The sequence below is a fragment of the Vigna angularis genome, chromosome 8, assembly GCF_016808095.1.
Source record: "Vigna angularis cultivar LongXiaoDou No.4 chromosome 8, ASM1680809v1, whole genome shotgun sequence".
Taxonomy (NCBI): Eukaryota; Viridiplantae; Streptophyta; class Magnoliopsida; order Fabales; family Fabaceae; genus Vigna; species Vigna angularis.
This window is the reverse complement of record NC_068977.1, coordinates 12,027,545-12,099,633: the sequence shown is the minus strand read 5'-3', so window position 1 is coordinate 12,099,633 and position 72,089 is coordinate 12,027,545. Positions and strand designations below refer to the sequence as shown.

General features: G+C 36.1%; 1 protein-coding gene and 2 long non-coding RNA genes across 4 annotated transcripts; 2 read left to right on the top strand and 1 right to left on the bottom strand.

Moving 5' to 3' along the window:
• Positions 1 to 5,095: 5,095 nt before the first annotated feature.
• On the top strand, positions 5,096 to 7,930 carry LOC128193639 (uncharacterized). The gene is made up of 2 exons (XR_008245036.1): positions 5,096 to 5,236; positions 7,763 to 7,930. It is a non-coding gene; the product is annotated as an uncharacterized LOC128193639 (long non-coding RNA).
• A 4,856-nt stretch (positions 7,931 to 12,786) lies between these two features.
• On the top strand, positions 12,787 to 15,829 carry LOC128193638 (uncharacterized). Its single transcript, XR_008245035.1, has 2 exons — positions 12,787 to 13,135; positions 15,662 to 15,829. It is a non-coding gene; the product is annotated as an uncharacterized LOC128193638 (long non-coding RNA).
• Positions 15,830 to 20,696: 4,867 nt separating this feature from the next.
• On the bottom strand, positions 20,697 to 69,657 carry LOC108345812 (valine--tRNA ligase, chloroplastic/mitochondrial 2). 2 transcript variants are annotated; one of them, XM_017584587.2, is made up of 27 exons: positions 69,402 to 69,657; positions 69,165 to 69,255; positions 68,662 to 68,788; positions 68,176 to 68,259; positions 66,958 to 67,052; positions 62,375 to 62,466; positions 62,050 to 62,103; positions 52,682 to 52,734; positions 52,524 to 52,585; positions 51,306 to 51,381; positions 50,607 to 50,690; positions 50,158 to 50,306; positions 49,958 to 50,075; positions 49,740 to 49,856; positions 44,953 to 45,173; positions 43,734 to 43,823; positions 40,601 to 40,712; positions 36,623 to 36,733; positions 36,390 to 36,527; positions 33,704 to 33,754; positions 33,515 to 33,627; positions 33,260 to 33,413; positions 23,203 to 23,307; positions 22,976 to 23,077; positions 21,949 to 22,021; positions 21,652 to 21,818; positions 20,697 to 21,206 (listed from the first exon to the last, which is right to left on the bottom strand). In XM_017584587.2, exons 1-27 carry the CDS (start codon positions 69,568 to 69,570, stop codon positions 21,099 to 21,101), a joined length of 2,916 nt encoding a protein of 971 aa, XP_017440076.1. In that variant the 5' UTR covers positions 69,571 to 69,657; the 3' UTR covers positions 20,697 to 21,098. The 2 variants fall into 2 exon arrangements, with proteins under 2 accessions (XP_017440076.1, XP_017440078.1); XM_017584589.2 differs by lacking the exons at positions 68,662 to 68,788; positions 69,165 to 69,255; positions 69,402 to 69,657 and having other exon boundaries at positions 20,698 to 21,206; positions 62,383 to 62,466.
• Positions 69,658 to 72,089: the final 2,432 nt, after the last annotated feature.

Here is a 72,089-nt window from a genome sequence, read left to right as displayed (position 1 = left end):
CTATTTTCATATTTTAACCTTTAATCTTCCATGACTTTCCACCTTCAAACCTTTGACATTGCCTAGGTGTATAACCCAAATGATTACTAAAACCTTGTCACATAGGCGAGATAATCTTTTTCAAGCCATATGACTCAAGAAAGGTGAGAGGCTATAATGGTGTTTGATGTGCTTTCAAAAGAAGTTGGACCAACTCAAGAAAGAAAAAGAATGACTAGAAGAAATCTAAAAGGGGTCCTCATAGTCTAAGTGACCTAAGTTGAATAGTATAACACAAATTAACCACATTACAATATTCAATTCAAATGTGAAAATAAGTATATGGATTTTATATTTTGAAATGTGTTATTTTTTAAAATGTATCTTAGATTATATAATTCAAAATATATTTTTAGATTTAAAATTACATTTTCAATTGTAAGATTTTAAAAAATTTACTTTTGTAAAATGAGTGTAGTATCAAACAAATTGTATAGCTAATTTAGTTAGACTAACATACAAGAGGTATTAGGTTCAACTTTCATTAATGACATTTTTGTTTGACAATTTCAAAAATTAATTTTGGAAGATTAATGAATTTGGGTTTGTTTATTTGAGTTTAGAGAAAAATAATAAACGTGAAATCAAACTTAAAATGATTATTAGGGTTTTTTAGTAAAAACTTTGGGAAAATTTATATATTTTGGAATAGTGTTGTTTTGGAGTCTGTAGGGTAAAATAAAAATAGAGAAACATAATATAAAAATGTATTTATTTATGGGTGAAAGAAAGTTTGAATTTTGTTTTACGACACGTTTAATGTTTTTTATTTGGATCCAAATTGTTATGCATTGTCGACGTATGAAGTATATAAATATTGTCTTACTTTTTCGGGATTTTTGTAATTTTCTTTGATGTGTAGTTAGCAAAAGTGCAGTTTTGTTTTTATAAATATAATAACGTTTTTTTAATACTATAAGAAATGACAATAAAGGTTTTAAGGGGTTGGTGATGTTTGTTTTTGTGTCTTGGCATTAAGATAAATTTGTGGTGTTTTATTTATGTGCAACAGCAGCTAAGTTATACTAAAGATACATAATATGTTTATAGGGCAAGTACGATTTTTATTTATAATATATATTATGTGTATAAAATGCAAAGGTATTATAATATATATTAGCTATTGGTTGTGGAAGTTATTAAGTACATATATTTTATATATTGCTTATGATATAAGTTAAAACTGTACGTAGTAGCATTATAAAAAGTATGAAAAATTATTAATATATTTGGATAAAAAAAATTTAACGGTGATATTATAATATATTATATATATGAAAGTTGAAGATACTTTATATGATAAAGTTGATATAATTTAATTAAAAGTCGCATGTGTTACTTTATTTTATTTTATTTGTTTGTAATACGTGATTGTTTGTAATTTAACAAAAGATAACGTAATTTGTGAGTCTTTAGGTGAACAGGGGAAAAGGGAATTATGTGTAATTATATTGGAAGTGAATATCATCAATGTTTTAAGAGAGTAATGAGAAATGATATATATGTATTTTGTTGGAAAACTCTTATGATGGTGGAAAGTGTATCATGTGTATTTCGTTAAGAAAGTTATCGAGAAAGTGATATTTTTGGAAAGCTCTATAAGAGAATGATGTGAAGTGGACTTTATCTATAAAATTTCAGGGAAGCAAGAAAGGTGATTGCTCTAGTGGTGAATAATTGTAAGTAAGTTGTGTATGAGAATTACAAACCATTTTTTGATTTTGGGATCACTAATGGTCTTATCAATACATAAATGTATAACTCTCTAGAAATTTTCATTGCACTTTTTTTTTTTGTTGAAACAATAGACTTTGTGAATGGTTGTGTGAAACAATGATGAAATTGAATGGTATTGTGAGACACATAGTTATGAAAGTTTTGGGCGAGTTGTTATATAATTATGACTTAATACCTATCTTGGTCCCTATATTCATAATTTTTGTTCAAAGTGGTCATCGAGTTTTTTTGGCATTCAAAGTTGTCCTTTTTTTTTGTAAAATTTGTTCAATTTAATCTTTTCACTGATGACATCTAAATCGCTAATGACATAGAGTCCACGTAAGAAAAATGGAATGAGTTGTTACAAAGTAGAGCTCATAGTGGCTAGCTCACACTGGCTAGCTCACATCATCATCATCTTGCCACGTCATTGCCATATTCCTCAAATTAGAAACCCTAATTTTCCTTCCACCACCGTGTCGTTGTGCACCACACTCAGACCACCATCTTTTCCATGTCATCGGATCATCGTGAGCTTCGCCGTTAGCAATCACGCAAGCCACCATGAATCAATCAGGAAACCCAATATGCAAAAGAAACCCTCCACTGCAACGAATCAGACCTAAACCACAAGCCCAAATCGCTATGCACCGCCACACCTGCATCTCCCCCCTGGTGCAACCACTGTGAAAACCACCATCAACATCTCACTATCTTGATCTTTTGCATTGCCAACTGAGAACTCCACCTTCATGAGAACCTACAAAGTGAAACCCAAAAAAACACAAAACCATCGAACTTGTAGAAACCCAGAATTCTCAAATCTCCTTCGAACATTAACCCTAGTTCGTGAAACAGTCACAAACATTTTCAAACTAGAACCCTAACTCATGCAGTTCGCGTTCAACCCCCAAATTGAAACAAAGATCCTCCATCACAATAGGTCGTGAAACCTTCAATATCTTCTTCGCACACCATCATCAACACAAATCGCAAAAATCCAATTCGCGATGAACCACCAATTCGTAAAATCGTGCCTCCTCCATGGAAACCTGCAAAATCCTAAAGCATCTGCAAGGAGCGAAACGCGTGAATCACTTTCCATTAAATCACAAAAGCCAACAAAATTTAAGGTTTCTGATTTGGGGAAGATGGTGATGACGTGGCGAGATGATGATGTGAGCCAACCGTTGTGAACTCTACTGCATGACAACTCATTCGTAGACTTTACGTCATTAGCGATTTGGACGCTGTTAGTGAAAATGACAAAATTGAACAAATTTTACCAAAACAAATCACTTTGAATGAGGGGACGGCACGGGAAGCCTGGAACATACTGGTGCGATGTCATTCTGGAGGTGAAAAAAATCAAGAAAGTGAAATTGCAGACGCTGAGAAGGTAGTACGAACTCATGCAAATGGATGACAATGAAAAGGTAAGCGAGTATTTCAATAAAATTGTATCGATTACTAACCAAATCAAAGGTTGTGGTGAAGCCATCAGTGATCTCATGGTAATTGAGAAAATTATGAGATCACTGCCTCAAAGATTTGACTACATAGTGGTAGCAATTGAGGAGTCCAGAGATCTTGAAAAACTGAAGATTGAAGAGCTTCAAAGTTCATTAGAAGCACATTAGTTGAGAATGTTGGAAAGAAATCCTATTCGGAACGATGATTAAGCGCTGAAGATACACCATTCTAGAAATGACGGCAAGAAGAAATTCAAGAACTAGTAGGGGAAATCTGCAAAATGGAAGCGGAAGAATAATCATAATGACGATGAACAAGATGAGAAATCTGATGCAGTGGAGGAAAAAGGCAAACTTGAGAAGAAGAAAGACAAGAAGAACATTGAATGTTTTAATTGTCACAAACTGGGACATTACGCGCACGAATGTTATTCCAGCAAAGGAAAGCAGAAGAAGAAGTTTCAGAATAGAGAAGCACATTTAGCCCAGGAAGACTCAAACTCAGAGCCGCTAACGTTAATGGTAACGACCACCTCTGAATCTGCACGATCTCAGGTTAAGTCTTGGTACCTTTATTCTGGTTGTTGAAATCATATGACCTGTAATAAAGATTGGATAATAAACCTTGATGAAACAAGGAAAAGCAAAGTGAAATTTGCAGATGATAGTGCTCTGAAGGTTGAAGGAGTGGGAGATGTGATCATCACCAATGTGTTGCTGGTACCAGAAATGAAGTGTAATCTACTTAGTATTGGGCAATTGGTAGAGAAAGGGTACACGGTGATCATGGGTAATCATGACCCAGTGGAATTGGTTGACAAAAACAAGAAGTTGATCTTGACTAGCAAGATCTCTAAAAATCGAACGTTCCAAGTCAGCCTAGATGCAGTACCGAATCTTCGATGTCTGACTACTGTGAAGGAGGAAGAAAGCTGGAAATGGCACCTACGGTTTGGTCACCTGAACTTCAAGGATCTTCAGAAACTTCGGGATAATGATTTGGTGATAAGTATAACGAACGTCTTTATTCCTGACAATGCTTGTGAATCATGTTTGACAGGAAAACAGACTCGAAGACCATTTTAGTCACAGGTGCATATGAGATCAAAAGGATGTTTAGAAGTGGTGCACTCGGACATGTGTGGATCGTTCGGTGTGCCCTCATTAGCTTGAAACAGGTACTTTCTCACGTTTGTTGATGAATACAGTAGGATGCTATGGGTATACATCATCAAAATGAAGAGTGAAGCTTTAGAAGTGTTCAAGAAATTTCAAACCTGTGTAGAAAGAGAAAGTGGAAAGCAGGTAAGGGTCTTCAGAACTGATGGAGGAGGAGAATACACTTCACATGCATTCGAGGAGTACTGCTAAAATCATGGAATTACACACGAGGTGACTGTAAGACCCAAAATAATTACGATCGATATTATTTTGTTTATATATAATTTAGTTGTAAGAATCTCTTGTTATGTGACAATATTCATAAAATCGTGTGTTATTATAGGATTATATTAGTTTAATTATTCGGCTATATTACATAGTAATGTTCAAAGTTCACAATGACATCCGAATAATTTATACCACTTGATTGAATATCTAAAAATTTGATTTTCTTTATTGAATAGTCAAATAAGACATAACACAGAGACATCCAAACTTATAAACTTTCATTATTGATGCAAAACAATTTCTCCTTTCCCCACACACAGTAGGTAGTCTACTTTCCATCGTAGGAATTGAAATGTCTTTTGGCTTCATTATCAAATTTTCTTCGAGGCTATAAAGAAGCTACTTCAATAGGTTCCCTCTTTTGAAACCATCCGACATCGTAGGCTGCTGAGGACAAGCATAAAAACCTATCCTCCTCTTCACTGAAATCATAACAAAAGTACTAAGTAAATCAGAGAGAATCGTGAGGGTGAGTAGGGTTTCTTGGTTGAAGAAGAAAGGAGAATAGTTGGGGACTTAGAACACTCTGAAATTTCAAGATCTTTGCTGGAAAAGAGGTAGGGGCAGCTAAACCATCTCTTAGATATTACAATTTCATATTTCATGATCATGAATCTAAGCATATTGGAATTTATTAACAATAGCTAGCTGTCTACTTTTGTGAATCTTAGTTTCCTATTGTTTTCTATTTTTCGAGTTACCTCAGTAAACTGTCCAATTCTACTTCATTTACCGTTAGATGTAGCTAAATATTTGATATATGGGACATAAGACATATTAAATTGCTTTGACCGTTCGGATTATTATTTTATCATCTGTAGTTAGAGAATTAAATTTCCGCATGTTGGATCAATTTGATGACTGCTTTATTTCTGCTACTAAGTCTCCACGGTAAAACTTACATTCCCACCTAGTGAACCGTTAGATCGACCTTAAATTTTGATATATGGACCATAAGATATATTATTTTGCCTTGACCGTTCGGATTGTTATTTTGAGGCCTGTATTTAAAGGAATAAGTCTCGCATGATGGAATAAGTTAATAATCACCTTATTTTCTGTTACTAAGTTCCCTCAGGAAAACATAAATTCTTGTCAATTTAACCGTCGGATGGATCTGAAATTTTGATATGAGGTTCCTAAGACATAGATTTTGAATTTGACCGTTTAGATTATCAATTAAAGTTATAAAATAATAGATATAGATTTCGCATTTTGAAGTAGCCAATTTTCCAGCATGGTTTTATGCCTGGACCAACTAAGGAGAAATTAAGAGTTTCATCCCATCAACCGTGAGATTGATTTGAAATTTTTACTATAGGTTTTAGACATGTACAGGTAGGGAAGCCAAACCATTTTCTTTACTTCAACATGCATGATAGTGTAATTTCTTCACATGTAATTATAGTTTACCTCATGAACTTGGTTGAAATACACATCTTGACTTTGAAAGTGTGAACTAGATTATATTGAATGAATGATATAGCTTGATAGAAGTGTTGTTGACTTCAAAATGTGAAAGAAGAAAGAGATCTTGATTCTCAATATGTTGTATGCTGCAAATTCCTTTTTCTCTCTGTAATTGAGGTGTTGTGGGATACTCACGGCAAGCTTAAAAAAAAAAAATAAGTGAAGGAAATTGTTTTCCTTTGAATTATTGATCCTCTCCTTTTCAATGAGTCATATCTTAATTTTAAATTATTTCCTTATAAAACTTGATTGTGTTTTTCTTTAAAATTTGACCTTTCTAACTTTGGATGACCAAACATTACGTAAATGTTCAGAAGAAGATAGGCATGGGAATGAATTTTTAATTCCCTTTTTAATCAAACATGTCCAACCTTATCTCTCAATGTAGAAAATTTTGTAAGTTGTCAAAAGATGTGGGTCCTTAAGTGTAGAGTATAATACTCATTCAATTAGTAAAAATAGAATTGAGTTGCTAACTCATTCTGTAACGTAAACCATATGTTCAATCTTAATTAGAAACTTGAACTAAAGAGAGATTGAAAGTAAACTCACCTGAGAAGATTAGAGAAACATCAATTTTGAAAATTTCACTACAGTTAGTACAATGGTCCAAAAATTATGAATTTGGTGTCCAATGAAAGTTCTTTCAATCTAGATTCCAAACTGAAAAGAATCATCTCATTTGGAGTTATGTAAATAGAGTTATTACCAAAATAGTCAGCCAAGGTCATTGCTGAAATTACAGAAAAACGTAATTAAAATGTTGATGTTAAATATTTTACTGCAGCTAACCTTAAAATCCAAAAATTTCGATTTTTGTGTCCTATGAAAGATATTTGAATATAGAATCCAACAAAACAAGAATCAACTCATTTAGAGTTCTGTAGAAAGAGTTATGAGTAAAACACTGAGCAAAGGTCAGAATTTACAACAAACAGTCTTGAACAAGATTTTTGGTATTTATTTTGAATTGTCATTTTGGATAGTTTCTTAAGGTATTTAAAATAGTCTTGGATGATTATTTAGTTTCATATGGGGAAGATTTATGCTTATTCTCGGTAATTAAAAGAAAGGAAATTTCCTTTTTGCCTGAGTAAGGCAATAGGAGGATTCGAGTCCTGTTATTTTCCTCTTACGAGGGAATATGGATGTCTTACCTTAAGTTTCTCTCTCGTGCTGAGTATTGTGCTTGGTGAATAGATGTTAATCACCAAGGTTTTTATTCGTAAGACCTTGAAGAACAAGGAAAATATGTCCGAAGTTGCGGGTGAAGGACAACTCTTATCCGCGGTTCATATGAGGAACCGGTGTTGATATATGAAGGATAGAGCCGAGATAGGTTCAATAGCTGCGTGTGAAGGGCCAGTGTCCATTAACTTTGTGTGAAGGATAATAAGTCTATTATTCATGTGTAAGGAATGGAAAAAGAAGTGAGACTTGTGTACATTTATTTGTATACGATATAATATCAGGAGTTAACATTTAATGTTACTATTGATATTTAAGCTATGAAAATAAGTTTATTTATAATGTATATCTATTTGTAATTGGTTAGCTCACCCTATTTATGTGTCTACGATGATCGTATAACTCGTAACGTTATACGAGAGTAGATGATGTTTCAGGTAAAGTTGAAGAAGTTTAGTGCGAGGATGCGATGGGAAAACCTCTATGGGATTTTAGAACATGTATTTTAAATTGTGAAATGTGTGGTTTGTAATTTTCAAGAGTTTTAATATTTAGTTTGTACTTCAATAAATACTCTTGAAACTTTGACGATATTATTGTGTAATAATATTAAGTGTTGTGATTTCAAATGCGAATCAATGCTTTGTTTTAAAAAAAAAAAAAAAATTACTGTAATACTCTAAAAAGGGGTGTTACATTTGTTGGTATCAGAGCAAAGATCTTCAAGAATGTTTTGGGGATTTTGGGGAGTGAACTCATTAGCTTATATATTATAGTTCTGGAAAACTTGTGCTAAATTGTATTTAATTTGTTATGAATAGAGAAAGAGAAAGCATGTCTCACACTGATAACCAAACACCCCCTGCTGATGAGTTCTCCCGAGCTGTTGATCGAATGGTAGATGCATTGGATCGACAACATACTACTCAAGAACCAAGACACCATTCGGGGTTGAATGATTTTCTGAAGCACAACCCACCGAAATTTGATGGAAAGGCTGCACCAGATCGCGCAGAATCCTGGATTCGAGGACTTGAGAAGATTTTTCGAGTAATGAGGTGCTCAGAGGAAGAGAAGCTAGCTTATGCATCCTTCTTACTAGAAGATGAATCTGAATATTGGTGGGATGGTATGCAACAAATGATGGAGACCAATGGAGAAGTCATCACTTGGAGCAGTTTTAAAACAAGTTTTCTAGAAAAGTATTTTCCAAACAGTGCTAAGATCGAGAGGGAAACAGAGTTCTTGAATCTCCGTCAAGGAGGAATGACTGTGCAAGCTTATATCAGCAGATTCGAGTATCTGTCTCGTTTTTACTCTCAAGCTATGTCTGAAGAGTGGAGATGCCAACGATTTGAACAAGGATTAAGGCACGAACTAATGAAGATGATCGTGCCCCTAGAAATCAAGAAATTCCCAGCCTTGGTAGAGAAAGCAAAGAAGTTAGAAAAGATAGAGGTCAATCCAAATCGAATTATGAAGGTTCAAAAGGATAAGTTTCCTGCTAGAGAACAATTGAGGAAGCCGTATCTGAAACCTCAGCAACCTATTTATGGATCTGTGAAATGTTATGAGTGCGGGGGTCCGCATTACAGGAGAGAATGCCCAAAACTCTCTGGTAAAAAGAATGATGCGAAGAAATGTTTTAACTGCAATAAGCCAGGGCATTTTGCTTACAACTGCCCTGAAAATATTGTAAAGATTGAACCACAACAACCCAGTCCTTCTGAGGAAAAGCCCAAAGCAGCAGGAAGGGTTTTTGCTATCACTGGAGAAGACGCAGCGAAGCTAGGTAACCTTATATTAGACACATGTCTTTTGTTTGGAAAATGTGTGCGTGTTTTGTTTGATTCCGGAGCTACGCACTCCTTTATATCGTCTTCATGTTTGGAAGAATTATGTTTACCTGTGAGTGATCTTGGGTATGTTCTGGTGGTTTCTACACCAGCATCGGGCCAGATCTTGACCAGTTCAGTCTGTGTCGGATGTCCGATTATAGTAGCAGAACACAAGTTCAAAGTGAACTTGATATCGTTGCCTTTACGAGATTTTGATATCATATTAGGAATGGATTGGTTGTCCACCAATCACATCCTAATGGATTGTGGACAACACAAGTTGATTTTTCCTGAAATAGACGGTTTGGAACTTGTTTCAACTAAGGAAGTTCTAAAGGATCTTAAGGGCGGTGCTGCATGTTTCGTGGTTGTAGCTCACGAGAAGACAGAAGGTTCTGAACAAAAAACGATGGGTATTTCAGTGGTAGAAGAATACGCGGATGTTTTTCCAGATGAGATACCTGGGCTACCACCAAGGAGAGAAGTTGAGTTCTCCATTGACCTGATTCCCGGTGCAGGACCAGTATCTATAGCTCCTTACAGAATGGCTCCTGCAGAGTTGGCAGAACTAAAGAAACAAATAGAGGAACTGTTAGAGAAACAATTTATTAGACCTAGTGCATCACCATGGGGAGCTCCAGTGTTACTCGTGAAAAAGAAAGACGGAAGTTCGAGGTTGTGTGTTGACTACCGACAGTTAAACAAACTGACAATCAAGAACAAGTATCCATTGCCGAGGATTGACGACCTATTGGATCAACTACGAGGGGCAAGTATATTCTCTAAAATTGACTTGAGGTCTGGTTATCATCAAGTTTTGGTCAAGTCTGAGGATGTGCAGAAGACCGCTTTTAGATCGCGCTATGGGCACTATGAGTATGTAGTGATGCCATTTGGAGTTACAAATGCTCCTGCAATTTTTATGGATTATATGAATCGGATTTTTCGACCCTACCTAGATAAGTTTGTCGTTGTATTTATTGATGACATTCTCATATATTCCAAAAGTCGAGAAGATCATGCAGAGCATTTGCGGCTAGTATTGAAAATTTTGAGAGAGCACCAATTGTATGGGAAGTTGTCAAAGTGTGAGTTCTGGTTGGACGAAGTTCAATTTTTGGGTCATGTTATTTCAGCACAAGGAATTTCTGTGGACCCAACGAAGGTTGAAGCAGTGCTTAAATGGGAACGTCCAAAGACTGTGACTGAAGTTAGAAGTTTTGTGGGCCTAGCAGGTTATTATCGGAGGTTTGTAGAAGGTTTCTCCAAGATTGTGGGTCCTTTAACTCAGTTAACTCGTAAAGACCAACCTTTCTCATGGACAGACAAGTGTGAAGCAAGTTTTGAGGAAATGAAGAGAAGGTTGACTAGTGCTCCAGTTCTAGCCATTCCAGATACTACTAAGAGCTTGGAAGTGTTCTGTGATGCTTCATATCAAGGACTTGGATGTGTGTTAATGCAAGAAAGAAGACCAATAGCTTATGCATCAAGGCAGTTAAAAGTGCATGAGAAAAATTATCCCACACACGATATCGAGTTAGCAGCAGTAGTGTTCGCGTTGAAGTCTTGGAGACACTACCTTTATGGAGCACGTTTTCAAGTATTCAGCGACCATAAGAGTTTGAAGTACCTCTTTGATCAAAAGGAGTTGAATATGCGTCAGAGGAGATGGATGGAATACTTGAAAGATTATGATTTTGAGTTGCAATACCATCCAGGAAAAGCAAATGTAGTAGCAGATGCCTTGAGTCGGAAGCGTATTCAGATATCAGCTTTGATGGTAAAGGAGTTGGAGTTAATTGAAAAGTTCAGAGATATGAATCTCGGTTGGCAATTAAATCAAGATCACATTTGGTTTGGTCACTTATCGATCATGAACGACTTCTTGGAAGAAATCAAGGCAGAACAGAAAGAAGATACTAGTTTGCAACATATATTGGAATCGTTGGGCTCAGAACAAGCTAAGGAATTCTCCATGGGGACAGATAACATTCTTCGCTTCAAAAATAGAGTATGTGTTCCAGCAAAGATGGAAATAAAGAAAAGAATTCTTGAAGAAGGACATAAGAGTCGTCTTAGCATACATCCAGGTATGACTAAGATGTATAAGGATTTGAAAGAATCTTTTTGGTGGAGCGGAATGAAGAAAGATGTGGCAGAATATGTATCATCATGTTTAGTTTGTCAGAAGGCCAAGATTGAGCACCAAAAACCAGGGGGAATGCTACAACAGTTATATATTCCTCGATGGAAATGGGATAGCATCTCAATGGATTTCGTGACTCATCTACCAAGATCAACAAAGGGCCATGACTCCATTTGGGTAATTGTAGATAGGTTGACGAAGTGCGCCCACTTTTTACCAATCAACCAAAGGTCGTCCTTGGATAAGCTAGCAGAACTTTATGTTAGAGAAATAATAAGATTACATGGTGTGCCATCCAATATCATTTCTGATCGTGATCCAAGATTTACGTCAAGATTTTGGAAGAAATTACAAGAGGCTTTGGGTACGAAGCTTAGGATGAGTTCAGCATATCATCCACAAACAGATGGACAATCTGAAAGAACTATTCAATCTCTGGAAGATCTATTGAGGACGTGTGTGTTGGATCATCTAGGAAATTGGAACGACATTCTACCATTGGTGGAATTCACCTACAACAACAGTTTTCATTCCAGCATAGGGATGGCGCCATATGAAGCCTTGTATGGGAGAAGATGTAGGACACCTCTATGTTGGTATCAAGATGGAGAAGCAGTTACACTAGGTCCTGAGTTGTTACAACAAACGACAGACAAAGTTAAGTTGATACAAGAAAGGATGCGTGCAACTCAAAGCAGACAGAAGTCTTATGCAGATAAGAGAAGAAGACCACTTGAATTTGAAGTAGGAGACCATGTGTTCCTTCGTGTATCTCAGATGACAGGCGTAGGAAGAGCTATCAGGTCAAAGAAATTGTCCCCGAAGTTTCTTGGACCATTTGAGATCATTAAAAGGATTGGAGCAGTAGCATATGAAATCGCACTACCTCCACAATTAGCGAATCTACACAATGTGTTTCATGTATCACAGTTGAGGAAGTATGTGTCAAGACCAGATCATGTGCTGGAGATGGATGACGTTCAAGTTAAAGGAGATTTATCTTTAGATGTCAAACCTGTGCGAATTTTGGATCATCAAACTAAACAACTCAGAGGAAAGAGCGTCAGCACAGTGAAAGTATTGTGGAATGAGAGCACACGAGAGATGACTTGGGAATTAGAAGATCATGTTAGGAAAACCTATCCGTATCTATTCTCCGGATGACCATAATTTTCGAGGACGAAAATTTTTGTGGTTGGGGAGATTGTAAGACCCAAAATAATTACGATCGATATTATTTTGTTTATATATAATTTAGTTGTAAGAATCTCTTGTTATGTGACAATATTCATAAAATCGTGTGTTATTATAGGATTATATTAGTTTAATTATTCGGCTATATTACATAGTAATGTTCAAAGTTCACAATGACATCCGAATAATTTATACCACTTGATTGAATATCTAAAAATTTGATTTTCTTTATTGAATAGTCAAATAAGACATAACACAGAGACATCCAAACTTATAAACTTTCATTATTGATGCAAAACAATTTCTCCTTTCCCCACACACAGTAGGTAGTCTACTTTCCATCGTAGGAATTGAAATGTCTTTTGGCTTCATTATCAAATTTTCTTCGAGGCTATAAAGAAGCTACTTCAATAGGTTCCCTCTTTTGAAACCATCCGACATCGTAGGCTGTTGAGGACAAGCATAAAAACCTATCCTCCTCTTCACTGAAATCATAACAAAAGTACTAAGTAAATCAGAGAGAATCGTGAGGGTGAGTAGGGTTTCTTGGTTGAAGAAGAAAGGAGAATAGTTGGGGACTTAGAACACTCTGAAATTTCAAGATCTTTGCTGGAAAAGAGGTAGGGGCAGCTAAACCATCTCTTAGATATTACAATTTCATATTTCATGATCATGAATCTAAGCATATTGGAATTTATTAACAATAGCTAGCTGTCTACTTTTGTGAATCTTAGTTTCCTATTGTTTTCTATTTTTCGAGTTACCTCAGTAAACTGTCCAATTCTACTTCATTTACCGTTAGATGTAGCTAAATATTTGATATATGGGACATAAGACATATTAAATTGCTTTGACCGTTCGGATTATTATTTTATCATCTGTAGTTAGAGAATTAAATTTCCGCATGTTGGATCAATTTGATGACTGCTTTATTTCTGCTACTAAGTCTCCACGGTAAAACTTACATTCCCACCTAGTGAACCGTTAGATCGACCTTAAATTTTGATATATGGACCATAAGATATATTATTTTGCCTTGACCGTTCGGATTGTTATTTTGAGGCCTGTATTTAAAGGAATAAGTCTCGCATGATGGAATAAGTTAATAATCACCTTATTTTCTGTTACTAAGTTCCCTCAGGAAAACATAAATTCTTGTCAATTTAACCGTCGGATGGATCTGAAATTTTGATATGAGGTTCCTAAGACATAGATTTTGAATTTGACCGTTTAGATTATCAATTAAAGTTATAAAATAATAGATATAGATTTCGCATTTTGAAGTAGCCAATTTTCCAGCATGGTTTTATGCCTGGACCAACTAAGGAGAAATTAAGAGTTTCATCCCATCAACCGTGAGATTGATTTGAAATTTTTACTATAGGTTTTAGACATGTACAGGTAGGGAAGCCAAACCATTTTCTTTACTTCAACATGCATGATAGTGTAATTTCTTCACATGTAATTATAGTTTACCTCATGAACTTGGTTGAAATACACATCTTGACTTTGAAAGTGTGAACTAGATTATATTGAATGAATGATATAGCTTGATAGAAGTGTTGTTGACTTCAAAATGTGAAAGAAGAAAGAGATCTTGATTCTCAATATGTTGTATGCTGCAAATTCCTTTTTCTCTCTGTAATTGAGGTGTTGTGGGATACTCACGGCAAGCTTAAAAAAAAAAAATAAGTGAAGGAAATTGTTTTCCTTTGAATTATTGATCCTCTCCTTTTCAATGAGTCATATCTTAATTTTAAATTATTTCCTTATAAAACTTGATTGTGTTTTTCTTTAAAATTTGACCTTTCTAACTTTGGATGACCAAACATTACGTAAATGTTCAGAAGAAGATAGGCATGGGAATGAATTTTTAATTCCCTTTTTAATCAAACATGTCCAACCTTATCTCTCAATGTAGAAAATTTTGTAAGTTGTCAAAAGATGTGGGTCCTTAAGTGTAGAGTATAATACTCATTCAATTAGTAAAAATAGAATTGAGTTGCTAACTCATTCTGTAACGTAAACCATATGTTCAATCTTAATTAGAAACTTGAACTAAAGAGAGATTGAAAGTAAACTCACCTGAGAAGATTAGAGAAACATCAATTTTGAAAATTTCACTACAGTTAGTACAATGGTCCAAAAATTATGAATTTGGTGTCCAATGAAAGTTCTTTCAATCTAGATTCCAAACTGAAAAGAATCATCTCATTTGGAGTTATGTAAATAGAGTTATTACCAAAATAGTCAGCCAAGGTCATTGCTGAAATTACAGAAAAACGTAATTAAAATGTTGATGTTAAATATTTTACTGCAGCTAACCTTAAAATCCAAAAATTTCGATTTTTGTGTCCTATGAAAGATATTTGAATATAGAATCCAACAAAACAAGAATCAACTCATTTAGAGTTCTGTAGAAAGAGTTATGAGTAAAACACTGAGCAAAGGTCAGAATTTACAACAAACAGTCTTGAACAAGATTTTTGGTATTTATTTTGAATTGTCATTTTGGATAGTTTCTTAAGGTATTTAAAATAGTCTTGGATGATTATTTAGTTTCATATGGGGAAGATTTATGCTTATTCTCGGTAATTAAAAGAAAGGAAATTTCCTTTTTGCCTGAGTAAGGCAATAGGAGGATTCGAGTCCTGTTATTTTCCTCTTACGAGGGAATATGGATGTCTTACCTTAAGTTTCTCTCTCGTGCTGAGTATTGTGCTTGGTGAATAGATGTTAATCACCAAGGTTTTTATTCGTAAGACCTTGAAGAACAAGGAAAATATGTCCGAAGTTGCGGGTGAAGGACAACTCTTATCCGCGGTTCATATGAGGAACCGGTGTTGATATATGAAGGATAGAGCCGAGATAGGTTCAATAGCTGCGTGTGAAGGGCCAGTGTCCATTAACTTTGTGTGAAGGATAATAAGTCTATTATTCATGTGTAAGGAATGGAAAAAGAAGTGAGACTTGTGTACATTTATTTGTATACGATATAATATCAGGAGTTAACATTTAATGTTACTATTGATATTTAAGCTATGAAAATAAGTTTATTTATAATGTATATCTATTTGTAATTGGTTAGCTCACCCTATTTATGTGTCTACGATGATCGTATAACTCGTAACGTTATACGAGAGTAGATGATGTTTCAGGTAAAGTTGAAGAAGTTTAGTGCGAGGATGCGATGGGAAAACCTCTATGGGATTTTAGAACATGTATTTTAAATTGTGAAATGTGTGGTTTGTAATTTTCAAGAGTTTTAATATTTAGTTTGTACTTCAATAAATACTCTTGAAACTTTGACGATATTATTGTGTAATAATATTAAGTGTTGTGATTTCAAATGCGAATCAATGCTTTGTTTTAAAAAAAAAAAAAAAAAAAAAAATTACTGTAATACTCTAAAAAGGGGTGTTACAGTGACAGCGCCGTACACCCTTCAACATAATGGACTAGCGGAAAGAAGGAACTGAACGGTAATGAACATGGCCAGGTGTCTCATAAAGGAGAAAAGATTGTCGCAAAGCTTCTGGGCAGAGGCCGTCTCGACAGTTGTTCACATCCTCAATAGATGTCCTACCAGAAGGCTTGAAGGCAAGGTACCGCTGGAAGCATGGTCAGGTAATAAACTATCGGTGCATTATTTTAAAGTGTTCGGTTCTCTTGCATTTAGTCATGTTGCAGATAAAAAACGATCGAAACTACAAGATAAAGGCGAAGCTATGGTTTTTGTTGGATATCACCCAACTGGTGCATACAAGCTTTACAACCTGATCACAGGAAAAATGGTGTTGAGCAGAGATGTGATCGTGCTTGAGGATGAAACATGGGACTGAGATCACAAACGAACCAGCTTGAAAAAATCGATAGGAGAATTACTTACCGAGCGGCAGAGGTGTGGTGAACCGAACGGTCAAGATTCGCTGTACCGATCGGTTTCTGATGATGAAATCACAGATACCAGTAGGAGCAATGCCAATTTAGCTATAGCTCAAAGGGCACATAGACAAATTATTATACCTCCAAGGTTTACAGATTTGAGATATACTCTGATGTAGGTATTAATGATGAGGGAGATATTGTCACATTGCATTGATGGCTGAGGCTGAACTAGCGAATGAGGATGAAGCTCTACAGCAACCGGTTTGGAAGAATGCCATGATAGAAGAGCTAAGATCCATAGAAAAGAATGAAACGTGGAGAGTAGTTGATCTTCTAGCTGGAAAGCACTACATTGGAGTAAAGTGGATTTTCAAGAAGAAATTGAATCCGAACGGCACAATCTCAAAACACAAGGCGAGATTGATGGCCAAAGGGTTTCTTCAAAGACGAGGAGTAGACTTTGATGAGGTCTTCGCACCGGTCGCAAGGTTGGAGACCATTCTGTTAGTGGTAGCAGTGGCCTGCACAAGGGAATGGCCATTGTTTCAACTTGATGTCAAATATGCCTTCCTACACGGACCTCTGGAGGAGGAGGTTTACGTTCAGCATCCCCTAGGTTTCACTAAACAAGGCAAGGAGCATAAAGTGTATAGACTCCAAAAGGCCCTGTACAGTTTAAGACAAGCACCGAGAGCTTGGAACAAGAGAATTGATGCCTTCTTCAATCAAGCATAGCTTCGAAAGATGCACAGTAGAACATGGATTATACGTGAAAGGCAGTACAGGTAAAAATATAATGATAATCTATCTATATGTTGATGATCTATTGATAACAAGATCAAAACTGGAACAAATAGATGAGTTTAAGAGGTTGATGGAAACCAAGTTCGAGATGACCGACCTTGGAAAGCTAAAGTACTTTCTAGGAATGGAATTTACTCAGACTATTGCCGGTCTTGTCATGCATCAGCAGAAGTATATGAGAGAGCTTCTCGAATGGTTTAAGATGACTTCCTGCAACTCGATTAAAAGTCCTCTTGAGGTCAACACCAAGCTAAGGAAAGATGAGGCCGAAGAGGAGGTGAACGAGACAACATATAAGCAGATGGTTGGATCACTGCGTTTTCTATGCAATAGCCGACCAGATTTGACGCTCAGCGTTGGGCTAATCAGCAGGTCATGAGTCAACCAAAGAAGAGCCACATGATTGCAGCCAAACGGATTTTCAGGTACATCAAAGGAACAGTTGACCGTGGAATTCTGTTTCGAGCCGGGAGACATAAAGATGAATTTAAGCTCATTGGCTACGCTGACTCAAACTATGGAGGAGATCCAATGGAAAGGAAGAGCACGTCCAGTTACATTTTCTTTCTCAATGAAGCACCCATCTCATGGTGCTCCAAAAAGCATCCAGTCGTTGCCTTATCAAGCTGTGAAGTTGAGTAAATAGCAGGGTGTTATGTTGCATGCCAAGGAATATGGGTTATGGAACTGTTAAAAGAACTGAAGTTACTTAAGGAGAGGTCAGTACAACTGAGAATGGATAACACATCTGCCATAAACTTAGCAAAAAACACTGTAAGTCATGGCAAGAGCAAACACATCGAAGTTAAGTATCATTTCCTGAGGGACATGGTGAACAAAGGGAAGATTGAGTTAGTCTACTGCAAGACCGAATGGCAGTGGACAGATCTTTTCACAAAACCGTTAAAAGTTAACACATTTGAGCACTTGAGAAAGGAGATCGGGGTTATATCTCTTAAGACTTGAATTAAGGGAGAGTGTTAGGAGATTATAACTCAAGCCTCAAGTTAGTTAGTTAGTTGGTTTTAAATCTGTAATTGTCATATACATGTATAAATACTCTGCACCTCTTGTATTTTTTTAACGAACACATTCAATACAATTTACTTTCATTTTTCTCTCATTGCTTTTCACCCTCAAGTGCTTCCTGTTGCGCTCGGTCTTTACTCGCTCTCGTTTACACCGTTCGGTTGCAGCCGCTCAGTCTAGTTTGCTGCACACTTAGGACCGTTCAGTCAACGTAACGTCTCGCTCAAAAACACTCTTCTCTTTTCTAACAAATTTTGATTTAATTATAAATTCTTTTAAAGTTTACTTTTGGGTGTTTGTATAAGTAAATGAAACTTTCTATTTCTGTTAATATTATTAATAAATGGTGATAATAAATTTTCAAAATAAAAGATTTTGAAATTTACGAATTTTAGTAAAGTATCTTAATAGCATTCAACTTGGATGTTAAATTAATATAATTTATAATATATTATTTTTTGAAAAGCAATTAAAATTATACAATTTAAAATATATACTTACAAATCAGATAATACATTCCAATTTCAAAAATAATATAATTCTTTCACATTTCATCATGACTATGCTTTCATATATAACACGATTATTAAGGTTGTGTTCGTTTGCATACCTGTCATTTTTTATGCGTATTTGCAGAGATGGATTTACGAGATAAATAATATTAGTTTTCAAAAATTTGAAAGCGAAGTAGAGCGATGATTTGCTGGATAGATCAAATTTTCAATATTTGCATCTTTGTTCGGATTTGAAACGATTTCATATGAAATTTCAAATTTGTTCGCATAGAATTATGATTGAATATGAAGGCTGCAAGAGATGAAGATATTAAACATGAAAATTACAGAAGAAAAATGATTGAAGATGAAGGTGGAACTGATTCCACTTGCAGATGGAATCGATTCCAACGACATTTATCCAATTCCAAGCCTTTGTATTTGATTCTAAGCCAAACGTATATAGTTTCAGCACTTAGTATTATTCGGTTCCAACATTTCATATTCGATTCTTGCATTTTATATTTGGTTCCAAACTACTTTTTTTTTTCTTGTTGGATATATATATATATATATATATATATATATATATATATATATATATATATATATATATATATATATATATATATATATATATATTACGTAGTTTCAAATATGTCTAATCAGGTAGAGTATTTCTTGTGGTCATGATAGAGTTCATTCATGCTTCTTCTTAAATAATAATAATAATAATAATAATCCTAAAAAATATATTATTTTAATTATTTCATTTAAAAAATAATTTAAATTTTTTTCTTCTTTATAATAATTTTTAAAATTAAATATATTAATAATAGTAATAATAATAATACAACTTTTTTTCATGTTAAAAAATAATTTTTATTTTTATCTTCTTATAATAATTTTTACAATTATATATAATATTAACAATTACAATTTTATATTACTTTTATTATTAAGGATATTTTGATAATCTTTAATTTTTACCAATTAAACAATTTTTTTTATTTATGGTCAAATTCTAAACTAATTTTCAGAAACTTAATTTCAAATATACTCTCACTCACCTCCAAATCTCTTAAAAGAAAACAACAATCAATTTACTTTCAAATTCCTTTAAATTCATTTACTCAGTCTCCTCCAAATCATCTTTTAAAGTGAATACACACTAAATATACCTCAAAATGTGACACCCGGGCACTGAGACGAGGGCGGGGAGTGACGCCGGTGCAAGAGGCATGGTGCAGGGGGCACAGACAAGGAGCGGCTCCTGGTAGGCTTTGAGTGGAAGGGGTACATGGACGAATCGAACATACACCGGAATGAGAGGGGTCTGGAGACTGTGTAGGTATGGGACTATACAGTTGAAGGATAGCTTAAAAGGATTGATTTGGCTACTCATATCACCAAAATGCATTTGCTTTTCGGTAGCCTGACTCATAAGAATTCCATGGTTAAGCGTGCTTAGCTTGGAGTAATTCTGGGATGGGTGACCTTAAGCACACTGGAAAGCCTGGTGATCTGTGGGGACAGTCAATGGTCCCTGTGAGTTGTCGGGACGTTACACAAAACACATAACTTTATTTAACTTTAAGATAAATTTAAAATAAACTTAAAATTATGTGTTAATTATAATTAATCAGAAAGCATATAACAAAGAACGTTATATTTTATAACTAATTATAATTAATACATTTTTTCAAGTTTATCTTAAATATACCTTAAAGCTGGCATAAACATTCATGCATTTTTGTACATATTTTTTTATGAAGATGGAAGAGGTATGGAAAAGGTAAAAGAAATATCATTTTTTATTCTTCTGTCTCGCTCATTAATATACAAGTTTCCTGTATTTTTGTGCTCTGAATTGACGATCAACTTGGTCAGTTACTCCAATATCAACCCTAAAATTTATACGAACCAAAACCAAATCTGAAAGACAGCTCAACAGAGCAGCATATATTCAATTTTTTATAGTGATTGTATAATAAATAAATATTGATGGTATCTGCAAATGTTTTAGCACTAAAAGGCATTACTATTTTGGCAAAACTGTTGAAGAATTCTAAGAAGTTGTTTATTAATAAGAATACAGTATCGGTATGAGCCATGTACTTTGCAATCATGCTTTCTTCCCAGTATCAAACTTATAATAAAATAAATGAGGTCAATGGATATCCTACACTTACAACAACTCATCTGATGGTGACAAAACATCTATTCCCTTGTGATGATGCCATGTAGAGAGAGAGAGACTGCAAATCAGGGTGTACTGCAATCTTGTTGATTCTCCATAACACGGCATGAAATTGGATACAACAGGCATTAATCGGTAGCTGAAACGTTCTATTGTGACAATAGAAAGTTATTTCAGTAATTCAAGTCGTTTCTTTGTTAAATTGATCTTCTCTTCTGCTTCTGTGGCTTTTTCTTGCACCCCGCGGACCACAGCTTCCGGTGCTTTCTCTACAAACTGTAGCAAGTCACGGCAATAAGAAATTTGGCAAACACTCTTGTTATACTTTTGTGTATCCATGTTAGAATAATTTTATAAAAACACTAGAGGAGCCTAGAAAGCCGTTAAACAAAATTATCACCAGGTAATACTCAGTAACTTTAGTAGTTTATTTTAATTAATACTGAAAAAATCATCCTGTATTGTATTACTCAATGTGTTTTCTGATATCGAAACACTTGATCTTAGATTTTATATTAACTTCAAAAATAGTGTTAAAAACTCTGGAACACTCAAAAAATACTGTTAAAAAATTTGGAAGACTACTTTGCTACCTTTGCTCAGTTTGTTTAGAATCATTTCGTATCTACCTATATTATCTGATTTTGATAGTTTAGCAGCATAAATAACAAGGGTTAGTGTACATTAAAATAATGAGAGTAAGTAATATATCGTTTCATACTTGAGGAGAATTGAGTTTAGATTTTAATGCATCATATTCCTTCTGCATCTTGGAAAGACGCTTTGAAAGTCGTTCAATTTCTGCAGAAATATCAACCATATCGGCCAGAGGGAGATAAGCCTCCAGTCCCTCTCCAGCCACGAGGTGAACTGACTGATCTGCATTTCCTGAAGTATATTACGTGACATTGTTTCAGCCGCCAGCATTTATTTAGGACCAATAAATAATTGACTTGAGAAAAATGATACAAATTCAATCTTCAACCACGGAGGGCAAAAAGTTCAGTAGAAATCATGCCTGGAGAAGAATCTGTGAATTCCAGATTTTGTAGATCCAGCCGAGAGAGAAGAGCTAGAACCTCTCGTTCTTCCTGATGAAAAATAAGATACACCACAACATTACTTTGTTTTTCTCAAGAACAAGAGCAGAGGGGAAAATCTATGAAATTCATCAAGATTACAGTTCCCGTGTTGCTCACAAATAAATTGATTCCTCCAAACATGGGGCAGGTCAGTTTTAAGAAGGTAGACGGAAAGAAGAAAAGATCAAGAGGAATAAGGTTAGGGACCAAGAATGGGAAGAGTTAGAAAAAAAAAAGAATTTTATTGGACATATAAAGAAGAAAAGAAAAATAGAACACTCTCTCCTCTAAGGGTTTCCTCTTCACTAAGGATTTCAACTTTCACAAAGAACTAATGCTCAATCTGTCAAACGAACACCCCCTCACCAATCCTTATTTCCTATTATTAGAGAATAATAACGTGTAATAGGAAAACATTACTTCTTCTTTAATCCTAGATTATTAGCTTGTTTGTTGTGCCAGCTGTCCTTTTTGTTAGTTTGTTATATGTACGGGCACACTTGTATCCAAGATGCATCTTCTATAAAATGCTCCATTTCCTCACTGTTTTCAGAGGGTTGAAATAATGAAAACCTTTTTTACATTTTAATATTTTTTTCTAAGACTTATTTATGTTTAACACCACAAGTAACTCATTAATATTCTAACCATACCTGATTTCTCCTTCTCCATATATCATAACAAAAGCATACTTACGATTTATATATTAAAATAAAGAAAAGAATCACATGATGATAAATAAAATTGCAATTCATATTCATTTTCTTAAATATTGGAGGTAGAGAAATGAGGAGTAACCACACTTACAGCAATATAGTCTATAACTTCTTTGTTTGCAACTACAGATGCTGATATACGTTTTGCCGGCTCAACAGAATAATCACATGATGATAAATAAAATTGCAATTCATATTCATTTTCTTAAATATTGGAGGTAGAGAAATGAGGAGTAACCACACTTACAGCAATATAGTCTATAACTTCTTTGTTTGCAACTACAGATGCTGATATACGTTTTGCCGGCTCAACAGAATATTCTGCCCGAGCATTCCTGATGGCTCTAACCTAGAAAACGAAAAAAAATAAAAATAAAAAGATATAAACTAACCAAAAGTGTGATTATGCAAATGAATCATGTTCCAAAGAAATATTGAAAAGGTTGAGAGAAGAAAATAAAGATATAAACTAACCAAAGCCTGCAAATTTTCAAACTTTTTTATAGAGCCATTGTTCCTTGGAAGTTGAGTCTCGGGCCAAGGTGATACAATAAGAGCATGTTTTCGGTAAGGGAGTGCCTATTGGCAAAAGAAAAAAATATATATGATAGCAGTTCCATCTTATAGCCACTTGAAGAAATATTGAGATAGAATACTGCTGAATTTAAAGGCAGGTATACAAAGAGAAAGAAAATAGGGAGATTGGCTGGAATTGATCCAGCAGAAATGGCTTTCCTTCTTATGCAGAGTCTCCGTGTAGGCAAAGAATTAGTGAGCACTGCTTCCTAAAAACAATATCCATTTAACATACGATACACAAACCCCATGGATATTATCACAACTATGTTTTTCTTATATTTGCTGACTGTGTAATACCACATGTTATCTTTATTTATTAATCAAAAGTTGAGGTAATTAGGGACCTAAATTCTAGCAAAACGAACGTTTACAAAGGTTGGAGCTCAAAGATGATGTCCACAAGGCCTTCAGCAAGGGCAAGGCCGAGTTTAGCTGCTCTAGCATTTCATCTTCATCCTCTTCATCTTCCCTCAAAGATTCTGTTGTACATTACAGGGCTAGGAAAGTGTAACAGTAAAACCATGCATAGCAGTTTTTTATTTTGACATACATATTATATATATGGTGCAAATTCTAAAGGTGATCATGCCCACCAACTCATCTGTAAAATTCTGAAAGAAGGTGATGTCTTACTGTCTTGTGTAATCCACACCATGTATTTTGAAAATAATTTAATATCCTTTATGGTGCTGAAAAATGTTGGAAATCCTACATCGACTAGAGGTAAGGTCAATTCATAGTATATAAGTGAATACAAACCTCACCTTACAAGCCGCTTTTATGAAGTTGATTTAAGCTTAAAGTCTACTTCTTAACATGGTATCAGAGCCAGGTTAGAACTTATTCTAGCGATATTTGTGTTACTAGACATATTGTTCCACCCGTAATTGGATCGCTATCGGATCACCCATTAATATCTAGTCTCACGTTCGAGATGTATATATCTCGGTGTGACAGGGTGTGTTGGAAGTCCTACATCGGCTAGAGATAAGGCCAATTTATACTTACAAGTCGGTTTTATAGGGTTAAGTTAGGCTTAAAATTCACTTCTCAACATTACTAATTATTAGTGTTGTAAATGGCATATTACTAGGATAAAATTATTCTCAACATCTCCATTGTAATTAAGAAAATATCTTCAAAATTTCCTATTCATTTCAACATATTTTATTGTTACATACATTTCGTATTTGCGGTGTGCAAGAGCAAGATGTTTGATGAATACTGAAACTCTAGGAAGAGAAATATTTACGAGCATTGTCAAAAGCATGGTTTCCTTAGGATATAGGCAAAGCCAAGGAGATCATACTTTATTCATAGAGAACTTTGTTATAGGTAAACTTACACTATTGTTGGTCCATGTAGATGACATGATTATTGTAGATGATGAAACCTAGAAATTGATTTTTAAATGAAAAATTGGCAGCCCAATTTAAAATGAAAAATAAGGGAAAACTTACATATTTCCTTGGAATAGAGGTACTTATTCAGAAAAGGAGATTTTCATTTTCCAAAGAAAATATGTACTTGAATTTTTAAAGAAATTGGTAAGCTGGGATGAAAAGTTTCAGGAGTTCCTATTAAATAAAATCATAGAATTGGAAGGGAAGAGAACTCTCTTTTAAGAGAAACAATATCAAAGATTGCTAGGAAAACTTATTTATCAAATACGAGACCAGACATTGTTTATGCAGTTAGCATGGTATGCAAGAAAAAGACAGCGAAGGAATGGACAAAATTCTTCAATACTTGAAGTGAAGCCCATGAAAGGGGCTATTTTTCAAGAAAGAAGACCCTTTCACCTTGAAGATATATACTAATGCAGGCTATGTAGGATTTGTTGTTGACAAAACCAACTTTTGGGTACTGTATGTTTATTGGAGGATGTCTAGTGACTTGGAGAACCAAAACAATAGGATAGAGTATCTCGTTCTAGTCAGAAGTTTAATTTTAAGCCCTTGCTCAAGATGTGTGTATGACTCTAGATGAATATTTGATGACAAGGTTGACATCCTCAGGCAAAGTCTACCATTAGTATTGTCCATAATCCAGTCCAACATGATAGAATCCAATATATTGAAATTGACAGGAACTTTATTAAAAGATATCCCTGACAGGGTGTGTAGTGGTTATAACCCATGTCCTTAGAGGACTTCAAATAGCAGACATTTTCACTAAAGGGCAAAGTCCAAGATCTTCTTGTAGGCAAGTTGTTAGAATTTGTCTTATTAGCTGTATTATCTCTATCAAGATTTGTGTTTTATTGTTTCCTTATTTAGCATGTTATAATTACAGTATATGATGGGGATATCCCTGAATCATAGGGATCTGGTTGTCTAGGAGTTAATATTATACTTCCTAAAATAGCTTTCTAGCCTTGTATATATGGATTGTATTCTCAGCATAATAAGATGAATTATTCTACCCTAAATTATAACATGTTATTAGCGCTCTCAAATTCTGGGTGCCGCCTACGCACACCAAAACCCTAGACGACAACTTTCATTGCTGCCACCATCCCTTTCAAGACAGCCTTCATTACTGTCACACACCAAACGCTAGCCACCAGCCTTCATTACTGTAAATCGTTTTTCTGGGTTGCCATTCTTCACTGCCTTAAGGTCGTTGTACTGCATGGACATGGAAGACCAAATTCCTGAAGTAGTGAATACTAAGTCATAGTACACTCAGGAACAACTGCAGAACCTCAACATTGTCTATCGATTGAATGGGAAGAATTATTTGAAATAGGCCTAGCTTGTTCGCAGAACTTTGAAAGGTAAAGGGAAAGTTAACCACTTGACTGAAGATGCTCCTAAAGAATAAGATCCCAGATTTACAAAATTAGATAAAGATGACTCTATGATAATGGCATGGCTATGGAACTCCATGATCCCAGAGATCACTGATACTTGCATGTTTCTTAATTCTGCAAAGGAGATTTGGAATGTGTTGGGTTTCCAATTAGGAAACCTAGGGAAGAATCTCACTAACACTCAACCGAACACTGAATTAACCTCCACACTTAGTATTCCCAGTAAGAAAGTCATATACAGAGTAGTTATGGGAGCCTAACCTCCCCCACAGGAATAACGTTTCCTGTTCAAAGAATGCAAGCAATCAAAAGTCCCCTCAACATATAACTACTTCCTATATATACAAGTCTATCCCGCGTCTTTCCTAACTGTTAAGACAGTTAGAGTAACTAACTCTACTAACTCTTCCTTCTCCTCTCATAGACTCTCAGCCTCCTATCATTACCCCCTCCCTCTTCAACAATCTTGGCCCCAAGATTGAGCTCCGGATATTGGTCTTGGATGACCAATATGTCTTCCCATGTAGCGCCCTCTCTGCCACCTTCCTGCCATTCGACCAGGACCTGATGTACTACATCTCCTCCTTGCTGTAGTTGCCTTTCTTCTATAATCCGGATTGGCCAAAAGGTTGGCCCCTCTGCCTGGAGTTCTACAGGTAATTCCTTCTCTGCCCATCTGTCACCCACTGCTTGTTTTAGTTGAGACACATGAAATACTGGATGTATCCGAGCTGAATCTGGTAGTTTGAGTTTATAGGCCACTTTTCCCACCCTCTGCAACACTTGATACGGTCCAAAATATCTGGCCGAAAGCTTGGGATGTATTCTAGTCGTCATGGAGGTCTGACGATGAGGTCTAATTTTTAAATAGACCATATCACCTTCCCTGAAGCTAATCTCCTTCCTCTTCTTGTTGGCCTGGTGCGCCATTCGATCTTGGGCCCTGCTCAAATGGAATTTTAATTGTGTAAGTGCCTCGTCACGTGTCATCAAGTCTTGTGCCACCGCTTCCACAGCTGTTTCTCCCGGAATAAATCTGCTAAATGATGGAGGGGGCCTACCATACACCGTTTCAAACGGGGTGCAGCGTGCTGATGCCTGGTAACTGGTGTTATACCAGTATTCTGCCCAAGACAACATTTCATACCACCCCTTTGGCTGTTCCGAACAGAAACAACGCAAATATCCCTCAACAATCCTATTCACCACCTCCGTCTGCCCATCCGTTTCGGGGTGGTATGCAGTGCTCATTTTGAGCTGCGTTCCTTGCAACTTAAACAACTCCTTCCAAAATATGCTTAAGAAGATGGGGTCTCTATCAGTCACAATCGACACAGGAATCCCATGCAATCTTACGACTTCCCTTGCAAATATTTCCGCTACTGTCTTGGCCGAGTAAGGGTGTCTCAAAGCAATGAAATGGCCATATTTGCTCAATCTGTCTACGACCACAAGAACCGCATCATGGCCGTGTGATTTTGGCAGTTTTACTATGAAATCCATGCTCACCTCTTCCCATACCACCTGTGGAATTGGTAAGGGTTGTAGCAGCCCTTGAGGAGAAGCAGCCAAGTATTTATGCTGCTGACACACCTCACACCTAGCAACGTACTCAGTAACCATCTTCTTCATTCCCACCCAATATAGAGACTGGGCGATTCTTCTATACGTGCGGTAAATTCCAGAGTGGCCCCCTGTTTTAGTTACATGGAATTCAGCTAGCAGCTTAGAGACCCATGCTGAACTCGCTGATATTACCATTCGACCCTTGTAGTGCAACCTATCATTCTCCATTGTATAAGCCAGATGACTCTCGGGGTTCTTCTTAATCTCATTAATCAGCCTCTGTAATACTTCATCCTCCTCCACTTCCTTCAAAACTTCATTAAAATCTGGCCAGAATGGCCTGGATAGCAAGTGCAACTCCCCTTCCTCCGTATTACCCTCTTCTCTCCTCGATAGAGCATCCGCCGCTCGGTTGGTACTTCCCTTCTTGTAGATTATTTCGAAATCATACCCCATCAATTTAGCCAACCAATTTTGTTGGTTTTGGGTGACTATACGCTGCTCTAGGAAGTATTTCAGACTCCGCTGATCCGTATGAACAATAAACCTTCTCCCAACAAAGTAGGGACGCCAATGCTGAATGGCCATGACTAAAGCCATCAATTCTTTTTCATAAATGGATTTGCTCAGTGATCCTGCAGATAAGGCTTTGTTGTAGAAAGCAATGGGTCTGCCCTCCTGGGTTAGCACCGCTCCTACGCCCCCACCTGAGGCGTCACATTCTATATGGAAATCTTGCTGGAAATCGGGCAATGCCAACACGGGAGCAGTGGTCAAAGCTGCTTTTAACTTGGCCATGGCTGTGCTTGCTGCTTCTGACCAAGCAAACTGACCCTTCTTCAATAAATCGGTCAGTGGTTTCGCTATCCTTCCATATCCCGACACAAAACGCCGATAGTATCCTGTCAGACCTAGGAACCCACGCAACTCCTTCAAACTCCTCGGCTCGCCCCACTCATACACTGCTTTCACCTTATCCACATCCATTTCGACCCCCATTGCAGAAATTTGGTGGCCCAAATAGCGAATTCGCTGCTTCCCGAATTCACACTTCTTACTGTTTGCTACCCACCGTTGTTGTTCCAATATTCTCAACACCAACCCCAGCTGTTCTAAATGGTCTCTCCATGTGGGGCTGTACACCAGTATATCATCAAAAAAAACTAACACGAATTTCCTGAGATAGTTCTGGAACAGCTTGTTCATCGCTCCTTGAAAGGTGGCCGGCGCATTCATTAGTCCGAAGGGCATCACCAAGAATTCAAAATGCCCCTGGTGAGTGCGGAAGGCAGTCTTGGGTACATCGTCTTCATTCATTCTAATCTGATGGTACCCCTCTTTAAGATCAATTTTGGAGAAGTACTTCGCCCCCTTCAGCTCGTCCAACAGCTCTTCTATGACTGGAATGGGAAATTTATCAGGGACGGTGGCCCTGTTTAAGGCTCGGTAGTCTACACAGAAACGCCAACTACCGTCCTTCTTCTTCACCAATATTACGGGGCTGGAGAATGGGCTAGAACTGGGTCGGATGAGCCCCGCTTTTGTCATGTCTGTCACTTGCTTTTCGATCTCACTTTTCATGAAGTGTGGATACCTATAGGGGCGGACATTTATAGGATCCACTCCCTCCTTAAGTGTAATGTTGTGCTCTTTGTCACGTGATGGGGGTAACCCTTTTGTTTCTTGGAAAACGCCATAGTGCGCTTGTAACAGCGCTTCCAACTCTGCTTTCTGCTCTCCCGTCAAATCACCGCTCCACCCGTCATCTCTCTCCTGCTCCACCCCATTCAGACTCCACACTAATGCCCATGACTCAGCATCCACTATCTTGGACAACGTTCTGGGCTCTACCAGCTGTCGCGCCAATGTTGGGTCACCCCGTATCTTAATCTTCCTGCCGTCCACGTTGTAGATCATCGTCATCTCCCCCCAATTAACTCTCACTTCTCCCAAATTTCCCAGCCATGCAACACCCAAAATGACGTCCACTTCTCCTAGTTCAAAGACAAAGAACTCCTCCTCGACTGTGGCGTCTCCCAATTCCACTCTTATTTTCTCGCAGCGACCACGCGTCATCCTCCTGTGTCCATCCCCTAAACTAACCGAATATGGCCGTGTGTCAATCATAGGCAGTTCTAACTCCTCCACCAACTTCCGGCTGATGTAATTGTGGCTTGCGCCACTATCTACGAGTACCACCACTTCTCTCTCTCCAATTCGTCCTCTCAACTTCAGGGTCTTGGGTGTTGTTAATCCTTCAACGGAGCAGGCGGATAACTCCATGGGTTTCTCTTCTAGGCTTCCCACTTCTTCGCATTCATCTTCCTCCTCATCCTCGGCTAATAGCAACACGCGTAGGCTCTTCTCAGTACACCTATGGCCTGGTGCAAACGGTCCTCCGCAACGGAAGCACCGACCTTCCTCCTTTCTTTTGAGAAATTCTGGGTATGGTAGATTTCTCACCATCCTCCCTCTGTTTTCGTTCCCAGCGTTTGCACCCACTCTCGCATTTGCATGCGTCGTCACCCCATCTCTTCTCCCTGATCCCGTACTCTCCGTTCTCGCCGTTTGTGGAGTCGCGTTTCGATTGGGTTCCGATCGCATCACAGTCCCCGTTGATCGTGTTCCCAGCAGGTTAACTTTGACCCCATTCCCGTATCCTCCCTGTGCTTGCATGATAGCCCCCTCGACATCCCGAGCAATCCGCATCGCCTCCATCAATTCCGATGGGTTTTGAATTCGCACCTGGACCTTTACATCGTCACGCAATCCCGCCAAAAAATAACCCAGTACCTGCTCATCAGGTATGCCCCTCGTCTGCCCCATCAATACCTCAAAATCCCGAACGAACTCCTCCACCGTACCCGTCTGGCGTACAGTCGCCAACCTCTCGAACACCGTTCCCCTAAATACTCCTCCAAAACGGTTGATCATGGCTGCCTTTAGTCCTTCCCACGATCGATTCCTCGCTTTTTCCTTCCAAAAGGTGAACCAATACGCCGCACTCCCCTCCATACTGACGTACGCAATTTCGACTTTCTCCTCGTCGTTGGACACCTTCTGTATATTGAAAAACCTCTCGGCTCTATTGAGCCAACTCAGTGGTTCCGCCCCATCAAAAGAGGGCAATTCCACCCTTCTTCTCCACGGTTTCTGTTCATCACTCCTATCGCCGGTTCCTCCGTCTCCGACCTCCCTCCCGACTCTTTGGCGGTTGTCATTTACGGAACTATCATCGGAACTCCCTTCTGCCTGAACGACTTGCTTCCCCAACATCTTCATGATTTGCTGTAAGTCCCTCCGTACCGCCACCGATTCCGCCTTCATCCCTTCCATCGTTATCTCAATCGCTTCCAATCTCGCCTCCGTTGCACTCTCCATTTCTCGGATCCGGCAGGTCGGACCAAATTGTTGGGTTTCCAATTAGGAAACCTAGGGAAGAATCTCACTAACATTCAACCGAACACTGAATTAACCTCCACACTTAGTATTCCCAGTAAGAAATTCATATACAGAGTAGTTATGGGAGCCTAACCTCCCCCACAGGAATAACGTTTCCTGTTCAAAGAATGCAAGCAATCAAAAGTCCCCTCAACATATAACTACTTCCTATATATACAAGTCTATCCCGCGTCTTTCCTAACTGTTAAGACAGTTAGAGTAACTAACTCTACTAACTCTTCCTTCTCCTCTCATAGACTCTCAGCCTCCTATCAGAATGCCATGGAGCATACATATTCCAAAGCTAAAGATGCTGCTCAACTATATGATGTGAAGGTGAAGAGTGTGGCTGCAAAACAGGAAAACAAGATTGTTATAGGGTATGCCAATCAACTCAAATCCCTATGGATAGAATTAGACCATTACAGGGTCATTACAGGGTCATGAATGCCAAGTGCTCAGATGATTCAGCAATGCCCAAAGAGTATATTGAGCAAGATAGAGTCTATGATTTCTTGGTGGGGCTTAACTCTGATTTTGATCAAGTGAGAGTCCAGATTCTTGGTAAAGACAAAATTCTAGGAATAAATGAAGTAGTAGCTATGGTCAGAAGTGCAGAAGGCAAAAGAGGAATAATGTTGGAAACCCCAACCATGGAAAATTCAGCAATGATAGCTTTCGGATCAGCCATGATGATAGACTCGAAAAAGGGGGGAATAGCCAATATCGAGAAGAAAGATGAAGGAATTTGGTGTACCTTCTGTAACAAGCCTAGCCACACTCGTGATAAACGTTGGAAGCTACATGGAAAGCCACCTAGTAGAGATTGGGGATCCCATAATTGTGACAAGGAGTAGGGAGAAAAAGGAGACAAGACTAGAAAGGGAGGACAAGCACACATAAGTGTTGAAACAGACGAAGAAAATAGAGGTGCGATTCAACTTAACTAGGATGAAGTAGAACGAACATATGAGATCATTCCTCAAAAAGAACGAACATATGAGATCATTCCTCAAAAAGATGGATAAGTCACCAAGTAGTTGTTCTCTAGCACATTCAAGTACGCTTGGTGAGTGTTCTTCTTTTGAACTTAATGCCTTAGATAAAAACCATAACCCATATCGGATACTAAAATCTGGGGCTACCGACCACATGACACCCCTACCCAAACATTTCTCAATTTACACCCCTTGCCCTAGCAACAAGAAAATATCAACAAATGATGGCTCCCTAATGATTGGAGTAGGTCATGGAGAAGTCCAAATAAGCCCATCCATAACCCTTAAGAATGTCCTTCATATTTCTAAATTATCTGTCAATTTGATTTCCATAAAAAAACTCATACAGGATCTTTCATGTAATGTTATTTTTGTGACAATGTGTTCTACAGAACAAGTACTAGGGGAGGATACTTGGACATGCTAGAGAATGGAATGACTTGTATTAATTGGACCACCCAAATCTTCCACCAGACTTGGAAAACAACACCTTTTTTCTCTGATTCAATAAAGACCAACAGGGAGAAGGTCTTCCTACATGATTGTCACCTCGGACATCCTTCCTTTAGGGTCATAAAATCGTTATTCCCTTACCTTTTTAGCAAATTAGATGTGGCAAATCTCAATTCTGAAGTGTGTGAGCTTGCTAAGCACAAACGTGTTCCTTTTCCAATTAGTAATAATACATGCATTTTTCCCTTCTATTTAATTCATACCAATGTGTGGGGTCCCTCAACTGTCCCAAATGTTTATGGTGCCCGCTGGTTTCTTACTTTTATAGATGATTGTAGCGATTTTACTATTTCATATGTGATAAGAATCCAACATCCAAATAGTTGCAGAAACAACCCTAAGAAAATAGCTATTAAAGGGGAAGCTAAAATTCCCAATTGTGATTCTGAGAAGCCTAGGCTTCTCCAGATTCAATCCATGCATTTTTGTTTATTTAGGAGACAACATAGTTTAACTGAATGGCAAAGACTTGAAAACATCATCATAAATATGTTTAATAATAAGTCCCATCAACCTAAAAGCAAGAAATTACAGAAACATACAAAAGCATCACTATAACTTTGTTTTCTGTGCTGTGTTATATATATATATATATATATATATAGTGCATCAAAGTTACCTGCCACAGCTCCTCAGTTACAAATGGCATGAAAGGATGCAGAACTTTGAGTATGTTCTCGAAAGTATATAACAGAACAGCCTGTGCCACTGAAGCAACAGAGTTGCCTCCAACTCCAGAGTGATAAAGACGCCCTTTACTAGCCTCAATGTACCTAAAAGATCAGAGAGCATTACTCAAACGCAATGCAAAGACCCATAAAGATCACCAATAGAAACACAAACACATAGTACAACTAGTATAAAAGCAACATACCAATCAGCAAAATCAGCCCAAAAGAAGTCATATATTTCTCGTCCCACTTCTCCAAAGTAAAATTTGTCATAGCTTGCACTGACAGATTCAATGAGCAAATGAAGTTTTGACACCTAAAAAATTGAATCAAGATTATCACAGACAAGCAACATTATCAACATACAAAATCTAAAAACAAAAACTCCTTACCACCCAACACTCAGGTAAAGGAAGATTAACCACAATGCCTTCACTGTCAAACTGAACACAATAAAAAAAGTTTTAGTTAAGACAATATGTTTAGTGTTAAGCAAACATCCGCCAAGCTAGAAGTAACTGCAGTATGAATATTAAGCAAACATCCTGCATTAAAATGATAAGTGTCACAATAAATTGATCATACTAACTTTTCAAGTTTATTATTTGCTTCACTTTCACATGTCTGTAGAGTTCCTACTAATAGTCAACGAAGATTTGATGAAATTTGACAACGATTTATTTTGATTTGATTTAGTGCTATTTTTACAATATTACCCTTTTTATCTTTTCATTTAATGTTCAATTGTATCATAATCAAGGGATTCTCTCCTTTTGTTTATATAAATAATGAGCATGAAGACAATTTTTATTCAAGCTTTTAAGAAACAAGTATAATTCTTAAGTTAGCAACACCAAACTTGTTTCATATCAGAAGGGAATCCCTTCTTAGATCCAGGAATACTAAACTCTCGTGAAAAAGCCGAATTACCTTACCATAACTAGACTTGACATATTATTTGCATCAAGCCTCATGAGTCAATTCCTAGATCCTGAATGAAAATATAATTGTGGTACTTTGGTTGAATCCTGAGGTATAAAGGAGTCTCCTGACACAGTGACACCATGACAGGTGGGATGAGGTTTGATGCAAATTTGTTGAGAGTTTTGTTATATTTGATTCAATATTATTCTTACATTATTATTGCTTTTATCCTTTCATTTAACGTCAGATTGCATCATCCCTATAATCAAGAGATTCTCTCCCTTTGTATTGATTCAAGACTTATGATTTTATATAAATGAAGGGTCTGATGACTGTTTTTTCCAAAAGCTCTTCAGCAACCCTATATTCTTAAGTATTCACTTCATGATTTTCAAAAGCTATATACTATCACTTGAACAATGTAAGGAAATAAAAAATCATTTAATTGATAACAATCACACAAATTACATTCTCATCATTTCTGTTTGAAATACTCAATTTCTTTAAAATAAGGAAATACAAATATGTTGAAATGAATTGAAAAATTCTAAACATAATTTTCCTAATCACTATGGATATTGAGGATATTTTAATCCTAACAATCCACTATTTTAGTCCTAAACATGAGGACCAACACCTTGCTAGGATAGGTTTTGTATGTCTCTTATACCATCTTCAAAACGTGAAATTTAAGCCTAATTCGACCTCATAAAACCAACTTTTAAGGTCAGGTTGCATTCACTTATATATATTATAATTTGGTCTTAATTCAAAATGAAGTGGGGTCTTCAACACCTTTATTTTGGGGTCAACTAGTATGATTTTTATCCACTTGAGATGAATAAAAAAGAATAGATAATGAATTTGAGAGTGATTTCCCTCTCTTAGGATCTCATGTTTATAATGACATTGGAGATTTTAGATACAATGAATGAGACGGAAGAGAAAAGAATAAGGTCATATCTAGAAACTAGGTACAAACAAAGCACACAACTTTTCAATAAATTCTATTTAAGATGCTTATTCTAACACTTCCACTCAAGATGATTTTATTTAGAATCTTCCTATTCGAGCCAATGTAATTTTATTTCCTTATTTTAATGGGTTTGACTATTATAAACAGAAACAATGAGCTTCATCATTTGGATCTTAAACATTGCTCAAGATACCAAATCTATTTATAATAATCAAACTCTTTAAAATAAGGAAATAAAAATATACTAACCCGAATAACAAGATTCTAAAGTTATTTTTTTCCTAATCATTATGGAGATATTAAGGATACTTTTATTCTAATAATCTAGTATTTACGATATCATTTAAGTCTTGGCTTTGTTCAAAGCTAGGCAACAATTATTATGTCTACTTCCAAGAGGACCACAAGTTTCCCTTATACCATTCTGATATCTAAGTCTCTTCTCGTCTCACATAAGAAATTTTTAGCATGAAAGGTAATGTTACTCAGTAGAAATGTAACTTCTTTCACAACTTAAAGAGTAGGGAATTCCTGAAGTGTTCTTGAGCAAAGCTTTTATCCCACAATTCAAATTGGTTGTTTGATGTTTTCTTCTTGTTATGGAAATCAAGTCTGTCATAGGTCACATCTTTTATTTGGACATTGTTCTCAATAAAATAATTACCAATGACATTTTCATGTTTGTAAGAGCCATCAGGCTTTTTCCTTGATGTGTGTAATGTAGTAGTGAAAGCTCAGAACCAAGCACATACTTGTTCTTACACCGCTGTGTTTAAGACTCCTTGTGGGATTCCTTTTTCAACATTCAGGTTGAATGTTGGGTGTCCGAGGTCCCTAATTTAATTCTTAATTTTAGGTAGGAAGAGGCTAACTTTTTTTACAATGTCCAACATCAGCTACAGTTTGATGCAACTAGTTGATTTTACATTCATTTTTCTCCTTTCTTTTTGTGCTTTGTGCTATTCCTTTCCCTTTGTAACTTTCTCTCCATCTTAATTAATTTCTTCTTTTATCTAAAGAGAAAAAAGTTGAAAAAAAGATTTTTATTAGTGACGAAATAAGAAAGAGGGGATTTAGAAAGTGCTAACTGGGGTGTCATCCTTTTAAACATGTATAACTCATTAAAAAGAGGGGAGAGGGTTAGCTGTCTAATCATTGGATGCTAAGAGTGTCCCTACCTTATAAGACAATATTTTTTCCCAAGCAGACGTATCATTCTCATTAGGCAGGTTCTGCAATATAAATTTGCCAGCATTCCACAATTTGTTTGTGAAGGCTTTGTTGGAGGTCAACCGCTCAGTTGACAAATTAAGGTCCTGGAAGAGAAAAACAGCATCCCATCTGCATCTAAGATAATCAATTTTTTCATGGAATAAACAACAGTCTACAATTAGAATACAGCAAAACAAACCTGGCCAGCTGTGCCTAAAGCTAGTGTGAAACGTAAAGCATCTGTCCCAAAATCTTTGATAGTGTCAAGGGGATCTACTACATTTCCCAATGTTTTAGACATTTTTCTTCCCTGAAAATAATACAATTGTTACATAATCAGTTTACAGACATGCATAGGTTAGACCTTAAAGTTCATAAGTTTAAAACCCAGTAGAGCTGTCAAAACGGATAACTCGGCCCGACCCGATCCGACCCACCACGGGTTGGTCACTTAGTGAGCCAACCCAACCCGGCTCATTTATTAGCAAGCCGAAATAATTTGAACCCGACCCAACCCACCACGGGTTAGTGGGTTAAACGGGTTGGCTCATTGGCTCACTTAATTAACTTTTTTTTCACCCTCTTCTTCTCAGATTCTTATAACATGTTACTTTGATCGATCAAATTGAAACAGTAATAATTGGACCAATTGATATAAAAGAAAATGAAACAAAAGAAATATATTGTTATATATATTCTAAGCAATCAAGCATAAAATTTTACCAATTTAGTTTAATGAGACATACACAACCGTTTGACCAAGAAACTACATATAGTCGTTAACAAAAATATATAGCACAAGATAAAACTGTCATGCTTGTAGATAGGTCTAAAACAAGATAAAACAAATGATATATTCCTGAATTATCCATCTATTAAATTGGAGTCCTGAATGGATAAATCCACAGTATTATGCTCTCTTGAATCATCTTCTTTATCTCCATCTATAATATTATTCAATCTATAATCTTAGGGTTTTATTTCCAGGAGGGAACTTTTGGAAAGACAACAGCGCGAAAGGCTCTATCGCTAAGTAAAGGTTGTGCATTTTGAATAATTAATTTAATTAATTTGATTTCAATAAAAAAAATAGGATTTGAATAATTAATTTAATTAAAAAAAATAGGTGGGTTGGTGAGCCAACCCGACCTACCACAGGTTCAACCCGTGTGAGCCGGGTCAAAATTGGCTCACATCAAAATTTTTGCCTTTTTTTCCAACCCAACCCGGCTCAAACCCGTGAGCCGGGTTGGCTCACGGGTTTCAACCCATTTTGACAGCACTAAAACCAAGCCATGTTTACAAAATGATTTTGTAGAAAATATTTAAAAAATCGAACAATTACATAACTAAGTGTGTCACTATTTATGCTCTTTGACCAAAACATAATTATCAAAGTGCTTTATGTTTTATAAAATCAATTTCTAATTTTCCATACACTAATATAGAATTTCTACCAAAAGAATGTGCTGAATTTATATATTAAAATAATACATAGATATGATGATATGCAATTAAGAAAGTTTGTATACTTTGGGTTTCCTTATTTTACTTCTCTCAAATATAGAAAAAAATAATGTTAAGAAGTGGATTTTAGTCTGATAGATATATTACGTTTTATGTTAATTAGGGAAACGTACATTTTTTATATTGATAGATATAGTTTTTAAAAATATCTTCGATTTACCATTTTTATATTTGGTTGTCATATATACTTATATCATTCTTCAATAGAAATATTCTTCAGGCAGCTCTTCATATCATATCAGTTTCAATCCTGTCTTTCATGAAAGGACCAAATACATTTAAATTGACTGTCATTCCATTCTAGAGAAGATTGTATTTTGAGACATCAAGACTGAGTTCGTTAACTCAAATGATCAGTTACTAGATATTTTCACTAAGTCTTTAAAGGGACTGAGAATTGATTATATTTGTAACAAGCTTGGTACATACAATTTGTATGTACCAGCTTGAGGGAAAGTGTTAGATATATTAGATTATTAGATATCTTATATAGATATCTTATCTTTATCTTTTATCTTTAGTTAGTTTGTTATTATTAGTACCCTATGTGCATATTCAATACAAAGGGAGATTAATCTCATACATAATTTCTTTATTATATTGAACATGACCAATAGACTAAATTAATAAAAAATTTTGCTAAGATAGGCTCTAAGCTCGAATACCATAATAAGAAATGAAATTTAAACTTAACCTAACTTTACAAAACTAGCTTGTAAAGTGAGGTTTGCACGCACTTAAATAATGTAAATTGGCCTTATACCTAGTTGATGTGGGACTTCGAACAATGATTGATGAAATCCATGGACGTGAAGCTCACCCATTAGCTAGAGGGATCCACTCAGATTTATAGCCAGGACTACCATGATATTTTTTCTTCTAAGGCTAAGATCAACATTGTTTGTCTTTTCCTTTACTATAGTTCCCATTTGCTCGTGGCTTCTTCACTTGCTTCACATTAAAAAATGTCTTTCTTCATGGTGATATAGAGGAGAAAATCAACGAGAAGCAACCTCATGGATTTATTGCTTATGGGGAGTCTAGTTCAATTTGTAAATTACATAAGTCTCTCTTTAGCCAGAAAAAATCACCTCGAACTTGGTTTGAATAATTTAGTCATATTGTGTAGATTTTTGGATTGAAACTATGCGGGACAGATCATTTAGTGTTTTATTGATATACTTCTCCTAGGACACATGTTTATCATATGGTCTATGTTGATGAGATTTTTATTACAAGAAATGATATCACTAAAATTGCCCAAATAAAAAAGCATTTATTCGGCCCCTTTCAAACTAAAGATCTAGGCTTTCTAACGAAAGTGTCATCATTTAACAAAGAAATGTTGATACTTACGAGACATGCCTGACAAATTGCAAGCCTGCTGATAGTCCTATGAACCAAATCAAAAAGTTAATGACACCAAGGTGAACTTTTCCAGAACTAAGTAGGTATCTAGCAAAACTCTTATATATCACTATAACAAAGACCTTATCTCTCTTACCCAATGGGAGTTGAGTCAATTTCTGTAGAACCCTAACATTGATCACTAGAATGCTATGATAATGCATTCTCAAATATCTATAAAGGACCCTAGGATAAAGATTGTTGTATGAGAATAAAGGAAATAATCAACTCTTTGGGTATTATCATGTAAATTGGGCAAGTTGTCCAATTGACATGAGATCTTAAACAAGATATTGTGTGTTCCTTGGAGGGAATCTTATACCTTGAAAAAGTAAGAAACAAAGTGTTTTTGCTTGATCTAGTGCAAAAGTTGAACATAGACCTATGGCCCTAGCTGCATATAAACTTGTGGGGATTAAACAACTCCTTCAAGAGTTGAAATTTTGTGAAAATGAGGAGATGAAGTTGTATTTTAAAAATTAGGCAACTCTTCATAATGTCTAGTCTCACGCTCGAGATGATATCTATACCTCGGCGTGAGAGGGGTGTGTTGAAAGTCCTATATCAATTAGAGATAAGACCAATTTATAATATATAAGTGGGTGCAAACCTCACCTTACAAGTCGGTTTTATGGGGTTGAGTTAGACTTAAAGTCCACTTCTTAACAATACCTAACACTTGAGGTGCAAAGTTTTCAACTGTATTAACCAAGAGGAGAACGCAAAATGATCAAACATAGCAAGTTAAACCTTAGAAGATTAGAGAGCTTTGAGTTATCCCTTGACCTGGCTGGTATAGTAATTGAACATATCAATATTCCAAAGCCAATGAAAACACTAATACCTGACACTTGAGATGCCAAGTTTCCAACTAAGTTTTGACTTTTCAAAATAAAAATGGAAGCACATGACTTGCCAAGTTTGAATTGTTCCATATATTTTGTTAAGTAATAGTAGCATAAAGTTTTTCAATTTACAAAGCCATTACATAAAATATAAGATTTAATATCATGAAACAAAAAGATGTTTTGGTAACACCATAGTAATTACAAAATACATAGTGTTTCTTTCTACACTCCACAATTTTCTTGTGGCACATCCCTTGCATTTCGGAACATGAGTTTTGTACATTCTGTAAAGTTGTTCCAGAGCACAAGGTATTCTAGAATAATGTGGGAGGTGTTCAAGAAATTGTAGGGTGCAAAAAGTTGGAACCCAAAATACATGTATAACTTGAAATCACCTGTGAATCCCTGATGAGTCCATGCAAATAAACATAAGAAAATGGAACCGTTCCAGTAAATTCAATCCCCATCATCACCATTCTTGCGACCCAAAAGAACAATATATCATGCCTGTCAATATGTAAAAAGTAGTATTACTTTATAGAACTACCCAATGAAATAAATAGTAGAGAAATAGACCATAGATTTAATTATGATTTTAGTCCTTAAAATTTGGAGTAACTTTGATTTGGTCCAAAATTTATAAAAGATTTTAGTCCCTAAAAATAAAAAATAAAAAATTCTAATCCCTGGTGCTACAAACAATTTATTATCCTGTTAAATCTTAAAAACCTTATTTTAGTCTTCCAAATATAGTATTAAGGGACTAAAACCATATTTTTTTCAAATTTTAAGGAGCTAGAAAAGATTTTTTTAAGTTTTTGGAAGCAAAATCATAATTAATGCAAATTTCTAAGACTAAAATCACAACTAAATATGAAATGAACTAGAGTAAAGCATTAGACACAAGGCTGCAATTAGAAATTTCATACAAGCACGAGACACTTGCGTAAGTGGAGGATTATTACAATTAAAATATCCTCAATATCTCCTTAGTAATTAGGAAAACAATATCTTAACAATCTTCCTATTCATTTCAGCATACCTTTATTTCCTTATTTAGAGAATTTGATTGCTACAAGGTGATGAGAATGTAGGAGGGGTGTGTTTCTTATTAATAAAATAATTCTTTACTTTTTTATATAGATCAAGTTGGTATTTGAGCTCCTAATCTTGAGATCTATATTTCCACTTCCATATCAACATCCACCACCACAACGTCCATTGCTTGCCATTATTGGCTTTATTTGTCAATGGTGGACCAGAAAGGTGTGCCCCAAACCAATGATGACAACACTGGCAATCGCACATCAATGGAGTCATTACAAGCTGTCTTGCACCACCGTTAGTATCAACTTGTGTAGCCCATAGGTGTAGATCCTACAAGGATCAAATTCGTGACCTTTGTCTCAAGACCAAATATTTGAGATGATATTCATTCCTTTAGATCCTAATGATCATCCAAATGTAATAGGCCCTTACCAATTTGGTGGCCATAAAAATTTGTAGTGGAGTTAGTACATTTAGAGGATTTTGAAAGGACGGCCATGATAAGAGCACATTTATGCTGGAGGATTTAGTGATCATGACCTAGATGTGGCATTCTTTGTTTCCTAAGATAAGTAGAAACTATATGATATTCCTCTACTAAAGAGATATGGATGACTTAAATAACATTTTTTCCTTGAAGAAGGATTTTAGTACTTGCTATGACATTGAGAGCAGGGTGTTCGATACTGACATGGTTCCCTCATTGTTCAGAATATCACAAAATTATGAATAGGTTGAGAATCAAACTAGATCAATGTCAAAATTTGAAGATGTGCAAAACATGCAGCTGCACATCTTTATGAGCATTGCAAGACCTATATTATATGCAAAGTCTACTTAGCTAGCTTTTCCAAAAGCACTTTTAAGAGAAGAAAAATGAAATAAACTTCTCCATGAGCAAAAATCAAGATCTTACTCAAGATTGGAAACCAAACTGTAGATCATAAATCAACAGATAGTAGTAAGATCCTTAAAAATTTACGGAATTCATACATGCACACAATTATTATATTGCACTAGAAACTCATAATAGAGTAAGATTGGTAATGGGGTGTGCGGGGTTAAGTAATTGGGCTTGGAAGCAATAAAAAGTTGTGCTTAAGTTTTAGCTTATAAAACTGCATCATGCAACCCAAAGCGAGAAAACCGCCACAAGGAATTTTGCTCCCACACAAGTTGCAATTTATAACAGCAATCTGATGCCATCCAATAAAAATATGTCTTTGATGCAATGCAAGATGCGAGAGGAATGTTAGATATATAGTGTTTTATGTTAATTAAGGAAACGTAGACTTTTGCTATAGTTTGATATTGGTAGACATTGTTAATTTTTTTTTAATAATATCTTCTATTTACTATATTTATGTTTGGTTTCATATATATTTGTATCATTCTTCATTATAAATATATTACCTTATGTGTGTTTTAGACACAAGAGAGATTAATCTTATATCTAATTTTACTATATTCAATAAAATTCAAAGTAAACACCACAATTGAGGGAAAATTTAGTGACACTTAGGACATTTTTAGTAATAGATGGACCAAGCAGTAAGTTGTGAAGATATAAAGAAAAGTTTGAGTTAGGATGGCTAAAACATGTAGAATTAGAACCAAGAACATTCAAACCCTCATCGTTGCCAATGTAAATTTGATCAAGACCATTAAAATGCTTGAACTATTGAATATTTTGAGAGTCTCCAATAACATGGAAGGAGGCTCTAGAATCAGGGATCCAAGTAGTAAAAGGGTCTGGAGTGGATGAATTGGCTAGCATAGTAGTGGGCACATTGGAGGCAAGAGAAATAGCAGAAGTGGCAAAAAAAGGGGATTGAGATGAAGGAGTGAAGGATGTGGTAGAGATGTGCAGAGGTTGATTGGTGGTCGGATCATAGAGACCCAAAGATTCATGGGGTTGAAAAGATGAATCAGAACGAAAAACACATACATTAGTAGTGTGACCATATTTGAGGCAAATCTAACATTGAAAGTTAGCAAAACAACCACCACGGCCACGGCCAGGAGAACTACGGCACCATCACATACAGAAAAGTGACTGCAGTTTCCTCTAGAGTTGTATTTTATTGCTGAAACCTGGAAGATTGTGGATGTTCAGAAGTAGACGAGTAATGTAGTAGGAAAAAGGTTTTTCTGGTGTTGATTGGTGCGTGACTAATGAGCAAGAAGGAGAGCCTCCACCTCGGTTGGAGGTTTTCAAACTTACTTTCAATAACAGAAGATGCACATTTTATTACCTTCAAATTAGATTGTGTATAAGTTAAAAATCATTTTTTAAAGTAATTAAAATTGCATAATGCATAAATACTTAACCCAGCCGCAAGATAGCATTTATTGCAGAATAGCTTGCTTCCAGGCTAAGTTATATCATCATTATATTTTCCAGAGGGTAGCACACTTTGATCTGCATTTTTTCTGAGTGAAGTAAAATCTTTATCGGCACTAAGAATCAGAAGTACATACCCAGTTTCAAGCATTGTGGTAGGATAGAATCGCTTAAAATCGTCTGCACATGTAGCTGGCCATCCAAGGGTACTAAAAGGCCAAAGTGCGCTGATAAAAGATGAGTTTATAGTTAGCCCAAACAACTGACAGAAAAATCACAAGAAATTTAACAACTGAAAATTGCCACATCAGGTTTAAGATTTGCCCAAAAATAATTTCATCAAACGATTTGAGCAACTACAACACAATTAGCCTACACATGATAGTTCAGCAGATTGAAACTCAGGGAAGAAACGCTAAGCAAAATGCTTCAAAGAAGACCAATGAATGCCTAAACCAAAAATCCTTCCAAAAAGAAACAGAGCATTTGTTTTCATTCACCCCTTTCAATGTCCATATTCCCATTAGCAGAAGAAAGAATACATAATTCTAGAACAACTTTACCCAGAAAGGAAAATTTTAAAAGACATGAAGAACGTTTTAATAATACACAAACATGAAAAAATAAGAGTTTACAAATAGATGGGAGTATATTTGGAATAAGTAAAGAAAATAAGAGGAAATAAAAGGTGCAGAGATGCCCAGTCCCTCAACATGGATATCTAGAAACACCATTAAAAGCATTACTGAAATTACTAAAGAGGAAATAGGGAGCACCACTCTTTGAAATTTGTTATATGGAGAAAAGAGGAAATGGGGGGATCTTATGGAGAATTTGGAAATAGAAATGGAAGTTCATGGTGTCAAGCTCTAACTTTGGGACAGTATTTTGCTCTCTTCTTTCATGTGCCTTTTATCTTTTCTGCACTCCCTATTTCTGTTCTTTGTTATCAGAAAAGTACAAGGAAAATTGCCATTTACAAAGAAGAAATGAGGAAAGAGAGGACTCCGTAGACTTCAATTATCTGTAATTGGTGAGGCAATAGAATAAAATTCAATGCAAGTGAGGGTAGGCGGCATAAAAAGCATAAATATGGATCACAAAAAAGAAAAAAGAGGAAAACAAAAAAGAAATGTGAGAATCTATCTACCAAGTACAAGACACGTGTTTAGCAGCATAAACAAAAAATGCCATGCCATACACTCAATCCCCATACATTATAATGTGCTAAATGGATGCCCAAATACATTTATAAACACTGGATAGATACAATACAGAATTCTCATTTCGACTATGTACAAAAATAAAGTCATCCAGATGCATCTAAAAATGAAATAGATATATGAAATAAACTACCTAGAAAACCAAGTATCAAGAACATCAGGATCTTGATATATTTCTACATCCTTCCCATATTTCTTGCGAGCTTTCTCAAGTGCTTCCTTAGCATTTCTAGCAACTATATACTCCTCTTCATTGTCTTTTCCAGCAATGTACCATACAGGTATCCTGTGTCCCCACCATAGTTGTCTGCTTATACACCAATCCTTAATATTGGAGAGCCAATGATTGTAAATCTGCCCTGACCATAATTACTCTGTATTATTTTTTTGTTCAGAAACAATTAATAACAAGAAAAAATACACCGGGAAGAGGGTAAGGTACAATCTAAATTGTAAAGCCAAAATGTAAGAGATATACAAGAGGGAATGAGGCTACACATAAATCTGTGTGGCTGGTTCAGCATTGAAGAAAACCACTATTGTCATGGCTAGATCTTGGTTTAGATATAAGTGTCATGAAAAGATAAGGATCTGTACACAGCCTGAGCACTGTAGCTGGAGGTACCACTTGATGGCAAAAAACCATTGGGTTATGAGCAATTTGATCAGCCTGTAGCTTCCACCAGAACTTCTGGGTCATGATCTTCATGTGACGATCATTAGAACAAATAACATGTGGCACATTGCGACACATGTTCTGATAAAACTAGGGCATGGACTGCCCAGCCCATGTGATTAGATGACAGTGTACCAAATTCTCGCACTGATGAATTTCAGGGAAGGAGGAAGCATACTTAGTCTTATGTATCAAGGACTATTTCAAAAACTCCACCAAGTCAAAGTGCATCTTATCTTGTTTGAATCCAAGTGAGTTTGGCTCTTTGGCAAAACTGTAAGATTTTGAACACCAATTAATGGAATACGCTAACTGACCCATCCATGGAATCTCTATTGGAGAGTAAATTACGGTTAGGAACCAAATTTCTTGGAAAAGAGAAAGTAATAGGAGGCTTTTACTGCATAAAATGAGAGGAACAACAAATAGAAGCACCATCTCCTCCAAGAATTCTTTCTTGTAGTCCTAATAACACCACCTCTGATTTCCTTTCTCTTGTCTATTTCATAGATAGGGCGACGTGAGCTACAAATTAGTGGGTTACACTTTTAGTTTTTTCTTGTTGGAAGTCCCATATCGACTACTGATAAGGCCAATTTAGAATATATAAATAAGTGCAAACCTCATTTTATAAGCCTGTTCTGTAGGGTTGAGTTAAACTTAAAGTATACTTCTTAACATGGTATCAGAGTTAGGTTAAAGCCTATCCTAGTGATGTTTGTGTTTGTTGGATATATCATTCCATCCACTATCGGATCACCCATTAATGGCTAGTTCCATGCTTAAGATATATATACATCAGCGGAAGGGTTGCACCACACATATATATATATATATATATTATAATCTAACCTTATTCCTAGTTGATGTAGAATCGCAACACCACTCACATCAAGAAATGAACATCTCGAGTGTGAAAAAACTAATAAATGAGATTAGTAGAAAAATTTATTTATCTCTCACACATAAGACCATATATTGTTTATGCAATTAGTGTAGTAAATCAATTTATGCATGATCTAGGAGAAAGACACATGCAAGCAGTTGTAAAATTTCTTCAGTAGTTGAAGTCAACCCTAGGAAAAGGGTTATTCTTTAGGAAAGGAGACACGTTGACCCTAAAGATCTATAGTCATGCATATTATGCAAGTTAAATTGTTGACAAAAAATCTACATCTAGGTACTACATGTTTCTTGGACAATGTCTAGTGACTTTGAGAAGCAAAAACCTAGACAAGGCATCTTGTTCTAGTCTAGAAGCTCAGATACTATACTAGGGAATGAGTTTAAGCTTAAATCATTATCATAAAATCAGCTTGTAAGGTGAGTATTAGAATATTTACCCTATTTATCATTGTTAGAGTGTTTACCCTATCATTGTTAGAGTATTTACCCTATTTATCATTATTGTATCAGAACTACCATATTTTGTATCAGAACATTCTTATATATAGAATGAGAGTGAAAGGGATCTTTTAAGCCCTTGAGAATTATTTTACAATTTCAATCTCAAGTTGGTATTAGAGCAGGTTGTCTGAGTCTCTTCCTACTCTGTCTTTGTTGTCGCTGGTGGCGACGCTAGCCACCGCCGGCCTAAAAATTTCATCTTTTCTAATATAGCTCAATGGGCAGTCCTACTCTCCTAATAACATCATATATTTCCAGTGTTTCGTTCGCTGTTTTTCCACTGTGAACCGCCGCTCTCCGCCACCGGCCTCCATACGCCGCCGGCCACCATCACAGTTTTGACCGGTGACCAGCAGATTAGGATCGCCTACTCGAGCGACGGCCAACCCCGCTGGTGTCGTGGGCTACTTCTCATCCATGCGCCACCAAGAGCGCCACAAATGTTTGATGTTCACCTCAGTCGTTGTCGTCCTTTTCTCTGACGAAGACAAGGGTTAGGTGCACCTCAAGGATCGCGACTCAACCCCATCGAAGTTAGGACCAGATTCCTCTCCTCGCGTCGACACACGTTGTCTTTCTTCGGCCGAGCTCGGGTGTGTGTTTTTCATGTGTCGCCTTCTCGATGTCGGAATCACACTACACCACATTCGGTCGTCTCGTCAGTCCACCTCTCTGTTCTGACCCTCCATAGCATCTTTGTCTTCTTCATTTCTCACCAGACGACGATCCAGCTCAGCCGCGGAGAGGAGAGGAACCAACCCTTATGGGTTTCACCTCGCGTTTTCACTTCACCGCATTCCCTCTTCGTTCTCCGACGAGGGAACTCATGTTGCAAACTCTCGCACGTGCTACTCTCAGTCTCACATAGCCTTCTAATATCGAAAACCCTAAGTCTTACCAAGCAAGTGTTGTTGTTGTCCGTGCCTCTTTTGAAGGGCTCTTTGCACCACCAATGGTTTCGATGGTTGGTTTCTGATTGTAGTCATTTGGTTGGTATTTTTGAAGAGTCATAGATTTCTTGGTGAATGGAAGTGAAGATGGGATGAGAAAAGTCTTCCCAAGGAAGAAATATTTTAAAAAAAAAAAAGTGCCTCTATTCTGCATTGTATCTCTGTTCGCTAGCCCTTTGCATGATGTGTGTTTAGCTTTCTATGGTCATTTATTTACAAGACTCCAAGGGCAAGCGGTGGTTAACACCAACGAATTTCAATACCAAAGTCATGGATTGAAGGTTGCTCATGGCATGAGGGGAGTCTATTTCTAGTGAGATTCAAAATCTTAGTCAACAATTTCACCAGCCCTTTGTCAGATTTGTTTTTGGGTGCTTTGATGAATAAAGGAGACCATTATGATCTTCCACCTTCACGATTTGTCATCGGTGCATCGTCATTTTCGTCGTTCGCCGAGAGGGGGAGTATGTTTCCAGTCCCTACAGTTTTGTCCTTTCAGCCACTGCAAGCCCATTATCCCATCAGTCAGTGATGGCAGTCCCTATGGTTTTGTCGCTTCCAGCCACTACAGGTCCCATTAGTCAGTGATGGCAATTTAGTTCCTATAGTTTGTTGTTGTCTACCACTACTGGCTGTCATATACTTTTAATGGAAATCTCCTTTATCAAAGTCATCCTAGTTGAAGTTTCGTGATGCTAGTTGAAGTTTCGTAGCTGTCCACTGATGTCCAATATTATTCTCCATAAGCTGTTGTGAGTTGTTTGTCAATCAGTGTTTTTGCACTTTTGCTATCTGCTAACCATTGTAATTGGTTTGTTGCACACTCTTGAAGAAGAGTCCTATATTTCAAGAGGAGTCTCTTTGGCTATGCTGGATTGTGAGTCCAATTTGGTTTATAGACATTCTCTCTCAGTGGTCTGAAGCATATGTGCATCTTGTTCTAAGTCGAAGTTTCTAAGTTCCTAAAGAGATCTCAGATTAAGTTTATCTATTCCACGCTTGGTACATACAATTTGTATGCTCCAGCTTGAGGGGGGTGTTAGAATATTTACCCTATTTATCATTGTTAGAGTATTTATCCTATTTATCATTGTTAGAGTATTTACCCTATTTATCATTGTTAGAGTATTTACCCTATTTATCATTGTTAGAGTATTTACCCTATTTATCATTGTTAGAGTATTTACCCTATTTATCATTATTGTATCAGAACTACCCTATTTTGTATCAAAACTTTCTTATATATAGAATGAGAGTGAAAGGGATCTTTCAAGCCCTCGAGAATTATTTTACAATTTCAACCTAAGGTGTGAGATTTGACCGCACTTCTATATTCTAAATTAAACTTATCTCTAGTTGATGTGGGATATCCAACACACCAATTCATGTCAACGCATGAATATTTTGTGCGTGAGACTAAATATTCATAAGTAATCTAACAGTAGCTCGATAGCAGGTGGTACAATAGGCTCAACAAAATTCACTAAGATAGACTATGATACCAACCTAAAAACTAAAGAATTATTTTATTGATATCAATCACACCAATTATATTCTCATCGTCTCTATCGTAGTAACCAAAACCTTTAAAGAAAGGAAATATGCTGACATAAATAGCAAGATTATGAAGATATTGTTTTCTAATTCCTATGAAGATATTGAGAATATTTTTTATCCTAATAATTTGCTATTTACAACAGGAAGATTTTTATTTACTCCATATCTTATCCTTATTATTAGAGGATATCAAATCTCCTCTGTTTAATATATTGTTTTTGTTTTCTCAATATAAAGAAAGCACGCGTACTGTCTAAAAAAACACATAATTTCAACCCAATGTATCCCTCTTTTCTATAGTATAACATCCAAAACAATGTATGAGCGAACCTTCTCAAATCTTTCAGGAATTATAGTCAATTCTCTTTTCTCAACTGCTTGAAGTGCTTTCTCAGCGAGAGGCTCCATACTCACAAACCACTGCTTGCTAACAAGTGGCTCTATCACCTAATTCAACAATTAAAAAAGTTCACAGTTAGAAAACTTTAACAATAAACAAATCAAAGAGATAACAATGCTAGTTATCAACTAAGAGCATGCTTTCTAACTTCTCCACCGCGCTGAGATCTCGGAACTCGTAATGTGTGGGGTTCCTTTTTCACAGCTAATCCTGTCTCCTCAAGCTCTGCCCATAGTTTTTTCCGACCATCAAAACGATCAAGGCCACTAGTATTATAAATATGATATTCATGTTAGTCAAAACAACTTATGATAAACAATAACTTTAACAAAATAGTTCTAGGAATACCTGTACAACCCAGTAACATCATTTAGTGTTCCATCCTTATTCATCACATTAAGTATCGGAAGACCAAGCTTTCGAGCTAGCAAATAGTCATCATGGTCATGTCCTGGGCTAATTTTCAACACTCCAGTTCCAAAATCTTTATCAACATGCTGGGACACATAATATCATTCAATATAGATTAATAATGACCAGGATTTCACATTAGTATAGTCCCTGAAATATTGTTGGTTGCAAAATCATTTGTGGCAAAAGAAGCCATATTCAGAAATATTAAATTTTTAACAAGGAAATATTATTGAAAGAAATACCAGTTAGAATTAAGAAGTAGCTATTAGAACATTGGGTATTATCAGTTTGCGGTTGTACTAGTTGTATTAGAACAAACAATAATCACGCATTAAAAAAATAATTTAAAATTACTTTAATTGAACAAATTGCAACTTCTATACCTTGTTAGCAATGATAGGAACATGGCGACCAAATGTCTGAGGTACAATTGCCATCATACCAATATACTTGGAATATCGATCATCCTGCAGTTTAGTGCAAACTACAAGATTTTAGGATTAGCAACGACAAAATCAGAAATATTACATTCTGATACAAGTTATACGAAGAAATTTAGATTATAAGTGAAGGCATTGAATATACTTCTTTTTTCAATATATAAAAAATTAAAATTCCATGATTTCAATTAATTCATTCATTAAATGGGAGAATTGGAATTTAATATATCCAATTAGAATAACGGCATGAAGTTCATGCATCACATAAAATGCATTCAGTGTTGATATGTATTTAGTGTATCAATCAATTCAATAATCATTTATTATTCTATTCCGAAAACTGGTGGTAATAGTTCATTTCAGAACCAAATCACACCCCCCCCCCCCCCCCCCCCCCCCCAACATGAACTCAGACCCTAAAATCCAACAAAATCTCCCGGGAGCTTACTCTCTCGAGCATCCATTCTCCTGAACAATTATCAAACTAAGATGGTTAAAAATAATTCCAATATAAAAATCTATTTCTTATTGAGGGCTAGGAAATATGAATGGTCAACTTTGTTCCACCAATGAACACAACATAATTTACTGCTCGTGTTTAACTAGACTGAACCTACGAGGACAAGAAATCTATCTATCTACCTCTGGATGAACTGCTAGTGCCACATCACCAAATAAAGTCTCTGGTCTTGTTGTAGCCACAGTCAAGAAGTCACTCCTACAAAAAGAGTAATCTCTAAACCATCAATGAAAGGTGCATCCACAGAGTATGAAATTAAAAGAAAACAGAAAGATGATGATACCAGCTTTCTGTCATCACTGAAATAGGCATTGAAGATTAAATATTTCTAATTCATATGTTCTGGTCTGATGATCAATAAACATTTCATACACAAGCAGATATACGTAATAGTTAAGGTACATTTTTGTGTGCCAATAATTTGAATTCTTCAAGCAAAATGAAGAAATAAAACAATGACTTAAATGCTGATAGGAAACTGTTCTCAATGGTTCCCCCTTAAGGTCTATATACCCTAGGGTTTTAGGCAAATACCTTGCCTCTTCTTTCTATCCTATAAATACATCAGTAAAAGTGTAACAATGTAAGAAAAATATACACTACTTTTTCATCTCATTTATTCAAGTGAAGGTAATTCAAATAAGTTCCTCAACAATCGTTGTTGGAAAGGACTGCAAAGGCGAAGACAAAATAACATATACTCCAGAAATTGAATTTGAACAAATTAAACCACGAACAATTCATCATTCGCAAAGTGTAATTCACTATCGCCAAGCCCAATTGAACAAATGAATTAAGAACTGAGAATAATTCACCGTCCCAAAGTGCAATTCATTATCACCCAGCACAATGAGAACCACAAAAAATTTAGATTTTTCAGAACAAGAGAGCAATGAGAACAAGATTGCAAGAGAAAAAAAAATGAGAATAAGAACTAGAACCAAAGAAGTAAAAAAAACTATCGACCAGCCAGAATGTCACCAAAGGGTCACAAGGTTAGAGAGGAAACAAGTAAAACATGATAGTGAAAAACTTTGAAGGCCTTTTCCACAAGCTCTAACCCATTTTTTACCTAAAATCACCTCCAAAAATGCCCCTGTAATGTTAATATTTGAAGCCCTTCACAAGATTTGGGAAACCATAAAAGCTGTACAGCAGCGACAGTGAACTGTCTGAAATTCTAGCAGTGCATAGGTGTCAAGTGGCTACAGTAGCATGCTATTGCCAGCTCTATTACATTTGAATAAAAACCCTATGAAAAGATGAACTTTCTTTTATAAAACATATACATGCATACATATACATACATTGAATAATTTGTTGAAGCATCCACAACGTACCTTCCAGCAACGCGATACTTGATATAATACAGATATCCAGACTCTTCTGAATATTCAACTTCCTAACCATAAAAGCAAAGGTTCAATCTGAACATTCAAAAACCAATTAAGTAGTAACTAACAATAGTACCATACAATCCAAATGAAAAGTTACTTACCAAGTCAGAAACAGCAGTTTGTAGAGTAGGGGACCAGTTTACCATATATGAACCTGAAGCAAACAGACACTTCAGATATTTGTATAATACACCTCTAGATAACATGTAAAGTATTAATATAACCTGTACCTGCATACAAAATTTAACTTTAAACAGGTACCGAATTGGAAGTCGCTTTAAAAACCAGAGTTAACATCATTACCAGAAAAGAGTAAAGTCAAGTTTCTTTGAAAATAGAAAAAGGAAGTTTAACATTGAGGGAGTGGATGCTAAAAGTACTGGAATACTTTTAGCATAATTTACAGCACCCTCTTTATCATATCCAGTGGAGCACATTATACATTATGCCTATGAAATCCCTCTTGTACATAGCAGATTATTAGGTTAAAAAATATTATCAATATCTCCATAATAATTAGGAAAAAATACCTTCAGACTCTTCCTATTCATTTGAGCAATATTTTTATTTCCTTTCTCAAAGGTTTTGATTATAATTGTTGTAATTTGAGATAATATCTTTAGAATCTTCCTAATTAGAGGAAATAGATATATAATCTTTTATTTTATTTTACTTTCTTAGTTTCCTTATTTCCCTTTTTAGAAGAATTAAATTATTACAAATAGAGAGTATCAGAATGTATTTTTCATGATTGAGAATAATAAATAAGTCTTATTTTTCACTTGGTATCAGAGCTCGTCTAATCCGCTTTCGCTGTCTTTGCTGTCTGTCAGCGGCCGACCGCCATGACCGACAGCGGCCCCCTAAAAGTCTCTTCTTTAACATGTGTTTTTAATGGGCTCCAATTGCCCTAGTCAAGTTCTACCTTACCAAATACAGAGTTTTTTTGAGTATAATCAGAATGGGATTCGAACCCATTCCCTTTCGAACCAGTAGCTGAAACTGGTGCTTTAGATCTGTTGATGCCCAATCAATTTTGGCAATCTTATTCACTGCCAGTTGAATCAAAGAGACCGAAAGTTTCTTCTTCGAAGAACCCATGAAAGGCCACTGCCTTCACTATTTATTCCACTGCGCACCGCTGCTCTCCGCCATCGACCACCAACGTCCTCCGTACGCCGCCGGCCACCATCTGCCGTCGGCCACCGTCACACTTTCGTCGGGTGACCAGCAGATCTGGACCGCCTCCTTAAGCGACGGCCAACCACACCAGTTCCGAGGGCTACCTCTCATTTCCTATTTCCCTTTTTAGGAGAATTAGATTATTACAAATAAAGAATATCAGAATGTATTTTTCATGATAGAAAATAATAAATCAGTCTTATTTTCCACTGCTGGTGTTCTCACAGCTGGCTTAATCAGTTTTAGACAAGGTAATTCTCAGTTAGGTCAGAAGTTAATGAGGGCTCGTGTGGTTGTTCAAGGTGCTATAGTAGCGCTCATGGTTGGAACTGCCTTTTATTATGAAGAAAATCCATGGCAATCGAGTTAAATTTATAGAGGCCGGGAGCAAAAGTTGAAGTTTTTATGCTTGTGGTTCCTTGTTGGTTTTAGTTATACTTATGTCCTATCTTGGTCATTTGAGGACCAAAACCTTTGCCCAACATCTCATTTTTTAAAGTTTTATCAGAACACAACGATTGAGTTCACTCCAATATACCTTTTTTATATATAGATTATAATGAAATAAACACTCGATTAACCGTTCCTGTCTGGAGAAACAGACTGCAAAAAAAAATGTTAGGTACAAACAAAGTCCCACATCGGATAAAATAAGAGATGGACATGGGTTTATATACACATAAGATACCTCAATTGGTAAGAGACCTTTTGGAGTGGTACCAAAAGCAAATCTGTGAGGGCTTGGCCCAAAGCGGACAATATCTTACCAGTGTGGAGATATGTGTGTAGATTGAACCTTCCCAACAGTGGTATCAGAGCCTGGTTCGGGTTTGGTGATCGGGCTCAGACAAGTACACCCCTCCATGATCAGGTGAAGCCTGGCAAGGTGGCCAGTGAAAGATAGCCAAATGACTCATGAGAGGTGGAGAGCAAGAGATTACTTAAGATTGAAACTGTAAAATAATTCTAGAGGGCTTGATTGATCCCTCTCACAATCTTCTATTTATAAAAATAAATACATGATAAATAGGGTAACCATAGACACAATATAATCATGATAAATAGGGTAATCCTAGACATAATATAATCATGATAAATAGGGTAACCCTTGACACACTATAATGATGATAAAATAGGATAAATATCCTAACACTCCCCCTCAAGCTGGAGCATACAAATTATATGTACCAAGCTTGGAACAAATAAACTCAATCCGAGGACCCCTTAATGACTTGGTCAATACATCTGCGAGTTGATCGTTTGACCCAATAAACTCAGTACATATTTCTTTGGTCAACAACTTTTCACGAACAAAATGACAATCAATTTCTATATGTTTAGTCCTCTCGTGAAACACTGGATTTGATGCAATGTGGAGAGCAGCTTGATTGTCGCAATACATCTTCATAGTATGGATGTCACAAAATTTAATCTCTTGAAGGAATTGTTTCACCCATATAAGTTCACATGTTAGTGATGCCATTGCCCTATACTCGGCTTCCGCGGTTGATCGAGCTACTACATTTTGTTTCTTACTTTTCCATGAAATAATGTTTCCTCCCAGAAAAACACAATATCCTGTTGTAGACCGTCTATCAATAGGTGAACCTGCCCAATCTGCATCACAATACCCAGAGACATGAATGCTTCCTTTATCTTCATATAACAATCCTTGCCCGGGAGCCTTCTTTACATACCTTAGAATGCGAATGAGAGCATTCCAATGGTCAACACATGGAGCCTGCATGAACTGACTAGCCACTCCAACTGCAAAGGATAGATCTGGCCTTGTAATAGTGAGATAAATCAGTTTGCCAACCAGCCTCCTATACCTCTCTGGATCGGAGAATAATTCACCTTCTTCTGTCCTTAATTTCTGGTTTGGGTCCATGGGACTGTCTACCGGTCTACAATCAATCATGCCTGTTTCTTGTAATATATCAAGAGCATACTTCCTTTGGGAGATTACAACTCCATCAACATATACTATTAAGTAAACACATTTCCCGAGAGAAGAATGACAATAAAAAACTGAATGGTCTGCTTCACTGCGTTTTAGCCCAAATTTTTGAACAATGGAGCTAAACTTTCCAAACCAAGCACGTGGGGATTGCTTGAGGCCATATAGAGATCGATGCAATTTGCATACCATACCAGACTCCCCCTGAGCAACAAACCCAGGAGGTTGCTCCATATAAACTTCTTCCTCAAGATCACCATGTAGGAAGGCATTCTTGATATCCAATTGATGAAGTGGCCAGTGACGAATGGCTGCCATGGCAAAGAAGAGACGAATAGTAGTCATCTTGGCTACAGGAGAGAAAGTGTCACAATAATCAAGACCATAAACCTGAGTGTAACCTTTTGCAACAAGCCGGGCTTTGAGCCGATCAATTTCACCATCAGGGCCAACTTTAACTGCATACACCCATCGACAACCAACCGCCTTTTTGCCTGGGGGAAGGGGCACCAGCTCCCAAGTATTACTGTGGTCAAGAGCCTGCATTTCTGTAATCATAGCTTGTCGCCATCCAGGATGATCAAGTGCTTCTTTCACATTCTTGGGTATAACAACAGAGGACACTGAGGATAAAAGAGAAAAATAGGAGGGCGACAATCGATGATAGCTTAGAAAATTATAAATGGGATGAGGGTTCCGAGTGGAACGAGTACCTTTTCTGAGGGCAATAGGCCATGCTGAATCATTTGCACCAGGAGGCGTGGGAGGAGGTGACGAGGGAGAAGAATCTGAAGTAGGAGATTCACCATTGTCTTGGGGAGGTGGACTATCCATTGGGGCCCTGTGTGGGATGATCTCAGTATGTGGAGAAACAGGTGTAGAAGGATTGTGATCAAGACTTGGAATGACAGAGACAGTGGAGCTATTTGACTCAACCATTGGAATAGGAAGGACCTGCTGGAGGATAGAAACATCTTGAACAGATGGAGAGAAGTAAGGAGTCTGTTCAAAGAATGTGACATTGGCAGACATGTAATACTTCTTAGTTTCAGGAGAGTAACACCGATATCCTTTTTGAAGTCGAGAATAGCCTAAAAAGACACATTTGAGAGCGCGAGCGGAGAGTTTGTCTAGACCTGGAGACATGTCATGAACAAAACATACACAGCCAAACACTCGGGGAGATGTATGAAAGAGAGGATCATTAGGAAACAAAATGGAGAAACGGACTTTATTATCAAGAGAGGAGGAGGGCATCCTATTAATAAGATAACATGCAGTTAAGATGGCATCCCCCAGTGATGGACAGGAATATGGGCACCAAGCAAAAGGGTACGAGCAGTTTCAACCAAGTGTCTATTTTTTCGTTCTGCTATACCATTTTGTTGTGGTGTATGAGGACAAGTAGACTGATGTAAGATACCATGGGAACTCAAGATGGCAGAAAAGGAGGATGAGAAATACTCTTTTGCATTATCACTTCTTAATATTTTGATTACTTGACCAAATTGATTCTTGATTTCATTCAAAAAGGATGTAAAGATAGCTAACAATTCAGAACGATTTTTCATAAGATAAACCCAAGTACATCTTGAATATTCATCAATAAAGGTAACAAAATATCTAAAACCAAAAGAAGAGATACGACTAGGTCCCCATATATCAGAATGGATGATGGAAAAACTAGAATTACATATTGATTGAGACCTTTTAGGAAAGGAAGATCTAACATGTTTTCCTAATTGACATGACTCACATTCTAAGGTTTGGAGACCACTAAGTTCAGGACACATCTTTTTTAATTTGGACAAATGAGGATGGCCAAGTCGATCATGTAGCACTTTAGGATTAGGAGTAGCAACACAAGACACCCTTGGACGAGATCCAAAATGGTATAATCCGCCAGCTTCATATCCTTCTCCAATCTGTCTCCCCGAACCACGCTCCTGTATAACAAAAGATTTATGATCAAAGGTTATTGAACAATTTAACATTTTAGTCAACTGGCTTAAAGAAATTAAATTAAAAGGACAATTAGGGACAAAAAGGACTAAGTTGAGATTGAGGGAGGGAGACAAAGAAACATGACCGACTCCTTTGGAAGAAGTTTTAGATCCATTTGCAAGGGTTATGAAATGAGGTTTTTCTCGAAAGGAAATAGATGAGAACAAAGAGGTATTACCAGAAATGTGATCAGAAGCACCTGAGTCAATTACCCATGAATTTTGACATTCCATAGATTGAGAAACGCAGGCTGTTGATGTATTGGGAGATTGAGATGGTTGTGCCAAGCTGTTAGACTTTAACCTTAAATACTCTTGATATTCATCCTCAGAAAACATAGAAGTGGAGGTTTCAGATTTCGAAGTGGAAGTTTCAGTCTTCGAAATATTGGCAGATTTGGAAGGAAAACCATGTAAGGAGTAGCAATTCTCTTGAGTATGACCCATCCTTTTACAATATGTGCATTGAGTACGTCCCCGACCTCCTCGTCCTCCTCGTCCTCGTGTGGCAACCATGACAGATGGTTCCACTAGTTCATGCGCTTCATGAGTTTGAGATACTGGGACACGCAGAAGGCGAGTGGTCAATGTTTCCATAGAGGGAACCTCATGACTAGTTAGAAGTTGATCTCTGAGATGATCAAAATCGGGATGTAGGGCACGAAGGATCAACACCATGTAAAATTTGTCTAGTTTCTTTTTGATATCCTCTAATGGATCTACTTCCAAAAACATCCTAAGTTCTTCAACCGCAGATTGGGCTTCAGCCATGAAGGACACCATATCATGGTCTGCCATTTTAAGAGATGCAAGCTTGTTCGTAGTGTCATAGAGACGTTGAATATCGTTGGCATAAATGCTTTGGGCTTTCTTCCAAAAGGAGTGACAAGTTTTGAAAGCCCTCAAAGATACAAGAAGTTTGGGTTCCACTGATTGCCATAACAGGGCACACAACTGGAAATCTGCTTGTTTACACTGATCAGCTTTTTCAGTAGGCACATGGCTTCCATCTCGCTCAAGGTGGTCATAATGCCCTTGGCCAAGGAACCACATTTCAACGACAGCAGACCATGATAGATAATTTTTTCCATTTAGCTTCTCGGAGGTAATTGATGGACTTCCAGAGAAGGAAAGAGTACTGCCAGACGCCATTTCTGAAGAAGACGAATAATACTAACGAGGAACAAGAAAACCCTAAGGGTTTAGACGAAGGAAACTGTGACAGTGATGGACGACGGTGGCCGGCGACGGACGACGGTGGTCGGCGGCGGCGGCGGCGGCCGGACGGTGGCCGGCGACGGACAACGGTGGCCGACGGTTGACGGTGGCCGGCGGCGGGCAGCGGTGGACAGTGGCGGGCGACAAAGAACTGTGGCGCCGGACAGATATATATTACGAGACAGAAACCAGAGCGGGATCGACCCGCTCTGATACCAACTTAAGATTGAAACTGTAAAATAATTCTAGAGGGCTTGATTGATCCCTCTCACAATCTTCTATTTATAAAAATAAATACATGATAAATAGGGTAACCATAGACACAATATAATCATGATAAATAGGGTAATCCTAGATATAATATAATCATGATAAATAGGGTAACCCTTGACACACTATAATGATGATAAAATAGGATAAATATCCTAACAAGATTCTCAGTGTTGACCATGGTGTACTCGAGGAAAACAAAAGACTTTCGTAGTAGGGGAGGAAGGAGAACCATAGTCCTTTGTTTGAGGGAGGGTGTTGGGTACAAACAAAGTCTCACATCGGATAAAATAAGAGATGGACATGGGTTTATATACACATAAGATACCTCAATAGGTAAGAGGCCTTTTCGAGTGGTACCAAAAACAAATCCGTGAGGACTTGGCCCAAAGCGGATAATATCTTACCAGTGTGGAGCTATGTGTGTATAATGAACATTCCCAACAATAATAAATAGAGATCATGAGAATGTATTTGGTGCAATTGTTATGAATAAAATAATTATTTATTTTGTTACATAACTAAAGTTGGGAGCCATTTAGAACCTATTCTAGTCATGTTCGTTAGAGCTATTTTGTCACCTATTATTGCGCTCATGTTGAACCACCCACAAATATTTGATCTCATACTCAAAAAGTTTCATTCCTTAACGTGAGAGCATATGTTGGAGATTCCACATCAATCAGAAATATGACCAAATCATAATATATAAGTTAGGTGCAAACCTCACTTTATAAATAGGTTTTGTGAGGTTGAGTTAGATAGAAACTCACTTACTAAGGTGGTATCAAAGACAATGATTTGTCTTGAAGACCAACTCAGGCAAGATTATTGCACTCATGTTGGACCACCCACAAATATCTAATCTCACACTCGAAATGTTCATTCCTTAACATAAGAGGAAATGTTGGAGATTTCACATCAACCGAAAATATGACCAAATCATAATATATAAGTTGAGTACAAACCTCACCTTACAAGCAGGTTTTGTGAGGTTGAGTTAGATAGAAACTCACTTATTAAGGTGGTATTAGAGACAATGGTTTGTCTTAGAGACCAACTCAGGAGAATACAATATGGAGTGAGTGAAGAGTTCCTTCTGTTGAAAGTCTTCTTGACAAATGTTTTAGGCAAACATGTCCTACTATATTGAATAGCAGTACAAGTAAGGGTCACAACTAAGGTACTCATGAGACTATTGTCTCCTTTTTATTTATCACAAGTTTATCAACAACATAAATTTACATTTCTTACATAGTTCAAAGTTAGTATCAAAGCTCCTGATCTTGTGAGCTCTATTTTTGCTTCCATGTACACGGTCGTTGTCACTATCCACTCTCGCAGTCGTTGCCATGCGCCACCATTAGTATCAGCATTTGTAGCCCATGCACTAACAGTGATATCCATCATCCAATGAACTAAATTCCTTGATATTATTCTCACTTTCACAAAAAATAATGTTACCTTCCATGATTACGTATCAAGTTGGACGATTAGCTTCGAATGCAAGTCACATGACCTACATTGTCTCTCTCCATCAACTTTAGTATCTGCATCGGTGGTCTCTCCAATTATGATTCATGCATAATTAGGACATCATAGGTTGAAAATATTGTAAAAGATAGTGTCAAGTCTAAAATGTCAGTTAGGGAAACATGTGTTCATCTTTTCATGTAATCTATGTAAAATGAACAGTCTCATTTTTCTTTGGTTCACTTTTATATTTGAGTCATCCTTGAACTACTACCCCCATAGTCTTTTAAATATTATTATCATTATTAATGATTATTCTAAATGTGCTTGGATTTGGACCATGAACAATAGCTTAGAAGCGTTTTCTATATTTCGAACTTTTTTAATGAGATCAAAACATAATTTGGTATATCCAAATTAAGTGTGTGGAAAAGATAAATTTTTAGTATATCAATTGAATTAATGTAATGGTTGGGAGTGTCTTGTGAGACTAGATAATCGGGATATAACAGATATGTGTTTAAAACCACACTGCAATTTCTCTTCCAAGTCACACAACCCAACTGCAAATCAGGGTAGACCTGCTCCAAGCCCCCAAATTGCAATGCTAGGTGCAAGCAAGACAAGAAATGAGAAGAAACTCATATAGGATCATATGATCATACAAGTACTACGGAATTTTTTACAACAATGCTTCCAATATTTCACAAGTTCAAAACAATCTACAAAACTAACTGTTTAAATCAACTTTTGCGTTTCTCTTTTAAAGGAGAATCTGAATCATACACACGCTCTTAATAACTCTCAAAAAATATATGCTGCACAATTTTTATAAAAGGAATGTTAAAATATAATCAGCTATTAAAGAAGTTAGTTAATTGAGATTGTAGAAAAAACATTACCATGTAGTTCAAATTTTGGTAAGTATTTATATTCAATTATGGAAATAAGTAGATTTTTCCATCAAATTATTTAAAAGAAAACATATTTTGATTCTAAAATAACTAAGTAGACATTAATTTGGTTCAAATAAGTTAACGTGACAATAACTTACGTAATTATTAAAAAATATAAATCGGGTTGCATAAACACTGAAGGTTGACAGGAAAATCGGAAAGGACTCCTAATATACATTGAAAAGGAAGGAAGGCAAGTAAATAGGAAAGGGCTAGATCGTGCTACATGATATTGACGACCCTCACCGTTCATATCCCTAGAATAAAGAGTTTATTAATAAATGACATTACTCTATCAAACTTACACCAACACAGACAACTATTTCTTAAAACTAAGCTAAATCAAACAAACACCAAAACAAAAAGTCTAAATGAAATATATACTATGTTGTAACTTCATTTTATACCTTGATAAATCAAACCTTTTTCATGAAGTCTAACAAATGCCTCAACTACAGCATCTGCACAAATTATAAGGTGAGGTATCAGTATATATTATGGCATGAAGAAACAAATGCTAACTCTTCAACAAAGTTGGCTCTACATCAATGATAAAAATCAGATAAATTTAATAAGACACGGAAAAATAATAAGAATAGCACTAAAAATCAGTTATCAAAATTTCAATGACGACCAACCATCCATATTTGTATGTTAGATACCATAAGTTTTCTAAAATGAGCTTATAGACTTTTCTTAGCAAGAGTTTTAACAAGTAGAAAACTGTCTTACGACTTAGCTGTTCATCAAGTGTAAAGTGCTCCCTAGACCAATCACAAGAAGCACCGAGTCTCTTGATCTGGTTTGTGATAGTTCCACCATATCTGAATGAAGTAAGAAAATATTATGAGATTGAGAGGATGGAGAGAGAGAATAAAAATATATCATAACAATATTTTACTAATAATAAGTTAATCAAGGGCAATATCTATTTCTACATGTTATAATTTAAGGTAGAATGATTCATCTTATTATGCTGAGAATACAATTTATATATACAAGGCTAGAAAGCTATTTTAGTAAGCATAATAATAGCTCCTAGACAACCAGATCCCTATGATGCAGGGATATTCCCATCATATACTGTAATTATAATCTGTTAAATAAGGAAACAATAAAACACAAATCCTGACAGAAATAATACAGCTAATAAAATAAATTCTAACACTCCGCCTCAAGCTGGTTAATAGGTATTTTCCATTCCCAGCATAGAAACAATACTCTCAAAATTGTTGTTCAGTTTCGTTACAATATTTACGACGTTGTCCTGTGAAGAGACATAACGAGTGCAGATCAGACCATTGTTTAACTTTTCTTCGATAAAGTGTCTGTTAATCTCAATATGTTTGGTTCCATCATGCTAAACTGGATTATGAGCTATGCTAATACAGATTTGTTATCACAATAAAGTCTCATCAATTCAACCAATTTTATTCTTAAGTCATCCAAGATGATCTTGAACCAGGGTAGTTCACATATTCCATGTGCCATTGTCCTGAACTCTGCTTCAGGGCTAACACAATTTGTTTTTTACTTTTCCAAGTCACAAGATTCCCTCCAGTGTGATGTCTTGTAGTTGATCTTCTATCCACAATTGCCCCTGCATAGTCTGCATTTTTATATGTTTCCAGACTTATATTCCCATTTCATTCAAACAAAATTCCCCTGCCTGGGGTGCTTGTCAAATATTGTACAATTCTTAGTGCAGCTTGTAAGTGAACCTCCTTTGGTTGGTGCATGAACTGGCTAACTAGACTCATAGCAAATGCAACATCAAGTCTAGTGTGAGATAAATATATCTGCCAACTAGTCTTTGATACATTTCCTTGTCAACAGTAATATCTTTTTCTGCATTTCCCAATTTCAGGTTTGGATTGATTGGTGTATTTGCAGGCGTGCATGTTGTCTTACCAATTTCTTTCAACAAATTAGTGATGTACTTCTATTAAGAGATGAATATTCCCTTTTTAGAATTGGCCAATTCAATTCCGAGAAAATAAATAAAATTTTCCAAAGGTCTTAATTAAATTCTTGGCCAGATGTTGGCCTAACAGTTCTTGCTCCTCCTAATCATCACTTGTCACTATAATATCATCCATATAAACCAGTAATATTGTCACTCCCCTTGACTTAGAGTGAGGAATTCCACCATATCTGGGGGACAATTCCATGTAAATCTTGTTAGAAGTAGACTTTAAGCCTAACTCAACCCCACAAAACCGGCTTGTAGGATGAGGTTTGCACCCATTTATAAGCTATGAATTGGCCTTATCTCTAGTCGATGTGGGACTTCCAACACACACCCCTCACGCCGAGGTATATACATCTCGAGCGTGGGATTAGAAATTTTTAATGGGTGGTCCGATAGCGAGTGGAACAAATATGCCCAGCAAACAACAAATATCGCTAGGATAGGCTCTAACCATGGCTCTGATACCATGTTAGAAGTGGACTTTAAGCCTAACTCAACTCCACAAAACCAGCTTGTAGGGTAAGGTTTGCACCCACTTATAAACTATGAATTGGCCTTATCTCTAGTCGATATGGGACTTCCAACAAATCTCCTCTTCAATTTCTCCATGGAGTGGAGGAAGGCCTTTTTAAAATCAAATTGTTGCAAGTTCCACCCATAATACGAGAGATCTCGTATGAGTTTTCTTATGGAAATCAAATTGACAGACAATTTAGGAATATGAAGGAATTTTTAAGGGTTATGGATGGGCTTATTTGGACTTCTCCTTGACTTGCTACAATCATTGGAGAGCCATCAACTGTGGTTATTTTCTTGTTGCTAGGGTAAGGGGTGTAAGTTGAGAAATGTTTAGGTAGGGGTGTCATGTGGTCGGTCGCCCCAAAATCTAGTATCCAATATGGGTTATGGTTTTTATCTAAGGTATTAAGTTCAAATGAACAAAACTCACCACACGTACTTGAATTTTCCAGAGAACAACTACTCGGTGGCTTATCCATCTTTTTGAGGAATGATCTCATATGTTCTACTTCATCCTGGTTAAGTTGAATCACTCCTCCTCTGTTTTCTTCATCAGTTGCAGCACCTATGTGTGCTTGTCCTCCCTTTCTAGTGTTGTCTCCTTTTTTTCCCCACTCCTTGTCACAATTATGGGATCCCCAATTTCTACTAGGTGGCTTTCCATGCAGCTTCCAACATTTATTATGAGTGTGGTGAGGGTTGTTACAGAAGGTACACCACATTCCTTCAGCTTTCTTCTCCCTATTGGGTATTCCCTTCTTTTCCAAAGTTCTACAAACAAGTTGGGCCCATTTCAAATAATTCTTCTCATTAAATCGGTAGGTCGTGTTGAGGTTCTACAGTTGTTCCTAAGTGTGTTGTGACGCAGTATTCACCACTTCAGGAATTTGGTCCGCCGTGTCCACTAAGTACAACGACCCTAGGGCAATGAATGAAGGCGACCCAAAAAAAAATGATTGACAGCAACGAAGGCTAGCAGCTATGGTTTGGTGTGCGATAGAAATGAAGGTTGTCCTAAAAGGGATGGTGACAGCAATGAAGGTTGTCGTCTAGGGTTTTGGTGTGCACAGTCCGAGGCAGCACCCAGAATTCGAGAGCTCTGATACCATGTTATAATTTAGGGTAGAATGATTCATCTTATTATGTTGAGAATACAATCTATATATACAAGGCTAGAAAGTCATTTTAGGAAGTATAATAATAGCTCCTAGACAACGACATCCCTATGATTCAAGGATATCCCCATCATATATTGTAATTATAATTTAATAATAACTTAAATAATGAGAGGGAGAAAAGAAATATTTTATTAATTAGAATCAAGATAATTAGATTCCCAACCAATCTCCTCTATTTGTAACAATCATCCTCCCTTAAAAAGGAAAATAAAACATGTTGAAATGAGTGTGTATATTCTAGGGATATTTTTCCTAATTTCTAGAGGCATTAGGATAATTTTATCCTAATAGTCCACTATTTACAACACACCCCCTCAAGTTGATAAATGAATATCAATCATCCCCAACTTGCCTAAAAAATCTTGGAATTTTCCTAGAGGAAGTCGCTTAGTGCAAATGTCAACTAATTGAAGTCTTATAAGGACATGGTTTGTAACTACTATTTGAGGCACCATATGATAATTTTTTATTGGAATAGTTGTTGAACTACTATTTGAGGCATGGTTAAGAAACCAGAAAAAATTATACAAGTATTTGAAAAATAACCCAGAACCTGTCTCCTCAGACAAAAGATCTTTATCCACCCTTAGGCTCTAACCAACTAACAATAATGTCCTTTTTTTCCTATTACTCCCCTACCTTTTGTGGCCATCCAACCCCCTGAATATTCCCTCCAACAGGGCTAGCAAATTGCCAGCTTATCTACACGTTTCAGAACAGCCTCTAACAAACACAACAATCTGTCAGCTCATCTCAAACGTTTGACAAAATCATATCTAAAGATTCTCTTAATAAAATAAGGGTCTACAATCAAGATTTTGACATCTAGATCTTATTAAGATAGGAAAAATAAACAAGAGAAATTCAAATAAATTAAGAGATATGATTATCCTAGTTAGTGATCCACGTCACTTTCCTGTAAGACTATATTATTACAGAAGGGAACTAGGATATTAGAGCAAATCATATTTTAGACATTAAATATAGAGATATGGTAATTGTTTAAAGTCTCACGTCAACTAGAAATATAGTCAATTCACAATATATATATATATATATATATATATATATATATATATATATATATATATATATATATATTTATAAGTGCAAACCTCAAGCTGATTTTGTGGGGTTGAGTTAGGTTTAAAGTTCCCTTCTTAACATGGTATCAGAGCCATGGTTTAGTATCTATTCTAGCGAAATATGATGTTTGTTGGGTCTATTTTTCCATCCGCTGTCAGGTCACTATTGGACCACCCATTAATGTTTAGTCTCACGCTTGAGATAATATACCTCGGCATGAAGGGGTGTGTTAAAAGTTCCATATCGACTATAGATAAGGCGAATTCACAATATAGATGTGGATGCAAACCTCACCTTACAAACCAATTTTGTGAGATTGAGTTAGGCTTAAAGTTCACTTCTTAACAATAATCAAAAGATTCTTTTTAGATCAGATTCTTATCTATTGACATTTATCCTTTTACATAGTTCATACATCAAAGGTTTTTCCAGTTTTCCAAATTCTAATATATTGTGATAGGAAATGATGAGATTTGCTCCCTTCTTTGATATGGGCAATTCATTCCACAAAAGCAAAAAATGCAGATGGAAGAAAAGCAAGCAAGGGTATGAAGATATACTTCTCTTTCCACTGCCAAACCCTTTTTGTGAATTCATCTCTATTCATTTCAGTCCTCTTTATTCCTTCGGAAGCAAGCATTCTTTCAACAACCAACTGGGAGAAAGAAAACAAAATTTAGTGGGAAACTAAGAAATTCAACTGAATGACATAAGAAAAACAAGAACGGGGTATAAAATTCTATCTGGCAATATAAAATTGTGTAGTTAGAGACTGCAATATAAAATTGTGTAGTAAGAGACTGCAAAACAATTGAATGACATAATGGTCAAGGTGGACCTTAGAAAGAATAGAAGGCATTTAAAAATTTAAGAAAAAAAAAAGAGCTGAAAAAGAAATTCATATAGACAAAGATATCCTACAATAAATCTGGCCACAACTCAGAAAATACAACAATAGCAAAAATAAATCAGTGTCAACATTGCACATTTTCTAGGTCTCTTTTCTTCAATAAATCGTTGATAATAAGAGCATAAGATAAGGAAGAGGAATCCAATAAAAAAATAAACCCAAGCAGATATACTAGAGAACTTATCAAACTATCATAGTCATGTACATCCATTAGAAGGCTCATTAAAATTTTATCTCATAATAAACAGAACAGAATTAATTTTCCTTAATAATTGTATAAAAGAGCAGCACCCTTACTGACTCTTGTGGGTTGTAGTTCAGTTAGTTACACAGTTGTCACCTGAAAAATTTTCAATTAGTTGCTTTTCTGTTCACGTAGTTACACAGCTGTCACTGTGACATCATCCCCAAGTGTCTTCTCTAACTGTTCAGTAAATATGTGAATTCATTTGATTGATAACAGTAGTTTTTGTATCTTTTCAACTCTCTTCCTACAAAAGCTTTTCTTCCCTTTTCCTACTAAAAGTTGTAGAATTTAAGAAGGGGCCCATTATTTTCATTTAAACACCCAGTATATACAATTTACAACTAATTCACAACCACAAGTCATCACTAAAAACATCCTGTCAAAGCCCTAAAGCAAATTCACAAGAACACATCCAAACTATATGGAAAACTGACTATCTTCAGCAAACTCCCTAAAACATCTTCAAAATCTATCGAAAATAATGGTCGGAGTCAAGCCTAGAAAGAAAAAACATGTCTTACATCTTATGAGCTACTGCTATATAGATAGATAGATAGAGGGACAAACAAACAAAGAGAGAAGTAAAATCAATAACAAAAACCAGCACAACAATTAACAAACCTGAGTTGCAATTCCAGCATGATCAGTCCCTGGAAGCCAAAGCGTTGGCTTTCCCTTCATGCGGTTGTACCTAATCATAATATCCTGCATGGATATATGGATAAGCATGATAAGAAAAACATACATGTATTACACACATAAAATGTAAAATGTTTACAGATCACCCACAACTCAGTCTCACTTAACAATTCGAGACAATAGAGACATAAAAGGGGAAGAAATAACATTGTTTCTTTTTTTTTTCCTATCTGATATTAAACACCCTAAACACACAAATAACAAAGCAACCAACCAAAAAAATATATGGCTTAAAAATGTTGAATGAGTTGAATCGGAAATTCATTGTTATAATTACCGTATTACATCATAGAAAAAAGATGAAACCTTAAGAACCAAAATACAGAAAATACGCTTAATTGCATTACTGTTTGTCATAGTCTACATAAATAACATGCATGGACTATAAATCAAATGAAAAATTAAAACCTCAAGTGTCACAAACATGGCATGGCCCATGTGCAGAGAACCAGTAACATTAGGTGGCGGCATCGGTATCACAAAAGGATCACTTCCCCTGTCAAAGTTCGGCCTAAAATACCCTTGAGACTCCCACCTAGCATCCAATAATCACAATCAAAAACATAGCTCAAAACAAAAACATTCAAAAATACGAGAAGTTGTAGTGCACTTTGAGATTCAACCACATGCCAAATAACTAGAAAAACGCATACTCTTCAAACTTTTAACCCTTACAACTTAAAAGCCAACAGAAAACAAGGCAAACCAAGAATGAAATCACTAAGACTCAAAAATGCACCAAAACCGCCAGAACCAAATTTTGTATTAATACAAAACATCAAGGGATAAAAACTAAACAATTTTAAAGCACAAACTTATATCTCGCAAAGTTCTTCCGCGGCAGAAATAACATCCAAATAACTTTTTTGTTTCGCCAAAACAGCATATCACTGATTTCGAAAGCATACTACCAATTGTATATGCGTTCTTCCGAAGCAAAGTCGAAGGACTTGGCAATCTCCGGAGATTTAAAGACACCAGTTTCTTGTTCTGGCGCAACAGCTGAAACACAACAAAGGAACGAATTTCACTTTTACGTTAAACCAATCCTTCTTCGTTGTAATGCAATAAAAGATAGAGTTATATAGAAGTAACAACCGAAGAGATAATGCAGTTGGAAAGAGGAGGAGGAATTAGGTGAAGAGAACCTGAAAGGTTACGGGGAGTGCGAGAGAGAGGAATGCGCCGACCATGAGGGAAGAAGACAAGAGAGTTGCGAGAAGAGAAGGGACCGAAGAGGCGAGAAGAGAAGGGACAGAAGAGACGAGAAGTAGAAGAAGAGCAATAAGAAGCAGATAGAGAGAGCATCGTGGACATGGTTGACGGCCTCACTCACAGCAGCAACAGAAGAACCATTTGGCTAAGCAGCACAAGTGGATATGATGAGGAGAGGAAATGCCAAACCTCGCGGGATCAATAAATGGTACTATTATTTTTATATTTTTTACTTATATTTTATATCACTATTTAACTTCTTAATTTTTTCCTTTTTTATAAATATAGAAATTAACATTTTTTAATAATTAAAATAATATTTTAAAAGTGAGTTGTCAACTGTATATTTAATATTAAAATGACAAATGATTCACAAAAGTTTATGTTTATTCGGTTCTTATGGCCCTTATTAAATTTCAGAAAAAGGAAATTCCGCCATTGATAGTTGGTCTGGCTAATTTAAAATAATAGTCTTTTATTTTTATTAAAAGCCATTTTATCTAGTAATACTAATGAATGGGTCTTACTCCAAGCGATCCAAAAAAAACATTGATGAAGCTTGAGCTTTTAGTAGAAGTATCAAATTGACTTTAAAGTTTGGTTATATTATAAGACTATAATTAACTTTTAAAAATAATATTATTTATATTTATATATATATATATTTTATTAGATAATTAAATATGATGTATTTTTATTATATTTAAATCAATAAATTTATATCATAATTCGGTTATTTAATAAAATATATAATATATAATTTAATAGAGTGACTACAATCTATTTGTTTATTTTATAATTTTTTTTTAAATTATAACATTTAATAAAGCAGTATGTAATACACTGTGATAAAATTCCAAACATAATATAGGAAACATAAAATCTAGTCAAAATGTAAAAATATTTGATTAATTTTAATAAAATTTACACTAAATATTTTTTATAATTACTAAATATATATTTATTATATATATATATATATATATATATATATATTAAATAAAAATAAATAATTGATAGAATATAAGTATAAATTTAAGTCATACATTAAAAAAGAAAAAAATAAACAACATATAATAAAAAAATCTATAAACTTATTATTCATAAATTTATTATTTTAAACTTTCAAATTGAGATGTTGTATTTAATTTTTAGTCCAATCTAGATAAATTTTTCGCACAACAAAATTAAATTATTATCTTATATATTTTAAAAATATTGTTTGCCACTTAAGGGATCAAGAGCTTTGAAGTCTGCATTGGTGTAAGGGATTGGCGGAATGCATATTTTCATAGAGGTCGATATTGCATAAATTGATTGTACTATTCTCAGGTTCTTTTTTTTAGTTGTTGTGAAAGACCCTTCTCTTACAAATTTGTCTGTCATGTTGTTAATGGTTTCATGTAAGGTGGTTTATAGTCAGACTATGAGTCTCTTCTTTCAATTGCTTGATCGTGAGTTCTACGGTTATCGCGGTCACAACATTCTCAATGATGATCCTCCATACCTCTGTCTTTGTATGGTATTTGTTCCCTTGGGCTCATTCTTCCTCATGCGCGCCAAAGATGTCCAACCTTGATGAGTTCTTTTATCTTTTCTTTAAAGTTGAACACTCATTTGGTAGGTCTAAAACTTTGATGATATTGACACTGTCTAGTGGTATCTAAATTGGGAGGCGTGTTGGCCTTCTTTGGAGTGGACAAAAGGTAAGTATGCAAGGCCTCATGGGGGCATTTAGTGGGGTGTACCTGACAAACCTAGGTGGTCTCAGTGGAGGGTCTCGAGGACCTCCTTTGTTGATGTCGTTCTTCTCGGGCTTCTTTCTGAGAATCTACTTTTACTCCTTACTTTATTTTTGAATTGCTTCAATTCTTCTAGCTGCATGTATTTCGCAGTTCTCTACCATAATTCATGCACATCAGCTTAGCTTTTTACACCAGTTTCTAGTGAATAGGCCATGCTTCAATGTCGTGACCTTATTCTGCATTCATGAGCTAAACTCTCAATATGTCTTAGTAGATAAAAGTTTCAAACAATGTTTTTGAAAAGCACGCTAAAAGTCTCAAATGATATTCCAAAAACTTGTAATAGAAAACATCTTGCTAAACGCACTTGTTGAATAAAACAGAGAAAAATCTAAAGCGTTTACATAGACTAGATGCTAGCATGTGACAAACGATTTACTTCATCCAACGGTGAAATTTTTATCAACTGCTTGGTATATTAGTGCAAAGCTTAATAGATCAAATCCTACCTGGATGGAAGAAAACGCAAAAGGTACTTTATGTTTTTGAACTATCATTAAATGTTCAACGTTTAAAAACAAAAAAAAATGATAAGAGAAAAGACATTTCTACTGCATGCATATTTACTCTACTTTGTGCAAATTGTGTATTACACGCATCCACCTACTCCGTCCTATATAAATCAAAAGTGGACATTGGGAACAAAGAAGGCTAAACATAGAATAAAGACAAATTAAGACAAGAAATATAACTGGAAAAGGAAACAAAAGATAATTTAGAGCCTACTTGTTGAAGACTTCCAATAGGTGTTTGTTGCTTGTGTTGGAAGGTGAAATTGCGGGAAAACACTAAAAGGGGGTTGAATAGTGTTTTTAT

Excerpts from the sequence above, each read along its gene's own strand:
- LOC108345812 (XM_017584587.2), bottom strand. The coding sequence starts at position 69,570 with ATGTCCACGATGCTCTCTCTATCTGCTTCTTATTGCTCTTCTTCTACT. Across the intron at positions 68,789-69,164 it reads GAAGAACGCATATACAATTG|GTGGGAGTCTCAAGGGTATT; the intron begins GTAGTATGCTTT and ends ATTGGATGCTAG. Across the intron at positions 50,691-51,305 it reads CACTAGCAGTTCATCCAGAG|GATGATCGATATTCCAAGTA; the intron begins GTAGATAGATAG and ends ACTAAACTGCAG.